Raw genomic sequence first — 72,089 nt, forward strand, 5'->3', positions numbered from 1 at the left:
GGGGTCCGTGTCCTATACAACCTGAGATGAGCTTTTCCAGTGCCTGCACGGACCTAAAGACGGACCCAGGCACGGGGTCCGTGCCCTATGTTATTGGCGAAGACAGTGCCTACACAGACCCGTACACAGAGGTGAGCACGGGGTCCGTGTCCCTTGTTCCCGACTGAAGATTATTTACAGTATGTACACGGACCCGTCTACGGATGTCTGCACGGGGTCCGTGTCCTATGTTTTCTGCGCGGATTTGTTTCCTTTTCTAGAGTTTTATTATTTTGGGAGACTAGATCTTGATATCTTTTCTTTATTATAATGTAATTGGACGAAAAATTACACACAATACACATATTATTTTGAGTTTATCAAATTTGTGAGAATTTTCTCTCAAACTTTTCAAAGCTTTAGCTTTGTTAATTCAAAATCAAACTTATCAAAGTTTTTAACTTTGTGGCGTTTGTCGATCGTTGCTTGCGCGGATTGTCGTAGGCAAAGTTCTTCGAAGGTTCATATAGTTTTCGATTTTTTATACTCGTGTTTATTTGTTGCTAAACTCTTGCTAGTTTAGAGGTGAATATCACACTATACTTGAATCAAAAGATCGGGAAAATACACGCGTCTTGTTATTGTAATTGAATAGAGGGTGCGATTCACTTTTAACCGTGTTTGCTATTTATTCGTATCAAGATTCGCATCATTTGGTATCAGAGCTTTAGGTTTATTGAATTCAAGTAAATTATCTTGTTCTTAAATTGCAGATCTGTATTATTTCTTCGTTTATTCTCAGATCTGTTTTGTTCTATCGTTCTTCGTAAATTTTTTTCCGTGAATCTGTGATTCTCGAAATTTGTTGGTGACCTTTTTTTTTGAGATTTTCGAGTAGTACTCAAGCCAAAAAAAAAAAAAAAAAAGAGTACAAACATTCCGAAAATTCACCATTAATTCTTTTTGATATCTTGTTCTATTTCCTTTAGAGAGTCATATTTAATTGTCTCTCACAGTGAAAAAATATATATATATATATATAAATATTATATTCGAATTTCGTGTTTACACGGTCCAAGTGAGTCGTTTGCAATTGTTCACAATTTGAAACTTGGTTGTTTGATTTACTCAAAACACAAAGCTTGAAGCTCTTGAGGGAACTCTCAAATTTGAGTGATATTACTTGAGTGTGAGTGTTATTTCTTTGGAGTGACTAGTGAGTATTTGTTGTGAGCAAAAAAAATAAGAGAGGAGAAACGAGTGAATTTCTTTGGAGTGACCGTGAGCATTTGGGTGAGGATTATTTTATTTCTACTAACCTTTTCTTGCAGGTACAAATTTGAAATTAAATGGAGAGGGAGGTAGGAGATAGTTCGAATTCGAGGGTGTCCAAGGCCCAACTAGATGCGTTGTTTGGGGATTTTAGTAGGGCGATGACGACCCAAATGTAGTCGTTGCATGAGAGGTTGGGTAAACTTGAGGTTAGTGTTAGTGGGGGTAAACCTAAGCCTAGGGATTTGGGTCGAGAGGATGAGGAGTATGATCTAGGAGGAGGCGATGAGAGTCAAAATGAGAATTGGGGTAGGAATGGAAGAGATAGAGGATTTGGGAGAGGAAGAAGAGAAGCTATGAGGGGTAGGTATGAGGAGACTAGGGAAGATGGTCACATGGGTAGCATTAAGATGAAAATCCCTTCATTCCATGGGAAATCTGACCCGGAGGCGTACCTAGAATGGGAAAAGAGGGTAGAGTTCGTATTTGAATGTCACCACTACTCCGAACAAAAGAAGGTGAGGTTGGCGGTGGTTGAATTCTTAGACTATGCTCTCATTTGGTGGGATCAATTAGTGACCACTAAAAGAAAGTATAATGAGAGACCCATTGAATCTTGGGATGAGATGAAGAGTGTAATGAGGAAGAGGTTTGTGCCTAACCACTATTATAGGGAGATGTTTAAGAGGTTACAAACTTTGAGGCAAGGGTTGAAGAGTGTTGAGGACTACTATAAGGAGATGGAAGTACTCATGATTAGGGCAAATACTGAGGAGGATAATGAAGCAACTATGGCTTGTTTTCTTTGTGGTTTGAACAGGGAGATTCAAGATCAAGTGGAGCTTCGGCACTACTTAGATCTAGACGAGATGGTGCAAATGGCCATTAAAGTGGAGCAACAACTCAAGAGGCGAGGAGTTGGCCGCACCAATCAAACCGGAGGTGCATCTTCTTCTTGGCGACCAAATGCGGCCAAGCGAGATGATAGCAAAGTGGTGACCAAGCCTAAGTTTGAACCAAAGCAAGAGGCACCTAGACATGGAGTACAAGGTAAATCTGAAATTCCTACTACTCGTTCTAAAGATACAAAATGTTTTAGATGTCAAGGGTTGGGCCATATTGCTAGTGAGTGTCCTAATAAGAGAGTCATGTTTTTGAATGATTATGGTGAATATGAGTCTCAAAGTGAGGGGGATGGCGAGGGTAGTGCTGATGATATGCCGGAGTTGGAGGATCCCGATGAGGGATATGGGGCGGTTGTAGGAGAAGCTCTAGTGACTAGGCGAATCATGAGTGCCCAAGTCAAAGATGAGGAGATTAACCAAAGGGAGAACTTGTTTCACACTAGATGTTTTGTGAGTGGTAAGGTGTGCAATGTAATCATAGATGGGGGAAGTTGCACCAATGTGGCTAGCATTGAGATGGTTCAGAAATTGGGATTGCCTAGAATAAAACATCCTCAACCATATAAGCTTCAATGGTTGAACGATTGTGCGGAGGTGAGAGTGAATAGGCAAGTTCTAGTGTCCTTTTCAATTGGGAAGTATGTGGATGAGGTTTTGTGTGACATGGTACCTATGCATGCTTGTCATATATTGTTGGGTAGGCCATGGCAATTTGATAGGCGAGTGACTTACGATGGGTTCAAAAATAATTACTCGTTTGTCTTGAAAAAAGAAACTGTTGTCTTACTTCCATTGTCCCCAAAGCAAGTATTGGAGGACCACTTGAAAAAAAAGAAGAGAGATGAGGCCGAAAAAAAGAGTGAATTAAAAGGTGAGATGGCCTCTGAAAATAAAATTGAAGTGGCTGAAAAAAAGAGAGTTGAAAAGAGTGAGATAGCCACACAAACAAAAAAAGAGAGGAAATTGAGGGGAAAGAAAAAGAGAGGAAAGAGGCCAAAAAGAATTCTTATATGGCCCAAAAAGGTGAGATAAAACACTTGTTGCACACACATGAACCATTTGTGTTAGTTCTTTATAAGGAGATCCTCCTTAACACAAGTGATAGAGCCGGATCCCTTCCGAGCATTGTTGTTTCACTATTGCAGGAATTTGACGATGTATTTTCGGAAGAGCTACCTCAAGGCTTACCACCATTGAGGGGAATTGAGCACCAAATTGATTTGGTGCCCGGGAGTGCCTTGCCGAACCGTCCAGCTTATAGGAGCAATCCGGAGGAGACTAAGGAGCTACAAAGGCAGGTAAGTGAGTTATTAGATAAATGTTATGTGCGTGAGTCCATGTCACCTTGTGCGGTGCCTGTTTTGCTAGTCCCTAAGAAAGATGGCTCATGGCGTATGTGTGTCGACTGTAGAGCAATCAATAACATAACCATTAAGTATAGGCATCCCATACCTAGACTAGATGATATGTTAGATGAATTGCATGGGTCTTGCATCTTTAGCAAAATTGACTTAAGAAGTGGCTACCATCAAATTAGAATGAGGGAAGGTGATGAGTTGAAAACTGCTTTTAAAACTAAGTATGGGTTGTATGAGTGGATGATTGTAACGACCCATTACAGGCCCAGTGGACCGCCCATACGGCCCACTGCCCCGATCGACCCAAGGCTATCCCGATCTTGGGCTCCCTCTATGAGGCCTTTTCCCTCACGGGCTTTCCATAGGCGTCCATAGTAGCTCAATTGGTACCAAGACTCTTGATATCTATGTACTTATCCTATAGGTCATGGGATCGAGTCTTGGGGAGGCGAAAGAAATCCTTTGGTAGGGAAGGAGAGATCCTATGAGTAACCCGTACGACGTCTATGGAAAGCCCGTGAGGGAAAACGCCCCATAGAGGGAGCCCAAGATCGGGATAGCCTTGGGTCGATCGGGGCAGTGGGCCGTATGGGCGGTCCACTGGGCCTGTAATGCGTCGTTACAATAAAAGGCGCCTTTTATTGTAACGACCCATTACACGCCCAGTGGACCGCCCATACGGCCCACTGCCTCGATCGACCCAAGGCTATCCCGATCTTGGGCTCCCTCTATGGGGCCTTTTCCCTCACGGGCTTTCCATAGGCGTCGTACGGGTTACTCATAGAACTCCTCCAGCCCATGAACTGGAGTCTGTGCCTTCCCAGGATCGAACCTAAGACCACATGGATATATAGGTACTTAGCACAATCCGGGTACCAATTGAGCTAGTTGTAATAGCCGATCGTTCATGTCTTTTATTATGAATTACGGTATTTTTATTGTGGTGGTTATGGATGTACATTATGATATGAATGGCAATGAATGTTATAGAATGGAATAGATAATGGATGGGTAGAATAGAAGGTTGAATTTGAGTTAAATAGGTAATGGAAGTGCTGAAACGGTATGAAACAGTGGCAGTAGTTGTGGTTTTTAGCATAATGTTTTGTATATTGATCCAATTGATGTGAGGCCACTTCCATTAGAAAGATAAGACATAAGGCTATAACTTTCATGTTTTGAGTTTTGTTCAAATCATTGTGGAAGATAGGCCAAAAGCGACCCGAAGTGAGTTGTGCGTATCGTCGCTCCTACAATGACATATGTTGGGAGAAATGGCATAACTTTTTAGTCAGACCTCCAAATGATCTGAAATTTGGATATGTTTAACGAAAGACATAGAGCTACAACTTTGTAGTTTACCACTTTTCCAAATTATGAACGGAAGAGTCGTTTCTGAGGCAATCTTTGCAGTGCATGTGCGCAGTGGGCTCGCCCTAGCGGGAAAAAGTGGCCGCCCTAGCGAGCCTTGTTCGGAAAAAATAGTTTTTTGGCCGAGAGTTCCTCGCCCTAGCGGGAAAAAGTGTCCGCCCCAGCGGCCACCATTTTTTTAAAAGCGTGTTTTTGGAGTTTTAAGTGCTTATATACAAGTGTTGCTCTATTTTCTCTCATTTCTTCCCTCATTCTCGATTCTTCTCTCAAGGGGTGAGCTAGGGTTCCTATTTCTCTCCTTTCTTTTCTTTAATTCAAGCTTGTGGTTGGTGATTTGTGTTGAGAGCAAGGTTATTGTTGGTTCAAGGAAGCTAAGGTAAGCTTTTGGTGTGGTTATTTCTTGGTTTTGGTGTTGGGAGAGATCATGGGTTTGTTGTTGGTGTTGGTTTTATGGATCAATTTATATGGGTTTATGATTATTGAGATGTTAATGTTTCAATATATGGTTATTGTTGTAGGAATTCCTCAAGGACTTGACAAGCATTTGTGTATTGGGTTGTAAGTAGAATTTTCCTTGAATGCATCTTATGAACTATGTATATGGTATGGTAAATGGTATTTTAAATGATGTTAGCTCCTTTAAAATCATTGATTATGTATATATGGTATGTATTGTTATGTTCAAAAGAAATGGAATTGGAGCCAAATGGCAAGGTAAAGGAGCTAAGGTTTTAGCACACACATCACGTGTTTGATTAAACGGTTCAATGAATGTTTTTATGGCTTGATGGTTATATGGTATTGTGGTGTTACCTATGGTAATTCTAAACCCACTTGACGGAAGTTGATCAACATAATGACATGTACGGTGACTGATTTTGACTGAGATGTACATGTATACCATCGACGGATGACCTATCAATGCCATACAAATGAAAGGAATGAATTGTTCTATAGATGCCATCTTATAATTGTTAATTATGAATTTCATTGATTGATGGCATTTCATGGCAAAGAAATGATATGAATTCTTTCATGACAATAAGATATATGTACTTGTTATTTAAAGGTCTACTTGCTGAGTTTTATAACTCATTTCAGTTATGTTCATGAGATGCAGATGCAGGTAAACGGGATTGATACGACGTGGTGTCAAGACAGAAGGAAGACATGTGCCAAGCTTGGAGGAAGAATGAAGATAGTGTTTTGTTTTGAAATGGTTTGGATTGTAAAAACTTTGGTATATTTTGGGAGTGTATCTTGACTCTATATTTTGGGTGACCAAAGGATTTACTTTTGACTATGTAAATGGTTATGTTTAGTTGTGGAATTTTTAAAAGTTCATATTTCCTCCAAGTCTTTATTTTAAGCTTCCGCATTATAGAGTCTATTTCTTTTAAAACGGGTCAAGGTGTCACATTTAGTGGTATCAGAGCCCTCGGACCAATGGATTGGCACATGACTTCTTCTGTTTGCGACACTTCGGTATGTATACTTCTGCATCTCATGGATGTAATGATATGATGATATGTATCTCTTGTGGTATATGTATATATGATTTCAAATGATTTTAAACTGAGATGCAATGTAGGAAATGCCACCTAAGAGGAAAGCTGTAGAGGAAGAAGATAGTTCTTCATCTCGAGTTGTTGGTGAGTTTAGTAAGTTGCTCAAGGAGCAGGCTAAAGTTCATGGAGAGCAGATCCAACAGTTATTGAGGTTGCAGAACCCAGGTCAAGGGGGAGGTAGAGGCCTTGCAAGGCAGGAGCCTAGTTCAGAGGGAGCCTATGACAGATTTAAAAGAATGAATCCACCTGAATTCGTGGGAGGTGTGGATCCTCTTGCAGCTATGGAATGGGTGAAAGCTATTGAAGCAATCTTTGACTATCTACACTTTGAAGATAATGATCGAGTTAGTTGTGCAGTGTTTCTTCTGACCAAGACTGCGCGCATTTGGTGGGAGGCCACGAAGGTAACTGTTAATGTTCAAACCCTTAAATGGAATGAGTTCAAGGAGCTATTTTATGACAAGTATTTCTCCACGGATGTCAAGACTCGGAAAGTGAAGGAGTTCTTGGAATTAATCCAGGACAACTTGAATGTGAATGAATATATTTTGAAGTTTGAAGAAGGTTGCTTGTTTGTTCCTTTCATTGCTTCGAATGACAAAGATCGAGGGGAACACTTTATGAGGGGCTTGAGAGCCGAGATTAGGAGGGATGTCAGAATGTCTAAGGCCGCAACGTACAAGGAGATCGTGGAGAAAGCTCTTTTAGCGGAGCAGGATGAGAAAGAGATTGAGAAGGAAAGACAATTGAGGAGGCAAAACTTCAATCAAAAGAATCAAGCTTCGCATCAAAGTTTCAAAAGGGGATACAAAGGCAAAGGGAAAGAAGAACATCGAGGTAAAACTCCTGCAGTTCAGTCTGAGTCGAATAGGCCTGTATGTCCCAAATGCAACAAGCCGCACAAGGGTGAATGTCTTGTAGGGAGCAACAAATGTTTCAGATGTGGAGGTGCAGGTCACATTGCCATCAATTGCACCCAATCTTCAGGCCGAGGACGAGTTCAAGGGCGCATTTTCTCTTTGACCAAGGAGGGTGTTAATCCTGATACGTCGGTTATATCAGGTACTATTCTGATTTCAGGCCATGTAGCTCTTACTTTAATTGATACTGGAGCTACGCATTCTTTTATGTCCGAAATTTTCATGAGATCGTTGGGTATTGCACCTGTATTTGAACCTCTCCAGTTTACTATTATGCTTCCGTCGGGAGATGTGATTTGCCCAACAAGTGTGATTAGAGCTTGTCCTATTCAAGTGAATGAGAGAATTTTGTTTGCTGATCTTATTGTGATTCCTATGATTGAGTTTGATGTGATTTTGGGTATGGATTGGCTATCATCGTATCGTGCAGTGATAGATTGTGTTGAAAAGACGGTGCGATTTCCGACAGAAGAAGGTGACAGCAATGTCTTCAAGGGCTCAGGTACTTCGCTTGGCACTTCTTTTATTTCTTGCTTGAAGGTGAATAAGATGTTGGTTAAGGGGTGTCAGGGATTTCTGGCGTCAGCGATGGATGTGAGTAAGGAATATAATGTGAATGTGAAGGATATTGAAGTTGTTCGAGAGTATGCGGATGTCTTTGCCGATGATGTGCCGGGGTTGCCACCCGATAGAGAAGTCGAGTTTGTCATTGATGTTGTACCTGGTACTGCTCCTATTTCTAAAGCCCCTTATCGAATGGCACCGACTGAAATGAAAGAATTAAAGGACCAATTGCAAGAACTGTTAGATAAGGGCTTTATTCGACCGAGTTCTTCACCTTGGGGAGCACCCGTATTGTTTGTGAAAAAGAAAGATGGGTCACTACGTTTGTGTATTGACTACCGAGAGATCAACAAAGTTACAATTAAGAACAAGTATCCTTTGCCCCGAATTGACGATCTTTTTGACCAATTGCAAGGTGCAACAGTATTTTCCAAGATTGATTTGCGGTCGGGTTATCACCAATTGAAAGTGAAGGAAGGCGACATACCTAAGACAGCTTTTCGAACGAGGTATGGTCATTATGAACTTTTGGTTATGTCTTTCGGGCTAACAAATGCGCCGTCAGTTTTTATGGATCTTATGAATCGAGTCTTCAAGCCTTACTTGGACAGTTTTGTCATTGTATTTATTGATGATATTTTGGTTTATTCAAAGACTCGAGAACTCCATCGAGAGCATTTGAGAATTGTGTTGCAGCAATTGAGAGAGAATCAGTTATATGCCAAGTTAAAGAAGTGTGAGTTTTGGTTGGACCAAGTGACTTTTCTAGGCCATATTGTTTCTAAAGATGGAATTACCGTGGATCCAACAAAGATAGAATCAGTAAGGAAGTGGCCTATTCCTACGACAGTGGCTGAGGTAAGAAGTTTTCTTGGTTTAGTAGGTTACTATTGTCGTTTCATCGCTGATTTCTCAAAGATAGCCCTGCCATTGACCACGTTGACAAGAAAGACAGTTAAGTTTGAATGGACTAATGAATGTCAGCAAGCATTTCAAATGTTGAAGGACAAATTGACATCAGCTCCAGTGTTGTCACTTCCTGAGGGAGTTGAGGGCTTTGTGGTATTCTCTGATGCTTCTAAGAAGGGACTTGGTGCTGTATTGATGCAGCGTGGTAAGGTAATTGCTTATGCTTCCCGTCAGCTGAAGGATTATGAAAAGAATTATCCGACTCATGATCTTGAGTTGGCAGCTGTGATATTCGCTTTGAAGATCTGGCGACATTATTTGTATGGAGTAAAGTGTGAGATTTTCTCAGATCACAAAAGCCTTAAATATCTGTTTACTCAGAAGGAATTGAACATGCGTCAGAGGAGATGGTTGGAACTTGTTAAGGATTATGATTGCACTATCAGTTACCACCCTGGGAAAGCGAATGTAGTTGCAGATGCACTGAGTCGGAAGTCAGGAGTTGTATTGAGTTCTATGATTCAAAAACCTTCGTTATTGGACTTGAAAAGGAATGAGATCGCCTTGGTCGAGAAAGGTACGATAGCTAGACTTTCAGCTTTGGTGATTCGCCCTACTTTGAATGACAGGATTAAAGTTGGACAACAGCATGATAAGCAACTGTTGGAAATGAGATCTAAGGCTGAGTTGAAAGGGAATTCTGAGTTTGGTTTTAACAGTGATGGGTTGATGACCTTCAGAGGTAGAATATGTATTCCTATCGGTGATGATATTCGACGAGATATTTTGATTGAGGCGCATACCGCACCATATTCGATTCATCCAGGTAATACCAAGATGTACCAAGATCTTCGTCGACTTTTCTGGTGGCCAGGTATGAAGAAGGATATTGCGTTGTATATTTCTGAATGCCTAACATGTCAGCAGGTTAAGATTGAGCACCAAAGACCTGCAGGATTGTTGCATTCATTGCCAATACCTCAGTGGAAATGGGAACATATCACAATGGACTTTGTTGTCGGACTTCCAAGGACGCAGAAAGGTTATAATTCGATTTGGGTCATTGTTGATCGTTTGACTAAGTCATCGCATTTCCTTCCTGTCAAGACTACTTATTCGATGAATCAGTATGCTGATGCTTATATTCAAGAGATTGTTAGACTTCATGGGATACCAGTGTCAATTGTTTCTGATCGTGATCCAAGGTTTACATCTGAGTTCTGGAAGAGTTTGCATAGAGCTTTGAGTACCAAGTTGGCCTTCAGCACAGCTTATCATCCTCAAAGTGACGGACAATCAGAACGAACCATTCAGACTCTTGAGGACATGTTAAGGTCTTGCATTATTGATTTTCCTGGAAGTTGGGACTTGAAGCTGCCTCTTGTGGAATTCACATATAATAACAGCTATCAATCTTCGATTGGCATGGCACCCTATGAAGCTTTGTATGGGAGAAAGTGTCGATCACCTTTGTTTTGGGATGAAGTAGGTGAAAGGAAGATGTTAGGACCAGAGTTGGTTCAACAAATGGTTGAGGTTGTTGCGTTGATTCGAGAGAGGATGAAAACTGCTCAGTCTCGACAGAAAAGTTATGCAGACGTTCGAAGAAGGCCTTTGGAATTCGACGTAGGTGATCACGTGTTTGTTAAGATAGCTCCTCTCAAGGGAGTTATGAGATTTGGAAGGAAAGGGAAGCTGAGTCCTCGTTTTATTGGACCTTTCGAGATTCTCGACAGAATTGGCGAGCGAGCTTATCGAGTGGCTTTGCCTCCGGATTTGGATAGAGTGCATAATGTATTTCATGTCTCAATGCTTCGTAAATATGTATCGAATCCAACTCATGTACTTCGTCATGAATCACTAGACTTAACGCCAAATTTGAGTTATCATGAAAGACCGGTGCAAATACTAGATCGAAAGGTTAAAGTGCTTAGAAATAAAGAAATTGGGATCGTGAAGGTGTTATGGAGTAATCATGTCATCGAAGAAGCAACATGGGAACCCGAGGAAGAGATGAAGCAACGTTATCCTGAATTATTTGCGTCTTGAGGTAAATTTCGGGGACGAAATTTTATAAGGGGAGGAGAATTGTAATAGCCGATCGTTCATGTCTTTTATTATGAATTACGGTATTTTTATTGTGGTGGTTATGGATGTACATTATGATATGAATGGTAATGAATGTTATAGAATGGAATAGATAATGGATGGGTAGAATAGAAGGTTGAATTTGAGTTAAATAGGTAATGGAAGTGCTGAAACGGTATGAAACGGTGGCAGTAGTTGTGGTTTTTAGCATAATGTTTTGTATATTGATCCAATTGATGTGAGGCCACTTCCATTAGAAAGATAAGACATAAGGCTATAACTTTCATGTTTTGAGTTTTGTTCAAATCATTGTGGAAGCTAGGCCAAAAGCGACCCGAAGTGAGTTGTGCGTATCGTCGCTCCTACAATGACACATGTTGGGAGAAATGGTATAACTTTTTAGTCAGACCTCCAAATGATCTGAAATTTGGATATGTTAAACGAAAGACATAGAGCTACAACTTTGTAGTTTACCACTTTTCCAAATTATGAACGGAAGAGTCGTTTCTGAGGCAATCTTTGCAGTGCATGTGCGCAGTGTGCTCGCCCTAGCGGGCAAAAGTGGCCGCCCTAGCGAGCCTTGTTCGGAAAAAATAGTTTTTTGGCCGAGAGTTCCTCGCCCTAGCGGGAAAAAGTGTCCGCCCCAGCGGCCAGCATTTTTTTAAAAGCGTGTTTTTGGAGTTTTAAGTGCTTATATACAAGTGTTGCTCTATTTTCTCTCATTTCTTCCCTCATTCTCGATTCTTCTCTCAAGGGGTGAGCTAGGGTTCCTATTTCTCTCATTTCTTTTCTTTGATTCAAGCTTATGGTTGGTGATTTGTGTTGAGAGCAAGGTTATTGTTGGTTCAAGGAAGCTAAGGTAAGGTTTTGGTGTGATTATTTCTTGGTTTTGGTGTTGGGAGAGATCATGGGTTTGTTGTTGGTGTTGGTTTTATGGATCAATTGATATGGGTTTATGATTATTGAGATGTTAATGGTTCAATATATGGTTATTGTTGTAGGAATTCCTCAAGGACTTGACAAGCATTTGTGTATTGGGTTGTAAGTAGACTTTTCCTTGAATGCATCTTATGAACTATGTATATGGTATGGTAAATGGTATTTTAAATGATGTTAGCTCCTTTAAAATCATTGATTATGTATATATGGTATGTATTGTTATGTTCAAAAGAATGGAATTGGAGCCAAATGGCAAGGTAAAGGAGCTAAGGTTTTAGCACGCACATCACGTGTTTGATTAAACGGTTCAATGAATGTTTTTATGGCTTGATGGTTATATGGTATTGTGGTGTTACCTATGGTAATTCTAAACCCACTTGACGGAATTTGATCAACATAATGACATGTACGGTGACTGATTTTGACTGAGATGTACATGTATACCATCGACGGATGACCTATCAATGCCATACAAATGAAAGGAATGAATTGTTCTATAGATGCCATCTTATAATTGTTAATTATGAATTTCATTGATTGATGGCATTTCATGGCAAAGAAATGATATGAATTCTTTCATGACACTAAGATATATGTACTTGTTATTTAAAGGTCTACTTGCTGAGTTTTATAACTCATTTCAGTTATGTTCATGAGATGCAGATGCAGGTAAACGGGATTGATACGACGTGGTGTCAAGACAGAAGGAAGACATGTGCCAAGCTTGGAGGAAGAATGAAGATAGTGTTTTGTTTTGAAATGGTTTGGATTGTAAAAACTTTGGTATATTTTGGGAGTGTATCTTGACTCTATATTTTGGGTGACCAAAGGATTTACTTTTGACTATGTAAATGGTTATGTTTAGTTGTGGAATTTTTAAAAGTTCATATTTCCTCCAAGTCTTTATTTTAAGCTTCCGCATTATAGAGTCTATTTCTTTTAAAACGGGTCAAGGTGTCACAATGGTTATGCCTTTTGGTTTAACTAATGCACCTAGCACCTTTATGAGGTTAATGAATCATGTCTTTCGTGCACATATAGGTAAATTTGTTGTGGTTTACTTTGATGATATCCTAGTGTATAGCAAGAATCTTGAAGAGCATGTTAAACACTTGAAACTTGTGCTAATCACATTAAGGGCTGAAAATTTGTATGCTAACTTAAAGAAGTGTGATTTTTGTACAAACAAACTTGTGTTTCTTGGTTTCGTTGTGAGTTCACAAGGGATACAAGTGGATGAAGACAAGGTAAGTGCTATTCGAGATTGGCCATCGCCTACTACTGTTGGTCAAGTCCGAAGCTTTCATGGTCTTGCAAGCTTCTATAGGAGGTTTGTAAGGGATTTTAGCACATTGGCGGCACCGATGACGGCGGTCATCAAGAAGAACGTTCCATTCTGTTGGGGCGAGGAGCAAGAGAAGTCCTTTAATATTATCAAGCAAAAATTAATTAATGCTCCTTTACTTGTATTACCTGATTTTTCTAATACGTTTGAAATTGAATGTGATGCATCAGGTGTAGGTATTGGAGGAGTGTTAATGCAAGGAGGACGGCCGGTGGCGTACTTTAGTGAGAAGCTCAATGGAGCAGCGCTGAACTATCCCACGTATGACAAGGAGATCTACGCACTTGTGAGGACCCTCGAGACGTGGCAGCACTACTTGAGGCCTAAGGAGTTTGTGATTCATACGGATCATGAGTCTCTAAAGCACCTTAAGGGTCAACAAAAGTTGAATAAGCGGCATGCCAAGTGGGTGGCATTCATAGAGACATTTCCCTACATGATCAAATACAAGAAAGGTAAGGAAAACGTAGTGGCCGACGCACTATCACGAAGGTACACACTTTTCTCCACTTTAGATTCTAAGATTTTAGGGTTTGAACTTGTGAAGGAATTGTATGTGCTAGATGATGACTTTAAGGTTGTGTTTGAAACTTGTATGCATGGTCCACATGATAAATTCTACTTGCATAAAGGTTTCTTGTTTAGAGAGGATAGATTGTGCATTCCCAAGTCATCAATTCGTGAATTACTTGTTAGGGAAGCACATGGGGGTGGACTAATGGGACACTTTGGAGTGGCTAAGACTTTAAGTGCATTGCATGAACATTTTTATTGGCCACACATGAAGCGTGATGTTGAGCGTATTTGTGAGAAGTGCATAACTTGTAGACAAGCTAAGTCTAGGACACTACCACATGGATTATATACACCACTTCCCGTCCCTAGTGAACCTTGGGTTGATATCTCTATGGACTTTGTTTTGGGGTTACCTAGGACAAAGAAGGGGAGGGACTCTATATTTGTTGTTGTGGATAGGTTTTCTAAAATGGCACACTTTATTGCTTGTCACAAGACTGATGATGCATCTAACATTGCGGACTTGTTCTTTAGAGAAGTCGTTAGGCTGCATGGCATGTGATACGAATCCAAGTACGATGAGAAGCAAACACGATTATCGAAATCGCACCCTCAACTCAATAACAAACAAGGATCGATTGTGTTGTCCCGATCTTTTGAAACAAGTAACGATGTGTGATATTCACCTCTAAGAAATTAATTCTTAGCAACAAACATCAACGAGGATAACAATTGAATCAAGAACGAACCTTCAAAGAACGATGCGTATGGCAATCCGTGCGAGAAACAATCGACAAACGCCACAAAGATAAAATCTTTGATAAGTTTGATTTATGTTGTGAAGAACAAATCCATGCCTTCAAAGTTGAGATAAAACTCAATAATTATCATTCATCTGAATTGTGTCTCGTTCTTGGTCATTACAAGGTATAAATAATTGATACAACCCATAAAAAGTAGTGTAAAAGCATTAAAATAAAGTAACTAGCAAATTTGACACGGAAGCGCGCGCGGTGGCGCGAGATTACGCGCGGGGGCGCGCGAGATTCTGCCTTGTTTCTTCAATGGGCGCGCGGTAGCGCCGGATCACGCGCGGGGGCGCGCGCTATACTGCATTTCTGCAGCACCCGGCGCGCGGTGGCACCACATCTGGCGCGGGCGCGCCACTTCTGGCGCTGGTGCGCGCGCGGTTCTGCCTGGTGCGCGCGGGCGCGCCGCTTCTGGCGCTGGTGCACGGGCTGTTCTGCTCTGCGCTAGCGCACGCTGCTGCACTGCTTCTGTCGTGCGCACAGTTTTGCACATCTGCGCTAGCGCATGCTGCTGCTTCTGCACATCTGCGCTAGCGCGTGCTGTTGCACTGCTTCTCTCGGGCCATTTTGCACTCATATGCTTAGTTGTTCGAGATTCCTTCATTATATTAATTGTTGATCTCCACCACTTACGCGCTAAGGTGCAAACTTCCAATTCAACCTCAACTTGATGGTGATGCAACCCGAACCCCTCGAGCCTGATTTCCAAGCCTTCATTGTTTGAATGAAAGGTGAAATTCAACATCTTCAATCGCCCTCTCGGGTATGGTTCTTGGAACGCATAGTGGCTGAATAGATTCGTATCATACTCCCCTTCTTCAAAATGATTTGTCCTCAAATCTTCGCTACCTACACAAAAACGAAGCAAGTTGTAATAACAAAATTTATATGACCAACATGCTTACCTTCAGGCTCAAGTTTGTAGGTGCTATAGCCCACGTGCTCCTTCAATGTTTTGAGTCCTGACTTCATGGTTGTCTTCACTGTCAATGTAACAACCTCAACATACACCCAATGACGAGTGACACCAAATGATAAGTTATCATTAACTATCACAAAAATCAGATTTCTCCCCTTCTTAGACCTAGTTAACACACAAGTGAAATCCATATACGTGTACGACCATAGTCCACTAGGAATAAGATATAATTGATGCAACACATGATAATCAAACTTAAATGCCCTTTCTCCATATCCAATGCACCCTTGACTACACCACTTAAGATACTTCTTCATATGCAACCATAGTAAAAATTCATGCATCATATCTATGGCTCTAGTTACTTCATGGCTACCAATCAAATAAATGTCATGTGCCTTAATATTAAGAAACAACTCATGCAATGGATGTAGGATGAAAAATTTATTTTCTTTAAATAAGTATTCATCAAAGAAATAATCATGTTCATCCTTGCACATCTCAAAACCATCAAACAAACATAAATCATGCTCACTAAATATATTATCCATGTAATCTTGACAACCATCACCAATCAAATATAAATCATGGAAATATAACATATCCAATGTACCATTCATGCAATCCTTTAACACAACACATGGATTTAAGTCTAATGCATACAAACCATTGTAGTAAACAAACCCCATCAACTTTGTAAATCGTGAGATATCAAAATTCAAAGTAGGTACATGCAATTCATCCATGGTTTCAAATTCATAACAATCAAGGAATAAGCATAAATTTACATCCGACCCCTTAACCACCAACTTTGCAACTCGCTCTACACATTCTTGAAAACAAAACGACACAAAAGTAAGGTAAGCAAACAAATCATACCTTCCAGTTGTTTCAGTGGTAACTACCCTTACCTCACGGTGATTTTTCTTGACATCATATGGGTCGTCCCAATGCATTCTCACATCATCAGCCTTTGCTCGCCTCCTCATCATCATACTACCAGAATCCTGGAAAGAAGAATTAACAATGCTCGGGATTGAACCGGCTATATCATCACAATGATAATAAACCTCTTTGTACAACGGTACTTTAAGGGGTTTATTCAAAAATACATAAGTTTCAACCTCACTCTTTTTACTCTTTTGGGCCTTCAAATTATATTTCTTTTCGTTTTCTTTTTCTTTGGCCTCTTGTTCTTTTTCTTTTCTCTCTTGTTTCTTTTCTATGGCCATCTCACTCTTTTGTTCACTCATTCTTTCGACCATATTAATTTCTTTTTCACTCATTTCGAGAATAAATTTCAATTGATCCTCAAGAACAATTGGATTCAATTGAACCAATGAAACATTTTGTTCCTCAACAAATTTATGCAAAACAATTTCTCCTTGCATACTCTCCTCCTCCATAGTAGACAAAATAGGCATTTCTTCACCAACTAATAATTCACTTTCCACATTGTCTTGTTCAACAATACTTGTATCATCAAATAGTGGAATACTATCATTATCCACCCTAGCTTCAACTTCAGATTCAAGTTCAACTATGGCCTCAACTTGAGATTCAGATTTCACTAGATACTGTTCAACAACATCCAACTCACTAGCTAGTGGAATAACATCATCTTCAACTCTATTAATCACCAACTCAAATTCATGTTTCAATACAACCTCAACTTCATGTTCAAGTTTAGAAATCAATGGACTACCAACCTCTTCAATTATCTCAACCTCCACTTTAGGTTCAATATCAATGCTCACTTCAACTCCACATTCGACTGCATCCTTAGATTCACATTCAACTCTAGAATCCAGTACATTCATCTCCTCATTTGGACATTGGCTAATATAATGTCCAAACTCTAGACACCAAACACATTGAATATCATAAGTACTAACATTTGAAATTTTAGATGTACCTTGATACCCACGTTTAAAAACCAACTTCTCTTCACTCGACCTTCGTGCGATTGTCAATAACTCCTTCCACGAGTCACTTCCCTGCCAACCACTCGATTTGCACCTTCTATCATCACCCGTTACCAGGTGTGATGCTCCACTCTCCTTGACTCTCCTAGCCCAATCAACTTCACGTTTCGACTCCTTTATTGGCCTAGCAATCATTTTCTCTTTCAATCTCGTCCGCCAATTGGGTGTCAAAATCTCCCTATGCACATCACGTTCACCTCTTCGTCCTACTCCTCTATTCTCCTCACATCGCCTATCATCATAATGACTCACGTGCAAAGCTCTATCCCCACAAAATCTGTGGGGCCCTTAGCGCCTAATCGTTATTACAACACAATCTGATTAGGGTTAATTAATCACAGCGGAAAACGAGTTTAAAATTTATTTACAATGAGCCCAAAATATCTCTTCTGATATTTAAATACTAAAAATAGTATCAAAATTCAAATCATAAATACGCCCACACGTAATCAATCACATACAAACATCTCATATCCTCGGGACATGCCCCGGTATATAGATACATATACATATATACTGGGAATTAGACATAAACATAAAACCTCAGCCCAAGTTGTGGCTCCCACCAGAAGTACCCTCTCCGGTCTCCTGATATCCTGGAGTACCTGCCATTGTCCACACACAAAGACAACAACAGCCCCCCTTGGGGGTGAGCAAAGCTCCGTATGGAACAACCAATCATATATACCACAAGTATCTAAACAATGATATATGGTATGCAATGCATGTATGTCGTGGAGGTATCAGGTCAAATGCCCATCCACTGAGCACATGTCAGAATCAATCGAATCGCTATCAAATCAAATCAATGCTCGAGCTGGCACACCGGCCGATATGGGAATACACATATGATAGCGTCGACGAAGCGCCATCAATCCCACATCTCATATCCAATCATATGGGGCCACAATTGTCTATGCTTTACGGGTCATATAATACCGGCATAGCGATTGTGTTCACAAACCCCGGAATCCAATCCAATCATATCAGGGTATCCAAGGATCATAGCTCAACGTGCATGTCATGTATCGATGTATGCATAAAATGACGTGTGTTAACAAAACATTTATTTTATACATCGATACTCCAATCTCCATGTCATGTATGCCACATCAAATCATCAAACAGGCACATAGACACGTATTCAATCCAATCAATCCAAACAAACCGACATATATCATATAATACAGATACCTGTCGTATGTTACCCGGTCGCAACATACCTCAATTTTTCGTTCCAATTGATGTAGTTTGAAGATATCAGTATAATACTTTATCTACATCAATAACATACTCATTCCAATCAATAACATACTCCAAAATCATTAATATGATTTTCAAATATCATTTGAAACTTCAAAAATTCATATCAAATCATAATCATATCATAATTCAATTTCGACTTCGAATACGAGTTTATTGTCGGTTATTCTACCGCATATATAACCGACACATAATTCTTCAATCTCAATCCAATTATTAAAATTCTCTAATTATAATAAATTAGGAATAATTCAAAATAACATCACTATAATAATCTCTTATTCGTTAAAATCATACACTATTCAACAATCTTCAACTCCAGTATGATTTAACAATTTATCGGATTTATTCCAAAAATCGACGAATTTCAAACATCACCAAAACTATGAAATTTATACCTCGTGTCAACGATCCCAGATCTGAAGTCGGTTCGTCGATTGGATAAACCGATAAGTCTCACGATCGAAAAGAAAATTCGAAAACCCTCTTCTCCTATTTCTCTCGCCTCTCTCGTTCCTGTATGTTGAAATTGAAAGAATGAATATTCTTTCAACGTAAGTGTAAAGTTTATCTCTTTTTTTAATTTTTTTTTATTTTTTAATATTATATTATATTATATCAATAAAATAATATAATAAAATATATACTATTTAAAATTTTATCGCCGGTATACGTCTTTGGACCAGTCAAACGATCCAATTTTCCAAAACTCAAAACATGAAACTTCCATATCTTTGAGTTTTCTAGGTCATATCCAAATCTCAAATCATTTGGGCTTCATATGAAAAAGATATGTCACTATTTACCATTTTGCCCTTAAAATTAATTCATTATTTTTCAACTTATCTACGAAAATGCCATCAAAATAAATTGAATATTTTTCAACTTATTTACCAAAATGCCATCAAAGCTATTTTAGTCTCGGGGTCTCACATTTCTCCCCCTCTTAAAAGATTTCGTCCACGAAATCTCAAACATCTCTATATACATAACATTGGCAAACATATATATGTCACCAGTTATAGTACATATCAAAACTAAAATCAGTAAAAGGATCAGAATACATCGAATACAATGGAACAGATGGATGAGTATCAAATAAATGCGGATATGATTCTCGCATCTTGCTTTCCAACTCCCACGTTGATTCTTCAACACCATGTCTTGTCCATTGCACTCGAACTAGAGGAATCGATTTGTTTCTCAATATCTTTTCCTTTCGATCCATAATACGAACAGGTTGTTCAACATAGGAAAGAGAAGGATCATGTTCAACCTCATCCGGTGCAAGTATATGTGATGGATCCGGTTCATATTTCCTCAACATGGAAACATGAAACACATCGTGAATGGCAGATAAAGCTAGTGGCAATGCCAATCGATACGCAAGATCACCAACTCGATCCAGAATCTCGTATGGACCAACATAACGAGGAGATAACTTCCCTCGCATGCCAAATCGAACAGTGCCTCTAAAGGGAGATATCTTCAAAAACACTCTGTCACCTTTCTGGAATTCCAAGGGTCGTCTTTGTTTATTCGCATAACTCGTTTGACGATCCTGAGCAGCTTTCATCCGCTGCCGAATCAGCTGAACCTTATCGTTCATTTCCTGTATCATTTCAGGTCCAGTCAATTGTTTCTCACCAATTTCATCCCAGAATAACGGTGATCTACATCGTCTCCCATATAGAGCTTCAAACGGTGCCATACCGATACTCGTCTGAAAGCTATTATTATAAGAAAATTCAACCAATGGTAAGGCATCTTGCCATCCCATTCTAAAATCCATCACAATCGCACGTAACATATCCTCTAGAGTTTGAATCGTACGCTCAGTCTGGCCATCAGTTTGAGGGTGATAAGCAGTACTCATAGCCAAACGCGTACCCATCGCTTCTTGAAAACTACCCCAGAATTTAGAAGCAAATCTGGGATCACGATCAGATACAATGGAGACTGGCACACCGTGCAGTCTCACAACATTCTCGATGTATAAACGGGCCATTCTCTTATAAGGATAAGCCCGCTCATACGGAATGAAATGCGCAGATTTCGAAAGCCGATCAATAATCACCCAAATAGCATCACAGCCCTTGGGCGAACGAGGTAAATGAGTCACAAAATCCATAGCAATATGTTCCCAATTCCATTTCGGGATTTCAAGACTATGGAGCAATCCACCCGGTTTCATTCTCTCGGCTTTCACTTGCTGGCAGACAAGACATTTAGAAATAAATTCAGCAATGTCCTTCTTCATACGTTTCCACCAGAATTGAGGTCTCAGTGTCAAATACATCTTTCGGCCTCCAGGGTGAATACTGTATTTGCTACAATGTGCTTCTCGCAGAAGGGTAGATTTCAAATCAGAATCATCAGGAACTACCAGCCGACCATTAAGTCGTAAAGAACCATCAGATGAAATCTGGAATCCAGACTGATGTCCTGCACATACAAGTTCTTTCGACTTTTGGATATGAGCATCGCTTCGTTGGGCCTTTCGTATCTTCGATATCAGATTCGGCTCAATTTGCAATGCTGAGACAGTGACAGAATTCCAATTCAAGTGAAAAGTCCAGCCAGAAGTACATATGTCCTCATGTACCTTGGCGACACTGACAGAAGCTAAAACAGAATCATAAACTTTCCGGCTCAAGGCATCCGCAGTAACATTCACCGATCCCGGGTGATATTGAATCTCACAATCAAAATCCTTCAGGAGATCCATCCACCTGCGTTGCCTCATATTCAAATCAGATTGAGAAAAGAGATACTTCAGACTTTTATGGTCCGAATAGATAACAAACTTTTCTCCGTACAAATAATGGCGCCAAATCTTCAAAGCGAACACAATGGCGACCAATTCAAGATCATGAACAGGATAACGAGTTTCATGAGATTTCAATTGACGAGACGCATAAGCAACCACCTTGCCATGTTGCATCAGAACACAACCCAAACCTTTACCAGACGCATCTGTACACACCACAAATCCTCCGGTACCTGAGGGAATAGTAAGCACAGGTGCTGTGGTTAATCTCGTCTTCAATTCAAGAAAACTAGCTTCACATTCATCTGACCAAATGAATCTCTGATTCTTCTGTGTCAGTTGAGTAATAGGTTTAGCTATCTTCGAAAATCCTTCAATAAAACGACGATAATATCCAGCTAAACCCATGAAGCTATGGATCTCAGGAACATTCGTAGGTCTTGGCCAATTCAATACAGCTTCGACCTTCGAATGATCAACAGATATGCCATGTCTCGAAATGACGTGGCCCAAAAATACCACTTTGTCCATCCAGAATTCGCATTTGGACAATTTAGCATATAAATGACTAGTACGAAGAGTTTGAAGTACCAGTCTCAGATGTTCAGCATGCTCCTTTTTCGATTTCGAATATACAAGAATATCATCAATAAAAACAATAACGAATCGGTCCAGATAATCATGGAAGACACGATTCATTAAATCCATAAAGATAGCAGTAGCATTCGTAAGACCAAAAGGCATAACCAGGAATTCATAATGGCCATACCTCGTACGGAAAGCAGTTTTAGGTACATCTTCGTCTCGAACTCGTACTTGATGATACCCAGAACGAAGATCAATCTTCGAGTATACAGAAGTACCCTGAAGCTGATCAAATAAATCATCAATACGCGGAATTGGGTACTTGTTTTTCACAGTAGCCCGATTCAATTGCCTATAGTCGATACACATTCGCATCGTACCATCTTTCTTTCGAACAAATAAAACTGGAGCTCCCCAAGGTGATACACTCGGTCGAATATATCCCTTATCGAGAAGATCCTGTAATTGTTCTTTCAATTCTTTCAATTCCAGGGGTGCCATGCGATAAGGAGCTTTAGAAATAGGCGCAGTCCCCGGCACAAGATCAATACTAAACTCAACTTCTCGATGAGGAGGAAAATCAGGAATCTCATCTGGAAATACATCCGGAAACTCTTTCGCAACAGGAATCTCAGATAAAGAAGACTCCTTCTTCGAAATATCAATAGCGTAGATAAGATAACCCTCATCTCCGCTAGTCAACAATCGAGACATTTTCAAGGAAGATACCAATGGAATTTTGGCTTGGGAACCCTTGCCATAAAAATTCCACTTGGGTCCATCAATAGGTCGAAATGGAACTACTCCATGACAACAATCAACAGTAGCTCGATTCGTCATCAATATATCCATGCCAACAATACAATCAAAGTCGTGCATAGGGAGGACAATCAGATTCAGAAATACCACATTATCCTCATATATCAATACACAATTATGCACAACTTTCTCAGACAAAATAATCTTCCCTGCTGGCGTGGCTATCGACAAAGTATCATACAACGGGGTACACTCAATATCGTGAGATGCAACAAATGCATGAGATATGAATGAATGAGATGCTCATGTATCAAATAAAACACGTGCAGGATAATCGCAAAGCGTGCAAATACCTGCAATCACACCTCCAGGAGCTTCTCTCGCCTGATCCTCAGTCATGGCATACACTCTCACTTGAGGAGGAACTTGGGCACTCTGACCACCCGGTCCTCGATATCGTGGGACACTAGACTGCTGAAAAGATGGAACAGGAACAACAGGTCTCGTCATACTAGGGCCACCTCTAAATCCTGGCTGGGGTTGAGCAGAAGTCGTACCCCTGTTCGGACATACTCGAGAGAAATGGCCTTCCTGCCCACATTGATAACAAGTACCAGACATACCTCGACACTGCTCGATAGTATGTTTGCCTCCACAATGACTACAGTAGGGAGCAATCACAGGACTCCCTCGCTGTGATCCACTCGAACTCGAAGAAGACGAAGAAGCAGAGCCAGTCTTCTTGAACTTCTTACCCCTCGGTCGCAAAGTAGGCTGCTGAGCTGACACCGGTGGTGGAGGAGTATACTGTGGACCTCCTCGCCTGAGTCCAGCCTCGGCTGCCTTGGCTCGTTCAACTGCCTCTGCGTAGCTGGTAGGCAATCCAGAAACAACATATGTATATAAAACAGGATGTAAACCATTTACAAACCTGTTATATTTTGCCCTCGCATTTCCAGCCACGTGAGGTGCGTACTTCAATAACGTAGAAAATTTCGAAGCATACTCTGCAACAATCATCGTTCCCTGCTGCAGATTATTGAATTCATTCTCCTGAGCAGTATAATAAGAAGGAGGGGAATACTGCTCCAAGAACTGGGCCTTGAACACATCCCATGTGACTTCAGTCCCAGCCTCTTTCAATCCAATCTCAGCGGCTTCCCACCAAGATTTAGCTCGGTCTTTCAGCTGATACAAAGCAAGTTTCAGTCTCCGAGCCTTGGAATACTCAACAATATTAAACAAGTGCTCGATGTCCTTCAACCAGGCCTCAGCTCTTTCAGCACTCTCAGTACCAAAGAACTTCGGTGGTTTCAAATCCTGAAATCGAGCCATCACAACATCCATGGACAATCCTTCAAATTGCCCAACAATCCTCTCAGTACTGCTACTCGCAGTTTCATTTGTGTGATCCATCTACAAATCAAAAGATGAATATCACAATTTCATATCAATTTCATAATCTCATCGTCTCATATCATTATCTCATATCATCAATCTCATCAGATACTTACTCAAATCAAATCACATAAGAGCAAGTAATACAAATAAGTCAAACACATACGCACAATTCATTTGTGCCTATTCCAGTGTACACAAGACTCAATAGAGCATTCCCAGCTATGCTCTGATACCATCTAGTGTGGGGCCCTTAGCGCCTAATCGTTATTACAACACAATCTGATTAGGGTTAATTAATCACAGCGGAAAACGAGTTTCAAATTTCTTTACAATGAGCCCAAAATATCTCTTCTGATATTTAAATACTAAAAAACGTATCTAAATTCAAATCATAAATACGCCCACACGTAATCAATCACATACAAACATCTCATATCCTCGGGACATGCCCTGGTATATAGATACTGTAACGAACCGTACTTTTCATACTTAAAATTTGCGGAAAAATTAAAAAATTTCTTAAATAAAAACATCCACACGGTCGTCACTCATCATTCATAAAATATCTTTGAAATCAACCATCACAATGAAAATTTGCTAAAAGAGAAGCTGTCTCAAAAAGTCTCCCAACCCGATCATAAAATCAGAGTATAAATGTATTTTCTTAAAATCTTAAAATAGCGTATGCGGTCCTCGAGTCTAGCCTCCCGCTCAGTCCAAGCCTGCCCCTTGGTCGCCACCTCCCGTCTCCTCATCAACATACTCACCTGCATCGATCAAGTCTAGTGAGTCTAAAGATTCAACACGTATAAACTGGGATAACGAGTACTACATAATAAAATCGCATGCATCTTAAAAATAGAACGTACATAACTTGAAACTTTAGCTTGCATAATAAACTTGAACTTGCATACATAAATAGACGTGCCATAGCGTGAAACTTTCATAATCATAACTGCATACTTGAGCATACTAAAACATACATGACTTCATCATTTTTCGTAGAGGATGTTTCAAAGCAAGTGACCAATACATAATAAACGCCTGATCAGACAAACCACAGTACTGGGCTGACAGGGACGTACCCACTGTCACATACATGAGATCCCTGTTCATAATTTAACAGGCCAGTTGATCCACGTTCATAATTTAACGCTTCACAACCACGATCTAACCCGTTCATAATTTAACGGGCGGATTGATCCCCGTTCATAATTTAACGCTTTCCAATCCTAACTTCAAACCCGTTCATAATTTAACGGGGCGGAGAGGTCCTCGGCCACGTTCACCGACTTCCAAACCCATTCACTTTTGGTCACAAGACATTTAGCATACCTCAAAAACTTCAAATATTTTCTTTGCACGTCATACATACTTACTTGGTGTTGAGGGATTCGTTGGATGTCAATCGGGTCGTTGCTGCAACATACTAATATGAATACATAAATTAACTTGTACAACTTAAACGTAAATGTCATGCTTAATCCCAAGCTAAATAAATTCTTAGAACATTCTATAATTTCCCATGACATAACCTTGTAAAACATCATATTAAACCATAGCATAAAACCTCAAATCAAACCTTAAATAATAAAAGAATATACCTAAAATCTGAAGGTACACGGACCCCGTCCCTAGGTCCGTATCATGGTCCGTGTCTGTGCGATTAAAAATTGTTGTGATGAAATAAGAAGGCACGGACCCCGTGCCTGCCTCCGTGTCTGGGTCCGTGTCCGCTCTGTTCGACGAATTATTTTATGAAAATTTTTCGACATATCTATTCTCCCAATTAACACATAATGCATCAAGATTCATCATTATGAGACCATTCTAGGACACCATAACAATGAACTAAACTTTTATAATCACCCTACAATTCATACGACCCAAAATACTGTCATTTATATTAAAGTTTATTTCTTACGACTTCTTAATAATTCAAGCTCTTAACGACATGAATCAAAACCTCAAAAATACTCTAAACATCATTACTAACTTTCTTATATGCAGCAACGATCACCCGTCGATCTCCAACAAAGCCTGCAACATAAAAACTTCAAGAACATATTAAAATTCATAACTTTCTTGAAACACGATTTGAGCAGTCATACTAAAAACTCCATAACTCACTCGTTTTTAATCCAAATAACTCGAATTTTATATCAAATCGAACGTATCAAAAAGATCTACGTTTTTGTAGTTAAAAGTTTTCTCAAAATCTTTACTGAAAAATCGCAGTATTTTTCAGAACAGCAAAAACGTTTCAAAAAAAATGCAGTTTGAGCAGTCCTACAAAAAACGCCATAACTCACTCAATTTTCATCCAAATATTTCGAATTTTATATCAAATCGAAGGTATCGAAAAGTTCTACAATTTTCTAGTTGAAAGTTTTCTCAAAATCCCGACAGAAAAATCGAAGTTTTCATCAGAACAGTAAGTTACGAGATTTCAGATCTAAAACGTATTTCAAACGCATTCAAACCATTTTCCGCTCAAACGACGAACGACACACATGGATTTTCACGCATAAAATAACACGACGCATACTATGACAAGATCGATGCAGAAAGAACAGATTATACGTGCCTTTTGATATCAAACGTTACCGAAACGGCGTCACCGAAGCGGAGATGATACGAGGATTGATCCGGGACGATCTTCGAACGATTTCCTTTGAAGAAAACTCAACAAATCTTGCTGGAATTTTAGAGGGGAGGGGGCGGCTGGCAGGGACGGATCCAGGAATAAGAGTTGGGGTGGGCTTGAACTCAATATGATAAATTATATATTATTAAAAAAAAGTACATTATATCGTTCAACGAAGTTGTGCCTTACGAGATTTTAAAACATAAAATTCATCAATAATAGAATTTACATCAATATGTTTAGCTAAATCTCGTTCAATATAGAGTGTCAAACAATCGGCAAGAAAGTCATCCTCCATTTTATTGCGAAGTGCCGTCTTCACATGCTTCATTGCTGAAAAAGCCCGTTCAATAGTGGCAGTAGACACAGATAATGTCAAAACAAGATGAATCAATCTAGTCAACATAACATAAACACTTGACCGTCCACTCTCGGTCAATTGCTAACACAACTCAACAAGTGTAGAAACCTTTAAATTCTGCATCACATCGAGTTTATAAATGTATCAATGCATACTTCAAAACAACAATTTCTTGATCTGTGAAATCTCCAGGATAAAACTTCTTCGCAAGCTTGCAAATATCATCACTGTTAAATGAGTCAAATGAATTTTTAGGATCTAAAGCTATACTAAGAGAAAGAAGTTTCACCGATGACTCATTGAACCGAGTATTTAACTCCATCAAAATGAAATCTATTGCTGCATTAAAAACATCAAAGTGGTAATGATGTTCTATTGAATAAACCGTCGCTAATTAAAACCACCGATTCACCTTTTATTTATTTTTTAATAATTTAGCGACGGTTTTAGCAATAACCGTCGCTAATATTTGCGACGGCTTTTGATAAAACTGTCGCCGATCCAATCGGCGACGGTTTACTAACACCGTCGCAACAGTAGCGACGGTTATCAAAAAACCGTCACTAAAACCGTCGCTAAATAAAAAAAATTAGGCTGGGCTACAGCCCAGTATAGCCCTAGCGTAGATCCGTCTCTGGCGGCTGCTATAGGGAGAAGGACCCTAATATTTCTTTTAAAATGGTGATAAGAAGTGATAGGAAATTGTGTGGTGTGTGTTGTGTTAAGGCGTGAGTGTGTGTGTGTGTTGACTTAGGTGTGTGTGCGTGAGTTATGTGATAAAATGGGTGTGTGCGTGTGTTAGGAAATAGATTAGGGAATGATTTTTGCTTGATTACCCATTAACAATACTAATTAAAATGAAAGGCTAATTAGGTGGTTACTTAAAATACTAACTAAATTATTAAATTAATTAAACATATCAATCCCTATAAATCTTGAATAAAATTCCTTAGTTTAAAAAAAATGAAGTACACAAGTGATATATTTTTAAAAGTTTAAAATCATAAAATCACCTAATAATTAAATTAGGCTTTAAAATTGCTAGAAACTAAATAAATCATTTAAAATGACACTTTGACTTAAAATAAAATACCCCATCATAAAATCTCCTAAATCGTCGCCGGTCTCATTTCCTCGATCCCGCCTCGAATAATCGCCTGAAACCAAAACTCAAGGAAAACATTTTAACGTGGATTAACTAAACATATTATAATTTAAAATAATGCAAATTCATAAATCATGATTTAAAACCCAAATTAATGAAATAACCATGCATTAAAACAATTTAATACAATACATAAGGAATTTAATAACTTGCATGCACGTGGTTCATGTGGACTTCAAATTTTCGGGACGTCACAATCTATCCCCCTTAATTTGAATTTCGTCCCCGAAATTCGATTATCCTTGATAACCCAAAAATTTAAGATTCTTAATTCTAGTATCCCAACGATCCACGCTACCGCTGCGCTACTCTGATATAAACTTAAGTCATAGGATGTCCCTACGTCTCTTCAATCCCCATTAAATCACCTATCAAAACCTCGTTTGCGAGTCACAACCTAAAGAGCGACTTATGGCGTCTTAGTTTTACTTTACTATGAACTCGAATTCCGACTTTTCTCACAATTACCAATATTAGAAATAGAGGTTCAAACTTATCGTATCTTACTTTCTCATACCATACCCCTAATGCTCATCGAACTATTACATACGCATTTATGGAGTCCAACCTAAGAGGTCTTAGCACCAACGGTTACTGATCAACTTCCATCAGCAATACACTTAAAAGTTAAATCTTATCTTAATCCTCATAATAATATTGGCCTACAATCCTTGAATCGAATATTTACCTTACGACACAAACTTACATAACTTAGTTATTTACGAGTACGTCCCAAATATAAAATTGTTGCCAACCTTTAATTTCGAGTAACATAAATCCGTAAAACCCCAAATATATAATATCGATCCTCTCCTTAAATAGGAAAAACTTTCTAGCATCAATCACAAGCTTAAACTATTTTCTTCACGGTTACAATATAATTAAAGCCTAAGACACTTGAACCTTCCTCATTGGAACGAATGTTCTACTTAGACGTGTCCTCAATGCTCAATTAATTCTAGTGTATAAAACTTAATAAGTTTCCTTCGTTAATGATGGGCTACCTCTAATATATCAACTCCACTTATAACCCATAGAATTCTAAAATCCCCATAACAAGCTTTTAGATTTCTTACTCAATAAAATCTTAATATTCCTTCATTGATAACTCATGTTGAACACCACTAATTCTCTTTTGTTTTTATTTCACCCAAAAATTCCGTATGAACAAATGTCCCCATAAATTTGAAATTCACCCTTACTCAACCCAAATAGTTTTGGATAACATGATTCCAACACACATATTCAATTACTCTCAAGTTTCTTAATAACTTACAAAAATTTCCCAAGACAAGGTGTCTACCTCAATTCTTACGTGCGCCTATCGAGTAGCCTAACCATCAATCATACCCAACTTTCTAGAAGAACCATATTCCAACAAAAATATAGTCCTAACTGTTAAGATCATGACTAAAACTTATGACACGTCAAACTTAATTTCTCAAAAAAAAAAAATTTCGCTAACTCAATGTCTACTCTTATAACTTAGCTAAACGATCAACTTTACCTCAAATCGTTATCACCCGGAATTTTAAATTTGCCGCAACATTAATTTCGCTAGCGCTTAACTTTTCGAGCCCAATGTCGATTCATCTTACAATCCCCTTGATTACCATTTCTTATAATATTATAACCCAGATACTTCAAGGTTCTAATAATTCCTTTGAGCTTAAATCCTCGAGAATTCCTATAATTTAAACCATTCAGTTATCACTTACCGCTAAACTAGTTCTCTCAATTTCTTAAAATTGTAGCATAAATTCTTAATTTCCTCGAAAATTTAATCCAATTGTCTAAAGTACAAAAATTTTACAATTACCCATAAGTTGTTGGCGTTCCTAATTCCATCTTATAGATTTCTCGTAACACAAAGTTCAATAATTTTAAGCTTATTAAACCCAAAATCAATTCCATAACCTCGAAAAGCTACTGATCTTACTCAAGTGTTCCTTAAAAGTTCGAACTAAATCCTCAAAAATTTCGAAATTTGCAATTTGGTCCTTAAAGTTCCCACAATTTATATTTTTGGCCCTACAACTCTTTGAAATTTGCATCTTCGTACCCATAAATTTTTTCGACTTAACCTCATTAACCTTAAAATTCTTTGCACTCAAAATTAAATCCCCAAAATTTGGTAAATTTGAAAATAATCCCTTAGAATATTGCTTTACACTTAGGTCCTTAAAATTCTCAATTCATGTAATTCAATCCTTAAATATATCTAGATAGAACATACACTTTAAATAAATTCTTCGTCTTATACTTCCAAAGATCGTCGTAGTCTTCGAATCATTAATCCTTACATGAAATCTTCAAAAATTAATTAAGCTAGCAACCACGAACCATTTGTAATTTCTTAGAAAATCTACAAGTCCCAAAAGCATTCGTAATTGTCAAATTTAACTTATGACTCACTAGTCTAACATCAGTACTACTATCAAAAAATTAATATAGAAAAATCATTTACAACTTTTTCTAACGCCCAAAAGCAAAATTCTTACTCATGTCCAATTCCACCACACCAGCGTGCAAGAAAATTAAATAGTTTTTCATTTCATGTCGTAACATGCATAAAAATTTTAAAGACCCATTCTCAACTCATAACGACATGCAAACCCGTACTCCAAAACGTATGTCATATAAACATACATGTGATAGAATTAAAACATGCACATGCCGAAATCATGACTTCATGCTTACTACTTAAAAGACTTTAAAACTTACAGACTTGAGGTGTGACTTCGAGAGCTTCTTGCGACTGGCAGTAGGCATAACCCTTTACAAGAACACCGCTCTGATACCAACTGTAACGAACCGTACTTTTCATACTTAAAATTTGCGGAAAAATTAAAAAATTTCTTAAATAAAAACATCCACACGGTCGTCACTCATCATTCATAAAATATCTTTGAAATCAACCATCACAATGAAAATTTGCTAAAAGAGAAGCTGACTCAAAAAGTCTCCCAACCCGATCATAAAATCAGAGTATAAATGTATTTTCTTAAAATCTTAAAATAGCGTATGCGGTCCTCGAGTCTAGCCTCCCGCTCAGTCCAAGCCTGCCCCTTGGTCGCCACCTCCCGTCTCCTCATCAACATACTCACCTGCATCGATCAAGTCTAGTGAGTCTAAAGATTCAACACGTATAAACTGGGATAACGAGTACTACATAATAAAATCGCATGCATCTTAAAAATAGAACGTACATAACTTGAAACTTTAGCTTGCATAATAAACTTGAACTTGCATACATAAATAGACGTGCCATAGCGTGAAACTTTCATAATCATAACTGCATACTTGAGCATACTAAAACATACATGACTTCATCATTTTTCGTAGAGGATGTTTCAAAGCAAGTGACCAATACATAATAAACGCCTGATCAGACAAACCACAGTACTGGGCTGACAGGGACGTATCCACTGTCACATACATGAGATCCCTGTTCATAATTTAACAGGCCAGTTGATCCACGTTCATAATTTAACGCTTCACAACCACGATCTAACACGTTCATAATTTAACGGGCGGATTGATCTCCGTTCATAATTTAACGCTTTCCAATCCTAACTTCAAACCCGTTCATAATTTAACGGGGCGGAGAGGTCCTCGGCCACGTTCACCGACTTCCAAACCCATTCACTTTTGGTCACAAGACATTTAGCATACCTCAAAAACTTCAAATATTTTCTTTGCACGTCATACATACTTACTTGGTGTTGAGGGATTCGTTGGATGTCAATCGGGTCGTTGCTGCAACATACTAATATGAATACATAAACTTAACTTGTACAACTTAAACGTAAATGTCATGCTTAATCCCAAGCTAAATAAATTCTTAGAACATTCTATAATTTCCCATGACATAACCTTGTAAAACATCATATTAAACCATAGCATAAAACCTCAAATCAAACCTTAAATAATAAAAGAATATACCTAAAATCTGAAGGTACACGGACCCCGTCCCTAGGTCCGTATCATGGTCCGTGTCTGTGCGCTTAAAAATTGTTGTGATGAAATAAGAAGGCACGGACCCCGTGCCTGCCTCCGTGTCTGGGTCCGTGTCCGCTCTGTTCGACGAATTATTTTATGAAAATTTTTCGACATATCTATTCTCCCAATTAACACATAATGCATCAAGATTCATCATTATGAGACCATTCTAGGACACCATAACAATGAACTAAACTTTTATAATCACCCTACAATTCATACGACCCAAAATACTGTCATTTATATTAAAGTTTATTTCTTACGACTTCTTAATAATTCAAGCTCTTAACGACATGAATCAAAACCTCAAAAATACTCTAAACATCATTACTAACTTTCTTATATGCAGCAACGATCACCCGTCGATCTCCAACAAAGCCTGCAACATAAAAACTTCAAGAACATATTAAAATTCATAACTTTCTTGAAACACGATTTGAGCAGTCATACTAAAAACTCCATAACTCACTCGTTTTTAATCCAAATAACTCGAATTTTATATCAAATCGAACGTATCAAAAAGATCTACGTTTTTGTAGTTAAAAGTTTTCTCAAAATCTTTACTGAAAAATCGCAGTATTTTTCAGAACAGCAAAAACGTTTCTAAAAAAATGCAGTTTGAGCAGTCCTACAAAGACGCCATAACTCACTCAATTTTCATCCAAATATTTCGAATTCTATATCAAATCGAAGGTATCGAAAAGTTCTACAATTTTCTAGTTGAAAGTTTTCTCAAAATCCGGATAGAAAAATCGAAGTTTTCATCAGAACAGTAAGTTACGAGATTTCAGATCTAAAACGTATTTCAAACGCATTCAAACCATTTTCCGCTCAAACGACGAACGTCAGACATGGATTTTCACGCATAAAATAACACGACGCATACTATGACAAGATCGATGCAGAAAGAACAGATTATATGTGCCTTTTGATATCAAACGTTACCGAAACGGCGTCACCGAAGCGGAGATGATACGAGGATTGATCCGGGACGATCTTCGAACGATTTCCTTTGAAGAAAACTCAACAAATCTTGCTGGAATTTTAGAGGGGAGGGGGCGGCTGCTATAGGGAGAAGGACCCTAATATTTCTTTTAAAATGGTGATAAGAAGTGATAGGAAATTGTGTGGTGTGTGTTGTGTTAAGGCGTGAGTGTGTGTGTGTGTTGACTTAGGTGTGTGTGCGTGAGTTATGTGATAAAATGGGTGTGTGCGTGTGTTAGGAAATAGATTAGGGAATGATTTTTGCTTGATTACCCATTAACAATACTAATTAAAATGAAAGGCTAATTAGGTGGTTACTTAAAATACTAACTAAATTATTAAATTAATTAAACATATCAATCCCTATAAATCTTGAATAAAATTCCTTAGTTTAAAAAAAATGAAGTACACAAGTGATATATTTTTAAAAGTTTAAAATCATAAAATCACCTAATAATTAAATTAGGCTTTAAAATTGCTAGAAACTAAATAAATCATTTAAAATGACACTTTGACTTAAAATAAAATACCCCATCATAAAATCTCCTAAATCGTCGCCGGTCTCATTTCCTCGATCCCGCCTCGAATAATCGCCTGAAACCAAAACTCAAGGAAAACATTTTAACGTGGATTAACTAAACATATTATAATTTAAAATAATGCAAATTCATAAATCATGATTTAAAACCCAAATTAATGAAATAACCATGCATTAAAACAATTTAATACAATACATAAGGAATTTAATAACTTGCATGCACGTGGTTCATGTGGACTTCAAATTTTCGGGACGTCACAGATACATATACATATATACTGGGAATCAGACATAAACATAAAACCTCAGCCCAAGCTTTGGCTCCCACCAGAAGTACCCTCTCCGGTCTCCTGATATCCTGGAGTACCTGCCATTGTCCACACACAAAGACAACAACAGCCCCCCTTGGGGGTGAGCAAAGCTCCGTATTGAACAACCAATCATATATACCACAAGTATCTAAACAATGATTTATGGTATGCAATGCATGTATGTCGTGGAGGTATCAGGTCAAATGCCCATCCACTGAGCACATGTCAGAATCAATCGAATCGCTATCAAATCAAATCAATGCTCGAGCTGGCACACCGGCCGATATGGGAATACACATATGATAACGTCGACGAAGCGCCATCAATCTCACATCTCATATCCAATCATATGGGGCCACAATTGTCTATGCTTTACGGGTCATATAATACCGGCATAGCGATTGTGTTCACAAACCCCGGAATCCAATCCAATCATATCAGGGTATCCAAGGATCATAGCTCAACGTGCATGTCATGTATCGATGTATGCATAAAATGACGTGTGTTAACAAAACATTTATTTTATACATCGATACTCCAATCTCCATGTCATGTATGCCACATCAAATCATCAAATAGGCACATAGACACGTATTCAATCCAATCAATCCAATCAAACCGACATATATCATATAATACAGATACCTGTCGTATGTTACCCGGTCGCAACATACCTCAATTCTTCGTTCCAGTTGATGTAGTTTGAAGATATCATTATAATACTTTATCTACATCAATAACATACTCATTCCAATCAATAACATACTCCAAAATCATTAATATGATTTTCAAATATCATTTGAAACTTCAAAAATTCATATCAAATCATAATCATATCATAATTCAATTTCGACTTCGAATACGAGTTTATTGTCGGTTATTCTACCGCATATATAACCGACACATAATTCTTCAATCTCAATCCAATTATTAAAATTCTCTAATTATAATAAATTAGGAATAATTCAAAATAACATCACTATAATAATCTCTTATTCGTTAAAATCATACACTATTCAACAATCTTCAACTCCAGTATGATTTAACAATTTATCGGATTTATTCCAAAAATCGACGAATTTCAAACATCACCAAAACTATGAAATTTATACCTCAAATCGAAGACCTCGTGTCAACGATCCCAGATCTGAAGTCGGTTCGTCGATTGGATAAACCGATAAGTCGCACGATCGAAAAGAAAATTCGAAAACCCTCTTCTCCTATTTCTCTCGCCTCTCTCGTTCCTGTATGTTGAAATTGAAAGAATGAATATTCTTTCAACGTAAGTGTAAAGTTTATCTCTTTTTTTAATTTTTTTTTTAATTTTTTTAATATTATATTATATTATATTAATAAAATAATATAATATAATATATACTATTTAAAATTTTATCGCCGGTATACGTCTTTGGACCAGTCAAACGATCCAATTTTCCAAAACTCAAAACATGAAACTTCCATATCTTTGAGTTTTCTAGGTCATATCCAAATCTCAAATCATTTTGGCTTCATATGAAAAAGATATGTCACTATTTACCTATTTTACCCTTAAAATTAGTTCATTATTTTTCAACTTATCTACGAAAATGCCATCAAAATAAATTGAATATTTTTCAACTTATTTACCAAAATGCCATCAAAGCTATTTTAGTCTCGAGGTCTCACAAAATCTACTAACTCGTCTATTCCCATCATCTTGCCTATTATACTTCTCCTCTCCTTCACACCTCTTATACCTGTCACGTAGAGGCTTTAACTCTTTCTCCCATTTCCTATCCAACCTTCTCAAATCATAATCATTTTCTTCCTTTTCAACTCTACCCAAACCTTTAGGCTTAGATTTATTTTCACTAGTGCTAACCTCAAGCCTATCAAACCTCTCACGTAAATGCTCCATTTCGGTCCTCATTATCCTACTAAAATCCCAAACAACGTCTCTATTTGGACCTTAGACATCCCCGAATTTGAAATATCTCCTAATTCCATCTCCATTTTAATTTCAGATTTTTGTACCTGCAATAAAATGTTAGTAGAAATAAAAGATATTCCTCACCCAAATTCTCACGATCACTCCAAAGAAATAACACTCGCACTCAAATGTTTTTTTCACTCGAATTTGATAGTTCTTTCAAAGGTGTGCTCAATCTTTATATTTTCTTTTTTTATCAAACTTACAAGATTCAACTTGTAAACACTTGCAACTATCTAACTTGGATTGCACATAAACAAGAACGATAGAATAACGCAGATCTTAACTCAGAAACAAAATGATACCACAGATCTGAAAAAAAAAACAAAGGATAACACAAAACTGACAACAAACTGAATTTTTGTTTTGTTTTTGATAGATATAACAATAGAATCGAAAGGATACAACAGATCTGATAACAGAATGAATTTTTGTTTTTGTTTTCTAACAGAAACGAAAGGATAACGCAGATCTGACACTGAACGAAGAAATAACACAGATCTGGAATTTAATAACAAGATAACTTACTTGAATCAATGAGCCAAAGCTCTGATACCAAATGATAAGAATCCAAGTACGATGAGAAGCAAACACGATTATCGAAATCGCACCCTCAACTCAATAACAAACAAGATCGATTGTGTTGTCCCGATCTTTTGAAACAAGTAACGATGTGTGATATTCACCTCTAAGAAATTATTTCTTAGCAACAAACATCAACGAGGATAACAATTGAATCAAGAACGAACCTTCAAAGAACGATGCCTATGACAATCCGTGCGAGAAACAATCGACAAACGCCACAAAGATAAAATCTTTGATAAGTTTGATTTATGTTGTGAAGAACAAATCCATGCCTTCAAAGTTGAGATAAAACTCAATAATTATCATTCATCTGAATTGTGTCTCGTTCTTGGTCATTACAAGGTTTAAATAATTGATACAACCCATAAAAAGTAGTGTAAAAGCATTAAAATAAAGTAACTAGCAAATTTGACACGGAAGCGCGCGCGGTGGCGCGAGATTACGCGCGGGGGCACGCGAGATTCTGCCTTGTTTCTTCAATGGGCGCACGGTAGCGCCGGATCACGCGTGGGGGCGCGCGCTATACTGCATTTCTGCAGCACCCGGCGCGCGGACTGGCGCGCACGGTTCTGCCTGGTGCGCGCGGGCGCGCCGCTTCTGGCGCTGGTGCACGGGCTGTTCTGCTCTGCGCTAGCGCACGCTGCTGCACTGCTTCTGTCGTGCGCACAGTTTTGCACATCTGTGCTAGCGCATGCTGCTGCTTCTGCACATCTGCGCTAGCGCGTGCTGTTGCACTGCTTCTCTCCGGCCATTTTGCACTCATATGCTTAGTTGTTCGAGATTCCTTCATTATATTAATTGTTGATCTCCACCACTTACGCGCTAAGGTGCAAACTTCCAATTCAACCTCAACTTGATGGTGATGCAACCCGAACCCCTCGAGCCTGATTTCCAAGCCTTCATTGTTTGAATGAAAGGTGAAATTCAACATCTTCAATCGCCCTCTCGGGTATGGTTCTTGGAACGCATAGTGGCTGAATAGATTCGTATCAGCATGCCTAGGACCATTGTGTCGGACCGTGATGTTAAATTCTTAAGTTATTTTTGGAAGACACTATGGGCTAAACTTGGTACTAAATTACTGTTTTCTACGACCTGTCACCCTCAAACTGATGGTCAAACTGAGGTAGTTAATAGGACGTTAGGAACTTTATTACGTGCCATTCTCAAGAAGAACTTAAAAGAATTGGGAGAATTGCTTTCCATTTGTTGAATTTGCTTATAATCGTTGTGTGCATTCTACTACTTGCTATTCACCATTTGAGATTGTATATGGTTTTAATCCTTTAACTCCGTTGGATTTGATGTCTCTACCTGTGAGTGAAAGGTTAAGCATGGACGGCAAAAAGAAGGCCGAATTTGTTAGGGGATTGCATGAGAGGGTGAAGGCCAATATTGAGAAAAGAAATGCCCAATATGCTAAGCAAGCTAACAAGGGGAAGAAGAAGGTGGTCTTTGAGAAAGGGATTGGGTATGGTTACACTTGAGGAAGGAGAGGTTTCCGGAGAAGCGTCGCTCAAAGCTATTACCTAGGGGCGATGGACCATTCCAAGTCCTTGAGAGGATCAATGACAATGCCTACAAACTCGACTTGCCAGGTGAGTATAATGTTAGCTCTACTTTTAATGTTGGTGACTTGTCGTTGTTTGATGTAGGTGATGAGCAAGATTTGAGGACAAATCCTTTTCAAGAAGGGGAGGATGATGCGAACATGGACGTCCCAAGGAAAGCATGGGATCCTTTGCAGTTGCCGGAGGGACCAATTACGAGGGGTCGACTAAAGAGATTCAAGGAGGCACTATTAGGAGTCATGAGCAAGCCTGAAGGGGTCGTGATGCATGGGAGTACGCTTGGAGGCCAACGGAATGTCATTCAAGCATTGGGGGAGCTGACCGAGTCTGGACGGACCTGCACACGGACCTACACACGGGGTCCGTGTCCTTTACAACCTGAGATGAGCTTTTCCAGTGCCTGCACAGGACCTGAAGACGGACCCAGGCACGGGGTCCGTGCCCTATGTTATTGGCGAAGACAGTGCCTACACGGACCCGTACACGGAGGTGAGCACGGGGTCCGTGTCCCTTGTTCCCGACTGAAGATTATTTACAGTATGTACACGGACCCGTCTACGGATGTCTGCACGGGGTCCGTGTCCTATGTTTTCTGCGCGGATTTGTTTCCTTTTCTAGAGTTTTATTATTTTGGGAGACTAGATCTTGATATCTTTTCTTTATTATAATGTATTTGGACGAAAAATTACACACAATACACATATTATTTTGAGTTTATCAAATTTGTGAGAATTTTCTCCCAAACTTTTCAAAGCTTTAGCTTTGTTAATTCAAAATCAAACTTATCAAAGTTTTTAACTTTGTGGCGTTTGTCGATCGTTGCTTGTGCGGATTGTCGTAGGCAAAGTTCTTCGAAGGTTCGTATAGTTTTCGATTGTTTATACTCGTGTTTATTTGTTGCTAAACTCTTGCTAGTTTAGAGGTGAATATCACACAATACTTGAATCAAAAGATCGGGAAAACACACGCGTCTTGTTATTGTAATTGAATAGAGGGTGCGATTCACTTTTAATCGTGTTTGCTATTTATTCGTATCAAGATTCGCATCATAGTGAACCTTGGGTTGATAAATCTATGGACTTTGTTTTGGGGTTGCCTAGGACAAAGAAGGGGAGAGATTCAATATTTGTTGTTGTTGACAGATTCTCTAAGATGGCACATTTTATTGCTTGTCACAAAACTGATGATGCATCCAACATTGCAGATTTGTTCTTTAAAGAAGTCGTTAGGTTGCATGGTATGCCTAGGACTATTGTGTCTGATCGTGATGTTAAATTCTTGAGTTACTTTTGAAAAACCTTGTGGGCTAAACTTGGCACGAAACTGATGTTTTTTACTACATGTCATCCTCAAACGGATGGACAAACTGAAGTTTTTAACCGAACTTTAGGAACACTTTTGTGAGCTATCATTAAGAAGAACTTAAAGAATTGGGAAGATTGTTTACCATTTGTTGAGTTTGCTTATAATCGTTGCGTGCATTCTACTACAAATTATTCACCATTTGAAATTGTATATGGTTTTAATCCTTTGACTCCGTTGGATTTGATGTCTTTACCTGTGAGTGACAGGTTGAACATGGATGGCCAGAAGAAAGCTGAATTCGTTAGAAGTTTGCATGAGAAGGTCAAGGATAACATCGAGAAGAAGAATTTACAATACACGAAGCAAGCCAACAAGGGAAGGAAAAAGATGGTTTTTGAAAAGGGAGATTGGGTGTGGTTGCACTTAAGGAAGGAAAGATTTCCAGAGAAGCGACGTTCAAAGCTTTTACCTAGGGGTGATGGACCATTTCAAGTAATTGAAAGGATCAACGACAATGCATATAAACTTGATCTGCCAGGTGAGTACAATGTCAGTTCTACTTTTAATGTTAGTGATCTTTCGTTGTTTGATGTAGGAGATGATCAAGATTTGAGGACAAATCCTTTTCAAGAAGGGGAGAATGATGCAAACGTGGTTGATCAAGCACCAAAGAAAGCATGGGAGTCGTTGGAGTTGCCCGAAGGACCTATAACGAGGGGACGAAGCAAGAAGTTTAAAGATGCACTTCAAGGACTCATGATGAGCTATCAAGAAAGTCCTACAAGTTGGATGTCTAAATTAGAGGAGGTTGGGAATCATGGGAATGATATTGGAGGTCTTTGGAATGTTATTCAAGTGCAATTGCCGAAGGTCCAGCGCACCCGCGCTAAAACAGGGACCGCACCCGCAGTCAAATTGCCGAAGCTGTAGCGCACCCGCGCTAAAAACAGGGCCGCACCCGCGGTCTTGCTAAAAAAAAATTTTTTTTTTCCCGAGACTGTACCGCACCCGCGGTCCAATCTGCAGCGCACCCGCGGTCTGCACTTCCGTGTCAAAATTGCTAGTTACTTTTGTTTAGCCTTTTCACACTACTTTCTTGTTATTGTATTATTATATAATGATTGTATTATTGATGAACGAATTATTGAAGTTGGAATATACAAACACTTGAGATTTCTCTCAATTTGCAAGGCTTGTGCTTTGTGTTTAAAAATCAAACTTATCAAAGATTGCATCTTTGTGGCGTTTGTCGATTGTTCTTCGCACGGATTGTCAAAACAAGTTTTTTGAAGGTTCGTTTGAAATTCAATTGTTTATTCGTTGATATTTGTTGCTAAGTTATAATCGCTTAGAGGTGAATATCACAAAATCGTTACTTGTTTCAAAAGATCGGGACACAATAATCGTTACTTGTTTGTTATTGAATTGAGGGTGCGATTTCTATATTCGTGCTTGCCTTTCATTCGTACGAGGATTCGTATCAATAGAATTGCTACCGGATTGATTTTCAGACACCGTATGATGCTTTTTCGATTTTCCAACATATTTATTGAGTTGAGATGGGATAATTTCAGTATGATACTGTGTTTTGATGAGATTATGAATTGTTGATATTGAGCTTAGTGTTGTTGAGTTATCGGTATTGAAGAAGTACGTCATTATGCCATCGGTTTATACCGAGACTGATTTTTGAATTGTACAGGATCTGTTTGAGTTGTGTTTTGATATAGCACATTTATACATTGTCATTTCAGATTTGTATTGGCCATTTGAGATCGAGAGTTCGACTACGTTACCGACTATTCGACAAGAAAGGTATAATTCATGTGGTCACGGGATTGCACAACTCGATTAAGATTTGATACGAGTTTCCCTAAATCACATACTAGATTGTTATTACATTTGATTATGTAATGTCTTGTTTATTGATTTATATTCAAGTCCTGAGATAAGAGATATTGGCAGATCGGCCAAAACTAGACGTTTCGGTGTATCGACGCATAGTAGTAGATTTTCTCTATGTGTAGACCCTCGATACAGAGTTGACCGAAGTCTAGGAATAAGACGTACCGTCACCCCGAGTGGTTGGGTACGTGATAGACCGTCTTATTCACACCGGGATCCCTAGATTAGAAATGAATCGAGTCAAGAACTAAATGTTGAATACAGATTTGTATTCCTTTACATGTTTAGATTTTAATTCATGATAATTGATATATGCAATGCTTTCATACTTGATTTAGTTACATTGCATGCATCCATGTTTTATACTGGGATTTGTTCTCACCGGAGTTATCCGGCTGTTGTCGTGTCTGTATGTGTTCATGGCAACAGGTGGGACAGGATCTGGGTCTCGAGCTAGATGAGAGATTGATGATAGAGTGGAGATCTCGGGCGTGGAAGATTTCTAATGTTTTCCTACTAGACTTGTATTACTTATGTTGTAGTTGGTATTTGAATATTAGTGTATGTTGGTATTAAACAGATTTGTATGTACACTATGTTGTTAATTATTATAGAGACAGATTATGTTATAATTATACATTTGAATTAATGTTAAAAGCAAAATTTTGACCCACATTTTCGAGCAAAGATCCAATAAATCCCAAAATAATTGAGTTAGAGCCCGGGTCCCCACAGAATCTATCCACAACAACAAAAATAGAATCCCGCCCCTTATTAATCCTAGGCAACCCCAAAATAAAGTCCATAGAAATGTCAATCCAAGTTCTTTTTAAGAATAGCACGCAAAAGTGTTCCCAAAGTTTTATTGACAACTTCGGTTTGTGCATCCGTTTGAGGATGACAAGTAGTAGAAAACAACAATTTTGTGCCAAGTTTAGCCCATAAAGTATTCCAAAAGTAACTCAAGAATTTAACATCGCGATAAGAAGCAATAGTCTTAGTCATGCCATGCAACCTAACGACTTCTCTGAAGAAAAAATCCGCAATGTTTGAAGCATCATCGGTTTTATGACAAGCTATAAAATGTGCCATCTAAGAGAATCTATCCACAACAACGAAAATAGGATCTCTCTCCTTCTTAGTCCTAAGCGACCCCAAAATAAAGTTCATAGAAATGTCAATCCAAGTTCTTTTTAAGAATAGCACGCAAATGAGTTCCCAAAGTTCTATTGACAACTTCAGTTTGTCCATCCGTTTGAGGATGAAAAGTAGTAGAAAACAACAATTTTGTGCCAAGTTTAGCCCATAAAGTCTTCCAAAAGTAACTCAAGAATATAACATCGCGACCAGAAACAATAGTCCTAGGCATGCCATGCAACCTAACGACTTCTCTAAAGAACAAATCCGCAATGTTTGAAGCATCATCGGTTTTATGACAGGCTATAAAATGTGCCATCTTAGAGAATCTATCCACAACAACAAAAATAGAATCCCTCCCCTTCTTAGTCCTAGGCAACCCCAAAATAAAGTCCATAGAAATGTCAATCCAAGTTCTTTATAAGAATAGCACGCAAAAGTGTTCCCAAAGTTCTATTGACAACTTCAGTTTGTCCATCCGTTTGAGGATGACAAGTAGTAGAAAACAACAATTTTGTGCCAAGTTTAGCCCATAAAGTCTTCCAAAAGTAACTCAAGAATATAACATCGCGACCAGAAACAATAGTCCTAGGCATGCCGTGCAACCTAACGACTTCTCTAAAGAACAAATCCGCAATGTTTGAAGCATCATCGGTTTTATGACAAGCTATAAAATGTGTCATCTTAGATAATCTATCCACAACAACGAAAATAGAATCCCTCCCCTTCTTAGTCCTAGGCAACCCCAAAATAAAGTCTATAGAAATGTCAATCCAAGTTCTTTTTAAGAATAGCACGCAAAAGTGTTCCCAAAGTTCAATTGACAACTTCAGTTTGTCCATCCGTTTGAGGATGACAAGTAGTAGAATACAACAATTTTGTGCCAAGTTTAGCCCAGAAAGTCTTCCAAAAGTAACTCAAGAATTTAACATCGCGACCAGAAACAATAGTCCTAGGCATGCCATGCAACCTAACGACTTCTCTAAAGAACAAATCCGCAATGTTTGAAGCATCATCGGTTTTATGACAAGCTATAATGATAGGATCGGTTATCACACTAAGAGTGTTTAGAAGGGGGGGAGGGGTTGAATAAACACTCACACTTAAAATTGTTCTTTAAGAATATTTGAGTTCAGTTTAGTGTCAAACTGAAACTCGGAATCTTGTTGGTCAACAAGCAATCAGTTAAACTGGAGTAGTTGCGGAAAGTAACTGACTTAAAGATAGAATACAAAACTGAGATAAATATGCAAGAGTTGTTTCTGGATGTTCGGAGAATTTAATTACTCCTACGTCACCCCTTCTATCACAAGGATAGGATATTCACTAAAAGACTTTGATCAAATACAATACTTGTACAGACCCACTTCAGTTTGGACTTACAACTGCCAAAACTGAAACTCTTAGTTATACACAATGTTTTCAGTACGTAACTGATATTTGCACAATTGAGTCTAACAACTTTTTAGAGAGTGCTAATAAGCTCAGATTGTAGCCTTGATTGCTACGAGTAATTCAAATGAGAGTGATCTGAGATTTTGACAGAGTAACAGCAAGCTTAAGATTTGAATAATTGTCACCACTTCATCTGCTGTTCTTCAGTTATATTTATACTTCTTTTTCAACGGTAACTTTGATATGCATTTGAATTCTAGTATCCGTTGATTGCTTCTTCATCATTCCTTGGGCAATGTTCTCTTCATTGATTGTGATACGGCGTCTTAAATGCAATAGCCGAAACACATTGTTCTATGCTATAGTGATCGAGGTGCGACACTCTTGTAATTCTTTTGTCTCCTTTGGTCTTTCTCGAGATGTCTTCAGTTGAGAAGCTTTTAAGACATTCTGTTTTTAACTGATCACTTTCAACTGATCATTTTACTTCGTATCATTGTGTCAAATGTCTTCAGTTGCCGAATATTCTTGTGCACATCAGTTGATTCATATTTTGTTAATTGATTGATTTACGTTTTGTCAAACTCCAGAATCTTGTTTCCAACAATTTCCCCCTTTATGATGTTTGACAAAACCAAGTGATTTAAGATCGGATAGCTGAGCTCTTTGTAGACTATGCAGCTGAATTATAAAATAACTGGGTTTCTTGCAGATAACATAAAAACTGAAAATATAATATCTGGATTCCTTGTAGATAACATAGAAACTGAAAATATAATGTTTGGATTCCTTATAGATAACATAAACTGAGAGTAATTCGATTAGATCTTCTTCAGCTGCTTTGTCCTTCCCCCTTTTTGTCAAACATTTCCATTTGGTCTGATAACTTTCGAACGTCAATGGATAATAGTTTTACATCTGCTGAGATGTAATGCCCGAAATTTAATTACGGTAATCAGATGTTGATTAATTGAAATAATTGAGGTTATAGGAACTCAAATGACGAAGCCGGCGTGGTGTATTTTACACCAAGATGTTCGACCGAACATCTCGCGCCCGAGCGGTAAATTATATCCGCCCGAGCGCGCTTGAATAATTTGTGAGGGCCGAGAGTTCTCCGCCCGAGCGGAAACTTTTGACCGCCCGAGCGTCAGGAGATGTTCAGCCGAGGATCTCGACCGAAACTGACTCGCCCTAGCGGTAGGTTTTGACCGCCCTAGCGAGTAACGTGTAGCTTGAAAGGCGAGCCACTTGGCCTATTGCATGTTCGTGTGTGTATATATATATATATATACATGCAAGATTTCTTGGGGGAATTCAGAGGGAAACCGAGGGAAGCTCTTGAGTTTGATTGAAGATTTTGACAATCTGTCCGTCTGTTTTTGAATCCGATTACGGTATTGAGTTCCCAGCAACGCAGGCTTCATTTGGACGTAAGTTTTATTACGTTTTGAGATGTTTTGAAAATATGATGTTGCTGGAATTGAATATGATTCAGATATGGTGTTTCTGCTACCGTAGACATTATAGAATTGAAGTCAGATTAAAGAACAGATTGCTTCTGTAATTGTATGATTTTTGAAAGATATTGACTGAGATTCTATATCAGAATTGTGTTAGTATTCAGAGTATGAATTGTATTGACACAGATTATGAGTTCCAGTATTTTAATTGTGATGTTCAGAATTGACGGGGTTATTCAGACTGTATTGTTATGTCCGTCGAAACATCAGTTGATTTAGATTGATCAGATTCAGATATGATTTGATTAGATTGTGATATTATTGATATGACTCAGATTGTATTGTGTTCAGATATTAATCAGATTTTGTACTTAGTTGAGTATTGATCAGAACGGATTGTGAATTGAGTTATTCATTGATACTATGTATTCGATTTTGTCTTTTCAGATTTGATATGGACAGAGTTGAATACAGATCATCGTCTTCGTCAGACCGGGACGACAAAGGTATAATTCATGTGATATTCGGGAAGCCCCAACTCAAATGAGATATCATTTTGAGTTGCCCAATACAATCACTTACTAGACTGTTAATTATGCCTTGTTATATTTATGCTTTGATTATAGAATTGTATTCAAGTGTATGAGACTATTGTCATATTCAGATATGAATATGATTATGCTATGTTTACAGCTTGATATTCATTGCATTTAAGATAGGAAAGCCTTGACAGCCATTGTCAGACTTCTAGACGTTCGTTGTATCTCAACTTAGGAGTAGTCATTACTCCTATTGCCAGCCGTCGATACAGCTCGGACCGAAGTCTAGGAATAAGACGTACAGTCGCCCCGAGCGGTTGGATAGGTGACAGGCAGTGACGTCTCATTCACCCCGGGATCCCTAGAGTTATAGTTGAGTCGAGTCTAGACATGATTTGACTAGAACTGCATGTGTTTATAGATGTGGTTTCATAGACTATGAAACCCATTATTATTGCTTTCAGTCATGATAGCATGTGTTTATGAGTTAGATTGTATATGCATGCTTATCTGATTCGAGTTGCATGTTCAGTTAGATTAGATTTCATAGATGATTAACTCTATTACTATTGTTATTGCTTTTATGCATGACAGCATGTTTCATGAATTATTATGTGTATATGCATGTTTACCATGTTTTATACTGGGATTTATTCTCACCGGAGTTATCCGGCTGTTGTCTTGTTTTGTATGTGTGCATGACAACAGGTGGGGCTGGATCAGGGTCGAGATGACGATGAGAGAAGACGAGTTAGCGTGGTGATTCCGGACTTGTAGCAGACTTGGTTTATTACTTGAATTTAGTAATTGAACCTTAGACTTAGGTTGTACAGTATTGTACTTTTCTACTGAATTGTAGTCTTATACAGATATGTATATTAATTAGATGCCATTACCTTCCGCATTTATATTTTAAAAAGAAAAACTTTTAGACCCTGTTTATCAGAACTGATAATTAAATCCCAACGATGATTAAGAAGATGATTAGCGTCCGGGTCCCCACAATAGGTGGTATCAGAGCTGATAGTTCCTTTAGACTTAGATTATCAGAGCGATAGATCCTTTAGATTGAGATAATCAGAGTTGATAGATTCTTCAGACTAAGATAGCAGAGAATGAGCGGGGTAGATTGAATTTTTTGTCCTTGCATGTGATTGCTAGCATGAGATTTATTTCAATGTTGACTACATTGTGTATGCTAGCATGAATTATTGCTTTCCCTATTACATGTTGTTGTTATCTGAATTGATTACAGCATGTAATTATTAAGCCTGAATCAGAACTGAGTCTCGATCAGAGGTATATGATCAGAGGAGGGCTGAGACAGATTGTATAGACTATGTACTAACCGGTTTGATATTCAGATATATCGCCTCGAAGAATTTCAGAAAAGGGCAGTACTTCGTCTGAACAGAGAGATGTATCAGAAACTCAGTTAGAAGAAAAGATGAAAGAATTTGAGTTATTACAGCCGCCGGTTCTGAATGGTACCGAGACATCTGAAGATTGTCAGAACTGGTTTGATGATATAGAAATCTTGTTCGATTTACTTGACTGTACAGATGAACAGAGGGTTAAAATGGTGCCTTACCAGTTACGAGAAGCCGCCAGGAGTTGGTGGATTACTAGTAGAAGAATGTGGGCACAGAGAGGTACAGTGATTTCAGTGGGAAATATTCAGAACTGAATTTTATCGAAGATTTTTCCCAGTCTCGTACCGAGAGGACAAGAAATTAGAGTTTGAGAATTTGAGCCAAGGGCAGCTGAATATTGACCAATATGCTGCTAAATTCTCGACTCTACTGCGTTTTGCTCCTCAGATAGCTGGAAATGATGAAGCTGTAGTGAATCAGTTCATCAGAGGGCTGAATTCAGAGGTAGTTGCATTTATGAAATTGCAACGACCTTATCATTTTGCTGACATCCTGAGTAGAGCGAAGAGAGCGGAGGTAAGTCTGATTAGACAATTGACAAGGTTGTGTGTGAAGCCACCTCAGACACAACAATCCCCTCTTCAAATTGAGCGTGGCAGCACGAGTGGAAAGCAAGATTTGCTGAAAGCTCAAAAGAAGCCATTCAAGAAGTTGGGAAGTGGTTCCTCTAGCTCAAGTGGTTCCAGTCCAAGCCATACCGATGTCTATTGTAGGACTTGCGGAGGGAGACATTCCTCAGAGCAATGCAAAGGAGTGCTTGGTAGATGCAATATCTGTAAACAGCTGGGGCATTTTGCTAAAGTTTGTCCCCAGAGACGGTCCCGAAGATCTTAGGGAACAGTGTTAAGTGAGAAACAGATCCAGAATTCACAACAGGTACTATTCTTTACGATTCTATTGCATATGTATTGATATATACTAATGTATTTGTTAAGAATATCTTTGACTGAGTTGCATGGAGATATGCTGTATCTGTTGGGTCTGTATGTACTGTGGTATTGATGTCCTTGCTTGTTGAGGAAATGTTAATATCAGAGATTTCAGTATAGATTGTATACTACAGTAAGATGAGAATGAAATAGAGATAGATTATGATGTACTTGTGTTTTCTGATTTGAACGCATTATTGATATGTATATGCTGAACAAGTACGGACATACTGTAGAAATTTTCCAGAAATGGTAAGAGTTAGATCAGAGATGACTGATCAGGGGAGATACCACGACAAGGATTCTAGATTTAGAATTCCTTTGATATCTGTATTGTCTATGACTCGATTATTACAGAAAGGAACAGATAGTATCCTTATGTATTCAGTAGATTTACTGAAATCGAGCCTAACATTGGCAGATTTGCCAGTGATATACGAGTTGGCAGATGTTTGTATAGATAAGATTTTAGATATGCTTTACATTAGAAAGATAGATTTCAGAATTGAATGTAGATCAGATATTGATTGTTGTTTTAGAATCAGTACAGAATAATATTAAATGTACAGAATGGTACAGAATGAATTGAAAGATCAGTAGAAGAGTATTGACCAGGAGTACATCTGATTTAGTGTTTCTCTTTGACATATGTCGGTATATTCAGAGATGTTCTGATGATTGTATGCTTATTATATATATCTATGAGATTTCGATATATTTGCAGCATCTGATTGATTGAATAGAATATCTGAAGATTGTATTGAATATTCTGAGAACTGTGATGATTGTATACAGAAATTATTCAGATAAGAATCCCGCTTGAAACAGATTGTATTCAGAGTATGCGATATCTGAAGTTAGTATACAGATTGATTTCGTTACAGTTGAGATTGCAATCAGTGACAGATAAGATACCGATATCAGAAAGATCAGAAAGTTCAGAAATGTCAGAAATATATTTTGTCTGATTTGACAGATTATTTTATTCGATTGTTGCTTCATATCTGCTGAATATTATTATTGTTCTAAATCCGTATTTGAGACATCTTATATTGTTTGAGGAGCATATTTTATTGGCAGATGAGATATAACAGTTGATCAGAATGACATGAAGAAGTTTATCAGAAATCCTTGTTTTATGAGTTCACTGAACTCACTAGATCTGTATAGGATATTGATATTTCATTTCTGATTTGAGATTACTGTTGTTTTGAATTCGTATATGATACAGATGGTAGTGAACCGTTGAGAATATATACAGTTCAATTGTATCAGAGTTGTTTCCGATAGGTACAGCAAAGCGTGATATCGATAGTCAGAGCCGAATACCAGGTAGGTATTTTTATCTTTACTTTATGTTATTAACTGATTTGTGTATATCAAATAGTTCGAATCTGAAAGAACAGATATTGTCAGAAACTTACAGTCATGGATTCAGTGTTCAGTCTGATGATTGAGAATGTATTGTATTCGAACAGATAGTTGTGATATAGACTAGATAAGGTCAGTTATAACAGAATTGTGTTGAAATATTGGCAGAAATTGTACTGAGGTGTCTGAATTGCTAACAGAAAAGACAGAAAGATAGAAATTAGAAGATGTATTACAGACATAGTATATTTCTGATTCGTCATGGGGAGTATATTTCGATGAATTTCTTAATAAGATTTTCCCAATATTTTCCAGATTGTGATATAATATGATTATGATTGACAGATTACTCAATCTATTCTATCAGTTTGTACCAGATTACGTACAAACAGAACTAGATGACATAGATCGATGTCAAAGAAAGGTTCAGATGGAACAGAAAATTTAAGTAGATTATTACAGATTGTGATTTTACTTGAAATTGTATTCGTGATAGAGTATATCATGAACTCTCTCTGAGATTGTTTTACAGATTGACAGACAGTCAGAATGTAATATCCCAGATATTGGAAGACTTTGGTAGAGTTATAGAGTGCTAGATGTTAGCACTAATTGATATAAGTCAGTATTACTGTGTGACAATAGCTATCAGCTTATCAGAAGGATAATGAGATAGTATAGACAAGACAGTATACGAAGAGTACTACAGATTTCTTTTGAAGATAATTCGAAGAAAGATGCAGATAGTTCAGAATGGACAGATTTAAGAAACCAACGTCGGATGATGACGATTGGTAGTTGAAGCTAAAGATTGTTTATGTCTTTGTTTGAGGTAAACAAATTTGTTAACAGCTGATGATACTGATATGTGATGAGCTGTAGATTGGTTTAGACGGATGTTGTATAACAAGACTTGCGAGATTGATTCTGTCAGAAGAACTGGAGAAGAAGTATTATGACATTATACTTCGTGAATTCTTATTCCAGACTGGAATCAGATATTTGAGTTTTGGTTTAAACTCTGTACACATTTCTTCTGATATATCTGAATTGATTGTTGTGAGTTCGAGGACGAACTCAGATCTAAGAGGGGGAGAAATGTAATGCCCGAAATTTAATTACGGTAATCAGAAGTTGATTAATTGAAATAATTGAGGTTATAGGAACTTAAATGACGAAGCCGGGCGTGGTGTATTTTACACCAAGATGTTCGACCGAACATCTCGCACCCGAGCGGTAAATTATATCCGCCCGAGCGCGCTTGAATAATTTGTGAGGGCCGAGAGTTCTCCGCCCGAGCGGAAACTTTTGACCGCCCGAGCGTCAGGAGATGTTCAGCCGAGGATCTCGACCAAAACTGACTCGCCCTAGCGGTAGGTTTTGACCGCCCTAGCGAGTAACGTGTAGCTTGAAAGGCGAGCCACTTGGCCTATTGCATGTTCGTGTGTATATATATATATATATATATACATGCAAGATTTCTTGGGGGAATTCAGAGGGAAACCGAGGGAAGCTCTTGAGTTTGATTGAAGATTTTGACAATCTGTCCGTCTGTTTTTGAATCCGATTACGGTATTGAGTTCCCAGCAACGCAGGCTTCATTTGGACGTAAGTTTTATTACGTTTTGAGATGTTTTGAAAATATGATGTTGTTGGAATTGAATATGATTCAGATATGGTGTTTCTGCTACCGTAGACATTATAGAATTGAAGTCAGATTAAAGAACAAATTGCTTCTGTAATTGTTATGATTTTTAAAGATATTGACTGAGATTCTATATCAGAATTGTGTTAGTATTCAGAGTATGAATTGTATTGACACAGATTATGAGTTCCAGTATTTTAATTGTGATGTTCAGAATTAACGGGGTTATTCAGACTGTATTGTTATGCCGTCGAAACATCAGTTGATTTAGATTGATCAGATTCAGATATGATTCAATTAGATTGTGATATTATTGATATGACTGAGATTGTATTGTGTTCAGATATTAATCAGATTTTGTACTGAGTTGAGTATTGATCAGAACGGATTGTGAATTGAGTTATTCATTGATACTATGTATTCGATTTTGTCTTTTCAGATTTGATATGGACAGAGTTGAATACAGATCATCGTCTTCGTCAGACCGGGACGACAAAGGTATAATTCATGTGATATTCGGGAAGCCCCAACTCAAATGAGATATCATTTTGAGTTGCCCAATACAATCACATACTAGACTATTAATTATGCCTTGTTATATTTATGCTTTGATTATAGAATTGTATTCAAGTGTATGAGACTATTGTCATATTCAGATATGAATATGATTATGCTATGTTTACAGCTTGATATTCATTGCATTTAAGATAGGAAAGTCTTGACAGCCATTGTCAGACTTCTAGACGTTCGTTGTATCTCAACTTAGGAGTAGTCATTACTCCTATTGCCAGCCGTCGATACAGCTCGGACCGAAGTCTAGGAATAAGACGTACAGTCGCCCCGAGTGGTTGGGTAGGTGACAGGCAGTGACGTCTTATTCACCCCGGGATCCCTAGAGTTATAGTTGAGTCGAGTCTAGACATGATTTGACTAGAACTGCATGTGTTTATAGATGTGGTTTCATAGACTATGAAACCCATTATTATTGCTTTCAGTCATGATAGCATGTGTTTATGAGTTAGATTGTAAATGCATGCTTATCTGATTCGAGTTGCATGTTCAGTTAGATTAGATTTCATAGAGGATTAACTCTATTACTATTGTTATTGCTTTTATGCATGACAGCATGTTTCATGAATTATTATGTGTATATGCATGTTTACCATGTTTTATACTGGGATTTATTCTCACCGGAGTTATCCGGCTGTTGTCTTGTTTTGTATGTGTGCATGACAACAGGTGGGGCTGGATCAGGGTCGAGATGACGATGAGAGAAGACGAGTTAGCGTGGTGATTCCGGACTTGTAGCAGACTTGGTTTATTACTTGAATTTAGTAATTGAACCTTAGACTTAGGTTGTACAGTATTGTACTTTTCTACTAAATTGTAGTCTTATACAGATATGTATATTAATTAGATGCCATTACCTTCCGCATTTATATTTTAAAAAGAAAAACTTTTAGACCCTGTTTATCAGAACTGATAATTAAATCCCAACGATGATTAAGAAGATGATTAGCGTCCGGGTCCCCACATGAGATGCTTGAGGCGACAGTTGTGAAGGAGGTTTGTATCGATGTGATTTGATTAGAAACAGAGGTTTTTAGTCGCTCAACTCTCTGACTGATTATATTCTGAGTTGTAAAGAATGATCCAATTAGCCCTTGCTTCATTTCTTGAACAGTCTTGCTAAGAGAGTCCATGTTGGCTTGAAGAATTTTTAATTTTACAGAGTCAAATTCAATCGAAGAATCTAATTTGACAGTATGTGTCAGCTGTTCGTGTTGAATTTTCTTGATGTCAGTTATCATCTGCTGCATGCTGTACTGTATATTCTGAATTTATTCAAGAACAGTATCCATTTCTGTAGATTGAATTGATGGTAGCTGGTTGGGTGTATCTGAATGCTTTGATGGTTGACCAAAAAGAACTAATGCTTGATTAGTTTCCATTGTTCCAATCGTAGATTGAGTTGGAATTTTTTCTTGAATTTGATCAAAGAATGGTCTGTTTGCCTGAATGATGGACATGGATGGTTCATGCATAGAGGCTTCCTGTGGAGGATTAACTGGACTTTGTTCTTTCTCTTTTGATTGAGTGAGCAACTGACTTTCTTTATATTCAGCAGTGTCTGGGTCTGATGGTTTTGCTTGTTCGTCAGTTTGAGTAACTTGTTCAGCAGAAATTTCTGACTGAACAGGTACTTCAGTTTGAGCTTTTTCTGATGCAGTTATCTCTTTTTCTGAATTTTGGATTGGTTCTTCAGTTGGGTCTTTAGTTTGAGCAGATATAACTTTTTCATCAATGAGTGACTCAGTTGGAGCTTCAGATGATATTTTAATATCTTGCTCTGGTTGTTCAGCTGACAGAGCAACTGGGTCATACTGAGCTTCTAATGCAACGACTTTAATGATTTCATCGATGTTTGCCAAAGATAGTTCTTCTTCAGAGTATAACTGTTATTCTTGCTGAGAAGATTGAGGCATTTCCTGAACTGGGTTTTCAGTTGACTGTGGTGGAAATAGTTCTTTCTGTGTAGAGAAGGATGAATCTTTTCCAGGATTTGAGTTGAAAAGTTTTTCATGAATAACCAGTTCCTGATCTTCTTCCCAAAATCTTATTTCCCTTTGGAGGCTACTAAGATCTGCGTCCAGTTGGGTGAACACAGCTCTATCATTGTATGCGGTTGGACTTGTTGGATGGTAGTTGGACTTCAGCTGTGCTACCATTTTTGCTAACTTTTTGGCGCGAATTTGATCAAAGAAGTATTTCTGCCTTTCTAATGCTTGTGAAATGGTAGCAGCTTTGACTACTTTCATCACAATTGCTTCTAATTTGATGAACTTTTTCAATTGAGATCTATGCTTTAATTCTTTAGCAAAGATTTCTGTTCTGAAACTTTTCCAACGGTCAAAAGATTTTAATTGTGATGTGGCAAAGCCATTGACTTGTTCCCAAACAAGATCAATGTGTGTTTGAATCACATTGGATGGCCGGGATTCTTCAACTAGCTGTCCTTTTCCTTTATCAGTTGAAAGGATGTGAGGAAGATCCATCCCTGAGTGTGTTGATTGCACTGGTTCTCTTAATATTATGCCTTTAGATCTGGCCCTTGGCAAGATGGTAGGGTGATTCACAAGGGTTAATGGGGCTTTAACTTTAGCTGTTGTTGTGGCTTTGATAACTGGTTCATCAGGTGAGAGTACCTGCAAGGTTATAGCTTGAATGGGTTGTTAATCAGCTGATTGAAAAACTTCCATTCTGGTTGTTGTTTTGGTTCTTTTAGTCCTTGGTCTTTTGGCAAGCTTCGGTGAAGGAGTTTTCTCTGTGTCTGATTCACTGAGAATCAGTTTTCTTTTTGTCGTTTTGACCTTGTTAACTGGTGATGATTCAACTTCCAGTTTGTTCCTTGATACCAAGACGTTTTTGGCAGTAAAAACTTTGAATTTTGATGATACTTCAGCATTTTCAGTTACTAAACCTTTCAGTTTTAATAGATAACTGATCTGGATAGCAAAGCCACATGATTGTTTGGATGACTTGAGCATATTCTTCAAGATGTTAAACAGAATACATCTCCAATTTACTTTCTTTTCACTCATGATTAAGGTCATTACCTGGAATTTTTCGAGTGTAAGAGCAGCGTAAGAACCGGATTTTGCTAATATTTCCTTTGCTAAGATATCAGCTAGCAACTGAATTTCTGGTTTCAGTTCCTTCTTTGGATTGTTTTTCTGGTATTGCTTCTAAAAGTTTCCTTGGTTCTTTCTCATGAACCTCCCGAACTTTTTGATGAATAATGACATTGCATCACTGCTTAATTGATCAGCAGATTTCTCAGTTGAACTGTTTGATTCAGTTCTGACAGCTGCTAAGGCAGTTGTAGTTGTGGGAGTAGATGATTCTCCTTCCCTGTTCTGCAATTCAAATTCATAAGCTTTTAAGTCAGCGAACAGTTCATGAATTTCGATCTGATTCAGGTCTTTTGATTCTCTCATAGCCATTGTTTTGACGTCCCATTCCTTTGGAAGACCTCTCATTATTTTCAATGCAACTTCTTTGTTAGTATGCACTTTTCCGAGTGCATTTAATTCATTTACAATACTGCTCACTCTTTCATCATACTCATTCATTGTCTCTCCAACCTTCATTTTGATATTGTCGAATTTTTGGACAGCAACAGATAGTTTGTTTTCTTTTGTTTGGTCGTTTCCATCATACAACTGAATCAACTTCTCCCATATTTCTTTTGTTGTTTTGCACATCTTTATTTTGTTGAAGGTTGCTTTATCCATTGTTTTGTATAGAGTATCTTTGGCCACGTTGTCAAGGTTGGCTTCTCTCTTGTCCTCAGTCGTCCACTTTTCTCTGGGCTTCTGAATTCTCTGTGGTGCCCCTTCAGTTATAGCTATTGCATGTGTTTGCTTTCAAAATCTTCATGGATCCGTCTGTTATGACAAACCACATATCATCATCTTGTGCAGCTAAGTGAGCCTGCATTCTTATTTTCCAATAATCAAAATCTTCTCTTGAGAACATAGGAATTTTATTGAAAGAAGTCATTCTAACAGATTTATAGATCAGAAGTATTCAAAAAACAAGATTCAACTGCTCTGATACCACTTGATAGGATCGGTTATCACACTAAGAGTGTTTAGAAGGGGGGTTGAATAAACACTCACACTTAAAATTGTTCTTTAAGAATATTTGAGTTCAGTTTAGTGTCAAACTGAAACTCGGAATCTTGTTGGTCAACAGCAATCAGTTAAACTGGAGTAGTTGCGGAAAGTAACTGACTTAAAGATAGAATACAAAACTGAGATAAATATGCAAGAGTTGTTTCTGGATGTTCGGAGAATTTAATTACTCCTACGTCACCCCTTCTATCACAAGGATAGGATATTCACTAAAAGACTTTGATCAAATACAATACTTGTACAGACCCACTTCAGTTTGGACTTACAACTGCCAAAACTGAAACTCTTAGTTATACACAATGTTTTCAGTACGTAACTGATATTTGCACAATTGAGTCTAACAACCTTGTAGAGAGTGCTAATAAGCTCAGATTGTAGCCTTGATTGCTACGAGTAATTCAAATGAGAGTGAGCTGAGATTTTGACAGAGTAACAGTAAGCTTAAGATTTGAATAATTGTCACCACTTCATCTCCTGTTCTTCAGTTATATTTATACTTCTTTTTCAACGGTAACTTTGATATGCATTTGAATTCTAGTATCCGTTAATTGCTTCTTCATCATTCCTTGGGCAATGTTCTCTTCATTGATTGTGATACGGCGTCTTAAATGCAATAGCCGAAACACATTGTTCTATGCTGTAGTGATCGAGGTGCGACACTCTTGTAATTCGTTTGTCTCCTTTGGTCTTTCCCGAGATGTCTTCAGTTGAGAAGCTTTTAAGACATTCTGTTTTTAACTGATCACTTTGAACTGATCATTTTACTTCGTATCATTGTGTCAAATGTCTTCAGTTGTCGAATATTCTTGTGCACATTAGTTGATTCATATTTTGTTAATTGATTGATTTACGTTTTGTCAAACTCCAGAATCTTGTTTCCAACATATAAAATGTGCCATATAAGAGAATCTATCCACAACAACGAAAATAGAATCCCTCTTCTTTTTAGACCTAGGAAACCCCAAAATAAAGTCCATAGAAATGTTAATCCAAGTTCTTTTTAAGAATAGCACGCAAATGTGTTCCCAAAGTTCTATTGACAACTTCAGTTTGTCCATCCGTTTGAGGATGACAAGTAGTAGAATACAACAATTTTGTGCCAAGTTTAGCCCATAAAGTGTTCCAAAAGTAACTCAAGAATTTAACATCGCGACCAGAATCAATAGTCATAAGCATGCCATGCAACCTAACGACTTCTCTAAAGAACATATCCGCAATGTTTGAAGCATCATCGGTTTTCTGACAAGCTATAAAATGAGCCATCTTAGAGAATCTATCCACAACAACAAAAATAGAATCCCTCCCCTTCTTAGTCCTAGGCAACCCCAAAATAAAGTCCATAGAAATGTCAATCCAAGTTCTTTTTAAGAATATCACGCAAAAGTGTTCCCAAAATTCTATTGACAACTTCATTTTGTCCATCCGTTTGAGGATGACAAGTAGTAGAAAACAACAATTTTGTGCCAAGTTTAGCCCATAAAGTATTCCAAAAGTAACTCAAGAATTTAACATCGCGATAAGAAGCAATAGTCTTAGTCATGCCATGCAACCTAACGACTTATCTGAAGAACAAATCCGCAATGTTTGAAGCATCATCGGTTTTATGACAAGCTATAAAATGTGTCATCTTAGAGAATCTATCCACAACAACGAAAATAGAATCCCTCTCCTTCTTAGTCCTAGCCAACCCCAAAATAAAGTCCATAGAAATGTCAATCCAAGTTCTTTTTAAGAATAGCACGCAAATGTGTTTCCAAAGTTCTATTGACAACTTCAGTTTCTCCATCCGTTTGAGGATGACAAGTAGTAGATAACAACAATTTTGTGCCAAGTTTAGCCCATAAAGTCTTCCAAAAGTAACTCAAGAATATAACATCGCGACCAGAAACAATAGTCCTAGGTATGCCATGCAACCTAACGACTTCTCTAAAGAACAAATCCGCAATGTTTGAAGCATCATCGGTTTTATGACAAGCTATAAAATGTGCCATCTTAGAGAATCTATCCACAACTACAAAAATAGAATCCCTCCCCTTCTTAGTCCTAGGCAACCACAAAATAAAGTCCATAGAAATGTCAATCCAAGTTCTTTTTAAGAATAGCACGCAAAAGTGTTCCCAAAGTTCTATTGACAACTTCAGTTTGTCCATCCGTTTGAGGACGACAAGTAGTAGAAAACAACAATTTTGTACCAATTTTAGCCCATAAAGTTTTCCAAAAGTAATTCAAGAATTTAACATCGCGATCAGAAGCAATAGTCCTAGGCATGCCATGCAACCTAACGACTTCCCTAAAGAACAAATCCGCAATGTTTGAAGCATCATCGTTTTCTAACAAGCTATAAAATGTGCCATCTTAGAGAATCTATCCACAACAACAAAAATAGAATCCCTCCTTTCTTAATCCTTGGCAACCCCAAAATAAAGTCCATAGAAATGTCAATCCAAGTTCTTTTTAAGAATAGCACGCAAAAGTTTTCCAAAGTTCTATAGACAACTTCAGTTTGTCCATCCGTTTGAGGATGACAAGTAGTAGAAAACAACAATTTTGTGCCAAGTTTAGCCCATAAAGTCTTCCAAAAGTAACTCAAAAATATAACATCGCGACCAAAAACAGTAGTCATATGCATGCCATGCAACCTAACGACTTCTCTAAAGAACAAATCCGCAATGTTTGAAGCATCATCGGTTTTATGACAAGCTATAAAATGTGCCATCTTAGAGAATCTATCAACAACAACCAAAATAGAATCCCTCCCCTTCTTAGTCCTAGGCAACCCCAAAATAAAGTCCATAGAAATGTCAATCCAAGTTCTTTTTAAGAATAGCACGCAAAAGTTTTCCCAAAGTTCTATTTACAACTTCAGAAGTTTGTCCATCCGTTAGAGGATGACAAGTAGTAGAAAACAACAATTTTGTACCAATTTTAGCCCATAAAGTTTTCCAAAAGCAACTCAAGAATTTAACATCGCGATCAGAAGCAATAGTCCTAGGCATGCCATGCAACCTAACGACTTCTCTAAAGAACAAATCCGCCATGTTTGAAGCATCTTCGGTTTTATGACAAGCTATAAAATGTGTCATCTTAGAGAATCTATCCACAACAACAAAAATAGAATCCCTCCCCTTCTTAATCCTAGGCAACCCCAAAATAAAATCCATAGAAATGTCAATCCAAGTTCTTTTTAAGAATAACACGCAAAAGTGTTCCAAAAGTTCTATTGACAACTTCAATTTGTCCATCCGTTTGAGGATGACAAGTATTAGAAAACAACAATTTTGTGCCAAGTTTAGCCCATAAAGTATTCCAAAAGTAACTCAAGTATTTAACATCGCGATAAGAAGCAATAGTCTTAGTCATGCCATGCAACCTAACGGCTTCTCGAAAGAACAAATCCGCAATGTTTGAAGCATCATCGATTTTATGACAAGCTATAAAATGTGCCATCTTAGAGAATCTATCCACAACAACGAAAATAGAATCCCTCCCCTTCTTAATCCTAGGCAACCCCAAAATAAAATCCATAGAAATGTCAATCCAAGTTCTTTTTAAGAATAACACGCAAAAGTGTTCCAAAAGTTCTATTGACAACTTCAATTTGTCCATCCGTTTGAGGATGACAAGTATTAGAAAACAACAATTTTGTGCCAAGTTTAGACCATAAAGTATTCCAAAAGTAACTCAAGTATTTAACATCACGATAAGAAGCAATAGTCTTAGTCATGCCATGCAACCTAACGACTTCTCTAAAGAACAAATCCGCAATGTTTGAAGCATCATCGGTTTTATGACAAGATATAAAATGTGCCATCTTAGAAAATCTATCACAACAACGAAAATAGAATCCCTCCCAATCTTAGTCCTAGGCAACCCCAAAATAAAGTCCATAGAAATGTCAATCCAAGTTCTTTTTAAGAATAGCACGCAAATGTGTTCCCAAAGTTCTATTGACAACTTCAGTTTGTCCATCCGTTTGAGGATGACAAGTATTAGAAAACAACAATTTTGTGCCAAGTTTAGCCCATAAAGTATTCCAAAAGTAACTCAAGAATTTAACATCGCGTTAAGAAGCAATAGTCTTAGTCATGCCAGGCAACCTAACGACTTCTCTGAAGAACAAATCCGCAATGTTTGAAGCATCATCGGTTTTATGACAAACTATAAAATGTGCCATCTTAGAGAATCTATCCACAACAACGAAAATAGAATCCCTCTCTTTCTTAGTCCTAGGCCACCGCAAAATAATGTCAATAGAAATGTCAATCCAAGTTCTTTTTAAGAATAGCACGCAAATGTGTTTCCAAAGTTCTATTGACAACTTCAGTTTGTCCATCCGTTTGAGGATGACAAGTAGTAGAAAACAACAATTATGTGCCAAGTTTAGCCCATAAAGTCTTCCAAAAGTAACTCAAGAATATAACATCGCGACCAGAAACAATAGTCCTAGGCATGCCATGCAACCTAACGACTTCTCTAAAGAACAAATCCGCAATGTTTGAAGCATCATCGGTTTTATGACAAGCTATAAAATGTGCCATCTTAGAGAATCTATCCACAACGGCAAAAATAGAATCCCTCCCCTTCTTAGTCCTAGGCAACCACAAAATAAAGTCCATAGAAATGTCAATCCAAGTTCTTTTTAAGAATAGCAGGCAAAAGTGTTCCCAAAGTTCTATTGACAACTTCAGTTTGTCTATCCGTTTGAGGATGACAACTAGTAGAAAACAACAATTTTGTACCCATTTTAGCCCATAAAGTTTTCTAAAAGTAATTCAAGAATTTAACATCGCGATCAGAAGCAATAGTCCTAGGCATGCCATGCAACCTAACGACTTCTCTAAAGAACAAATCCGCAATGTTTGAAGCATCATCGGTTTTATGACAAACTATAAAATGTGCCATCTTAGAGAATCTATCCACAACAACAAAAATAGAATCCCTCCCCTTCTTAATCCTTGGAAACCCCAAAATAAAGTCCATAGAAATGTCAATCCAAGTTCTTTTTAAGAATAGCACGCAAAAGTTTTGTGACACCTCTGACCTCTTTAAATAAAATACACAGAGGAAATTAAAATTTTCTTTAAAATATAGAAGGAGTTTCAAAATACATTTCTTTAAACATCTATACAAAATAACAATACATGATCATTCGAATGACATAACAAAATACAAAGCATCATTCCTATGATCATGCCAAAATCTTCCTTCCAACGGTGTATGCATATGACCCCTATTCACAGTCAACGTTTCGGGCCGCCACTCTGATCTGCATCACATGAAATAACTGAAATGAGAATAAATCTCAGCAAGTGGAACTCTTACATAGCAATGAACAATAAACTCTGTAAAACATAGCTTTGAAATCATAAATACCATCAACTCTGAATCATAAACTCTGAACATGAATATCATAGCAATAGTATATAAATGAGATGGTATTTCTCTTTACTCTGGGGATTGATATCAATAGTATCTCTGCTCTGTGGTGCTCGTATCCCTATCGATATAAACCAATAACTCTGAGGGATATAAGCCTGTGGTCGTTGATCAACTAATTGCATGCAATCTCTGACTATGTATTTATCAATCCAGAAAACATTTAAACTCTCTCTTGGCATTAAAAACACTTTGAAACTCTATCTTTTCTCTTGTATTCCCTTTGAACAATAGTTGGGACATCAATTGTCTCCAATAAACATAGCAATGAATCTATACATAACAACGAATCAATTGAAGGGAATATCATATAAAAACCTTTAAAACACAATACATATAACATCATGTGAGCAAAAGGGATGAATTTCCACTTACAAACCAATAGAACACCTCAATCAAAGCTCTTGAACACCACCTACAACCATAATCCATAAATAACACCAACATCAACTCTATATCCAAGAATCCAAGCTAAATAATCCATAAATCCACAAGAACAACAAACCCAAGTCAACTCTTAACTCAAAACCTTAAAAGAATCGCACCAAAAGCTTACCTTAGCTTCCTAGCACCAAGGAGAACCACGATCTCAAGTCGAAAATCGAACTAGACGCTTGAATCGAAGATAGGAAGAAAAAGAAATGGAAGAAAACCCTTGCTAGAAGAGAGAAAATGGGAAATGAGAAGAAAGGAAAAGGGAAAGTATGGCCAACCACTCCCAAAAAGTAACTTAAAATCTCGCCCATACCTAGACCGCGGGTGCGCTGCCACAAGCACCGCGGGTGCGCCTAGCTCACGGCACAACACAAAATTCTGGAACACTGGGACCGCGGGTGCGGCGCTGCAAACACCGCGGGTGCGATGCTCACCGCGGGTGCGGTGCTAACTCTACCGCGGGTGCGGTCCTGCTATGGCTTACCAACACAAAAATCATGAACAGTCGACCGCGGGTGCACTCCTTGCACTACCGCGGGTGCACTATGGTCACGGCAATGATCAAAACTCAACCAACCAAAATCGATCCGAAACTCTGAAACGAACAACCAACAACAATTAACACCTCAAGAACATAATAACCAATAATACTATGGCCCAAAACACAACTCTAAACATCCAATCACATAACCCAAATAACATGAAAAGCTTAAACCGTACCGTACACCGGGCTCGGCTATTGCAAGTTTTCCCTAAGTTCTATTGAAAAATTCTGTTTGTCCATCTGTTTGAGGATGACAAATAGTAGAAAACAACAATTTTGTGCCAAGTTTAGCCCATAAAGTCTTCCAAAAGTAACTCAAGAATTTAACATCGCGACCAGAAACAATAGCCCTTGGCATGCCATGCAACCTAACGACTTCTCTAAAGAACAAATCCGCAATGTTTGAAGCATCATCGGTTTTATGACAAGCTATAAAATGTGACATCTTAGAGAATCTATCAACAACAACAAAAATAGAATCCCTCCCCTTCTTAGTCCTAGGCAACCCCAAAATAAAGTCCATAGAAATGTATCCAAGTTCTTTTTAAGAATAGAACGCAAAAGTTTTCCCAAAGTTCTATTGACAACTTCAGTTTGTCCATCCGTTTGAGGATGACAAGTAGTAGAAAACAACAATTTTGTGCCAAGTTTAGCACATAAAGTCTTCCAAAAGTAACTCCATAATATAACATCGCGACCAGAAACAACTAGTCCTAGGCATGCCATGCAACCTAACGACTTCTCTAAAGAACAAATCCGCAATGTTTGAAGCATCATCGGTTTTATGACAAGCTATAAAATGTGCCATCTTAGAGAATCTATCAACAACAACAAAAATAGAATCCCTCCCCTTCTTAGTCCTAGGCAAGCCCAAAATAAAGTCCATAGAAATGTCAATCCAAGTTCTTTTTAAGAATAGCACGCAAAGTGTTCCCAAAGTTCTATTGACAACTTCAGCAGTTTGTCCATCCGTTTGAGGATGACAAGTAGTAGAAAACAACAATTTTGTACCAATTTTAGCCCATAAAGTTTTCCAAAAGTAAACTCAAGAATTTAACATCGCGAGCAAAAGCAATAGTCCTAGGCATTCCATGCAACCTAACGACTTCTCTAAAGAACAAATCCGCAATGTTTGAAGCATCATCGGTTTTATGACAAGCTATAAAATGTGCCATCTTAGAGAATCTATCCACAACAACAAAAATAGAATCCCTCCCCTTCTTAATCCTAGGCAACCCCAAAATAAAATCCATAGAAATGTCAATCCAAGTTCTTTTTAAGAATAACACGCAAAAGTGTTCCAAAAGTTCTATTGACAACTTCAATTTGTTCATCCGTTTGAGGATGACAAGTATTAGAAAACAACAATTTTGTGCCAAGTTTAGCCCATAAAGTCTTCCAAAAGTAACTCAAGAATATAACATCGCGACCAAAAACAGTAGTCATATGCATGCCATGCAACCTAACGACTTCTCTAAAGAACAAATCCGCAATGTTTGAAGCATCATCGGTTTTATGACAAGCTATAAAATGTGCCATCTTAGAGAATCTATCAACAACAACAAAAATAGAATCCCTCCCCTTCTTAGTCCTAGGCAACCCCAAAATAAAGTCCATAGAAATGTCAATCCAAGTTCTTTTTAAGAATAGCACGCAAAAGTTTTGTGACACCTCTGACCTCTTTAAATAAAATACACAGCGGAAATTAAAATTTTCTTTAAAATATAGAAGGAGTTTCAAAATACATTTCTTTAAACATCTATACAAAATAACAATACATGATCATTCGAATGACATAACAAAATACAAAGCATCATTCCTATGATCATGCCAAAATCTTCCTTCCAACGGTGTATGCATATGACCCCTATCCACAGTCAACGTTTCGGGCCGCCACTCTGATCTGCATCACATGAAATAACTGAAATGAGAATAAATCTCAGCAAGTGGAACTCTTACATAGCAATGAACAATAAACTCTGTAAAACATAGCTTTGAAATCATAAATACCATCAACTCTGAATCATAAACTCTGAACATGAATATCATAGCAATAGTATATAAATGAGATGGTATTTCTCTTTACTCTGGGGATTGATATCAATAGTATCTCTGCTCTGGGGTGCTCGTATCCCTATCGATATAAACCAATAACTCTGAGGGATATAAGCCTGTGATCGTTGATCAACTAATTGCATGCAATCTCTGACTATGTATTTATCAATCCAGAAAACATTTAAACTCTCTCTTGGCATTAAAAACACTTTGAAACTCTATCTTTTCTCTTGTATTCCCTTTGAACAATAGTTGGGACATCAATTGTCTCCAATAAACATAGCAATGGAATCTATACATAACAACGAATCAATTGAAGGGAATATCATATAAAAACCTTTAAAACACAATACATATAACATCATGTGAGCAAAAGGGATGAATTTCCACTTACAAACCAATAGAACACCTCAATCAAAGCTCTTGAACACCACCTACAACCATAATCCATAAATAACACCAACATCAACTCTATATCCAAGAATCCAAGCTAAATAATCCATAAATCCACAAGAACAACAAACCCAAGTCAACTCTTAACTCAAAACCTTAAAAGAATCGCACCAAAAGCTTACCTTAGCTTCCTAGCACCAAGGAGAACCACGATCTCAAGTCGAAAATCGAACTAGACGCTTGAATCGAAGATAGGAAGCAAAAGAAATGGAAGAAAACCCTTGCTAGAAGAGAGAAAATGGGAAATGAGAAGAAAGGAAAAGGGAAAGTATGGCCAACCACTCCCAAAAAGTAACTTAAAATCTCGCCCATACCTAGACCGCGGGTGCGCTGCCACAAGCACCGCGGGTGCGCCTAGCTCACGGCACAACACAAAATTCTGGAACACTGGGACCGCGGGTGCGGCGCTGCAAACACCGCGGGTGCGATGCTCACCGCGGGTGCGGTGCTAACTCTACCGCGGGTGCGGTCCTGCTATGGCTTACCAACACAAAAATCATGAACAGTCGACCGCGGGTGCACTCCTTGCACTACCGCGGGTGCACTATGGTCACGGCAATGATCAAAACTCAACCAACCAAAATCGATCCGAAACTCTGAAACGAACAACCAACAACAATTAACACCTCAAGAACATAATAACCAATAATACTATGGCCCAAAACACAACTCTAAACATCCAATCACATAACCCAAATAACATGAAAAGCTTAAACCGTACCGTACACCGGGCTCGGCTATTACAAGTTTTCCCAAAGTTCTATTGACAAATTCAGTTTGTCCATCCGTTTGAGGATGACAAGTAGTAGAAAACAACAATTTTGTGCCAAGTTTAGCCCATAAAGTCTTCCAAAAGTAACTCAAGAATTTAACATCGCGACCAGAAACAATAGCCCTTGGCATGCCATGCAACCTAACGACTTCTCTAAAGAACAAATCCGCAATGTTTGAAGCATCATCGGTTTTATGACAAGCTATAAAATGTGACATCTTAGAGAATCTATCAACAACAACAAAAATAGAATCCCTCCCCTTCTTAGTCCTAGGCAACCCCAAAATAAAGTCCATAGAAATGTCAATCCAAGTTCTTTTTAAGAATAGAACGCAAAAGTTTTCCCAAAGTTCTATTGACAACTTCAGTTTGTCCATCCGTTTGAGGATGACAAGTAGTAGAAAACAACAATTTTGTGCCAAGTTTAGCACATAAAGTCTTCCAAAAGTAACTCCATAATATAACATCGCGACCAGAAACAACAGTCCTAGGCATGCCATGCAACCTAACGACTTCTCTAAAGAACAAATCCGCAATGTTTGAAGCATCATCGGTTTTATGACAAGCTATAAAATGTGCCATCTTAGAGAATCTATCAACAACAACAAAAATAGAATCCCTCCCCTTCTTAGTCCTAGGCAAGCCCAAAATAAAGTCCATAGAAATGTCAATCCAAGTTCTTTTTAAGAATAGCACGCAAAAGTGTTCCCAAAGTTCTATTGACAACTTCAGCAGTTTGTCCATCCGTTTGAGGATGACAAGTAGTAGAAAACAACAATTTTGTACCAATTTTAGCCCATAAAGTTTTCCAAAAGTAACTCAAGAATTTAACATCGCGAGCAAAAGCAATAGTCCTAGGCATTCCATGCAACCTAACGACTTCTCTAAAGAACAAATCCGCAATGTTTGAAGCATCATCGGTTTTATGACAAGCTATAAAATGTGCCATCTTAGAGAATCTATCCACAACAACAAAAATAGAATCCCTCCCCTTCTTAATCCTAGGCAACCCCAAAATAAAATCCATAGAAATGTCAATCCAAGTTCTTTATAAAAATAACACGCAAAAGTGTTCCAAAAGTTCTATTGACAACTTCAATTTGTCCATCCGTTTGAGGATGACAAGTAGTAGAAAACAACAATTTTGTGCCATGTTTAGCCCATAAAGTATTCTAAAAGTAACTCAAGAATTTAACATCGCGATAAGAAGCAATAGTCTTAGTCATGCCATGCAACCTAACGGCTTCTCTAAAGAACAAATCCGCAATGTTTGAAGCATCATCGGTTTTATGACAAGCTATAAAATGTGCCATCTTAGAGAATCTATCTGACGCGACCCCGGCCACGAGATCTCTGATTTTTCCCGATCTTTGAGACAAGTAATTGATATAGGTGTGATAATCGCCTCTACATCACGCGGTCTAGCAACAATTAATCAACGAAAGAAAAATCTCATTCAAGAGAACCTCCAAAGAACCCGTCCTTGGCAACCCTCGTGATATTCGATTGACAAACGCCACAAAAGATAAATCTTTTGATAAGTTTGATTTGATACAACGCAAAAGTTATAACGAAACTTAAGCTTGTGTTGAGAGAATTCTCAATGATAAAATATCATAAAAGATGAATAATAATCAAGTGTTGTTTACAATGATGAAATTTTCGAGTATATATTGTCTCAAAATCAAAAGATATCAAATCTACTTGCCAAAATAAATAAAACTCTAAAATAGGAAAAATCTTCTCTCCAATTCGTAAAGGACACGGACCCCGTGTAGAGGTCCGGAAGGGGGTCCGTGTAGGCACTGTAATTTTCATGTCTCGAAAGTAGTGGACACGGACCCCGTGTACAGGTCCGTGCTCGGGTCCGTGTAGGCTCGGGATTTCTCTTCCTCAAGTGTAATGGACACGGACCCCGTGTACTGGTCCGTGCTCGGGTCCGTGCAGCCTCGGTTCTTCAAAATAATGCTTGAATAATGTTCCTTCGGCTTTCCAACGTGCTCCCATGCATCACGAGCCCTTCTCCCTTGCTTATCAATAATTTGAACACCATGCCCGGCCAGATTCACATCATACTCCCCTTCTTCAAAAAGATTTGTCCTCAAATCTTGCCCCCCTGCACAAAAACGAAGCAAGTTAGTAATAACAAGGACGATATTATCAACATACTTACCTCTAAGCTCAAGTTTGTAGACGCTATCGTTTGCCCGCTCCCTTAGCACTGGAATTCCCAACATCACCATTGTCTTTCCTACAAACTCATCAACTTTACCAAACATCAAATAACAAATGGCACCAAATGATAAAATACCATTAAGCATCACGAAAATTAAATTTCTCCCCTTCTTAGACCTAGTTAACACAAAAATGAAATCCATACACGTGTACGACCATAGCTCACTAGGAATAAGACATAGTTCATGCATGATATAAGAATTTAACTCAGGTGCCCTCTCCCTATATGCAATGCACCTTTCACTACACCACTTATCATACCTCTTCATATGTAACCAACACATATAATGATGCATTTTATCAAAGATTAAAACTCCACTATATGCATTACTAGTACGTAACTCATGCAATGAATATAGAATGAAGAATTTATTCTCCTTAAAATTGTACTCATTATGCACATAAAAATTCTGATATTCATTCATGCTCCTTTCAACGCCATCATCGAACAAGTATAAACCATGCAAATAGAACACACTAGATGTACTACCCATGTAAACATTTAACTCATCACAAAGATTTGAGCATAATGCATATAATTCATTGTCATAACAAAAACTCATCAATTTGACAACTCTTGAAAATTCACGATCACTAACATTTAGATTTGATCTATTAAATATGTCATCATTCTCCAATCTATGACTCCTAGGGACAAAGGTTAATTCACCATTAGACCATTTAGACATCCCACTCTCAACTCTCTCACCAAACTCTTGAATACAACATACCAATGAAATAAGATAAGAACAAAAGTCGTACCTCATGGTTGTTGCGTTGGCAATTATTCTTACCTCACGGTGATTGCCCTCAACACCAAATGGATCATCCCATTGCATTTTTACACCTTCCACATTTTCTTGTCTCCTCATCACAACTTCATCATAACCCTGTGTAGCGCCCTTACCCGAGCCACTACTAAACAGACTAATAAACATGCAACATTAAACTTAATACCAACAATTAAACAGCGGAAACCAAATACTTAATCATCTTACAACCCAAATGAAAACAAAGCAATAACGACAGTCTTAAACATTAATACAACCATAACAAATACAAAACATAACCCTGAACGAGAAAACGATTAAACCACAGAAAACCTCCACTGGATCACCACCGAAAACCCAACTGCTCTAGCCACTGCCCTGGTCGTCCGAACCGTCCAACCTAAGACCTGCCCCGTGGAATAGGGTGCCCAAGATGAAAACAAGGACGTGAGCGACAATCGCCCAATACGAGAATGTACGAGTATACAAACTAATATGATGCATGCGAAATGCAATATGCTCGGATATCAGGGATCAAGTCAAGAATCTCATGCTCAGTCTAGAGGCGCCTGAGTGTGTAGTCTCTGATCTGCCCTAGGCATGTTTTGGCTCCCACACTCATCATCAAGACGTGGACCTGCAATGTCCAGGTCATCAGAGCCCGCGGGTCCCGTCGGACACTGTAGCTCTCGATGCCCCATCGTCCACAATACAGAATAGGGCTGAGCGGCCCCAACAAACGAGGTATATCTCAAAAGATATCAGGCTCAACATGATATGTCATGCATAATATGCCAAAGCAGTAAAACATGTATCATGCAACAGATAAATATGCAGCATATAAGTGTGTATACTACGCTTGGATATCTCAGTCAGTACATCACGTACCTCACTAAAACAATCTGACAGAAAGCTCTTAACCTAGACAATACCAACATAATGAAATCACTAACAAACCAGATCAAACATGCTACAAAGATCTCCCTATGATCCTTAAATCACTATCTAAGGATTTAGGATTATACCTGCGTCCGTCGTCAGCCCGCTGATGATGTCTCGATCTCAGTTCACCGACCCTCCTCGAGTCGACACTAGCTCCGAAACTTCCCGACACCAAAGTGCCCTAGAAACTGACTAGAAACTATGGTAAAACTAGCACTTTCTCTGAAGAATGCGGTGAAGGAAACAAAAGAATCGGCTTCCATTTATAGGCTGCATCCGGACTATTTCAAAAAATCCGAACCAATCTTATCTGCCATGTGTCGGAATCTCATTGGTCTAGTTGGATTTCTCGAGATAATGTAATCCGAAGTAGGTCGGGTTATCCATTTAAAATTCGGTGGATACCAACAACTTGATCCCGAATTATTAATCCTTAATAATACTTAAATTAACAACTCATTAATTATCTCTTAATTAATATTTCATTCAAAATAAGAATTCGGGTCATTACACCCTGCAAATGAGAAATAACAATGCTCGGGATTGAACCGGCTATATCATCACAAGAATAATAAACCACTTTGTACAAAGGTACTTTAAGGGGTTTATACAAAAGTAAACAACTCTCATCCTCACTCTTTTCACTCTTTTGGGCCTTAAAATTATTTTTCTTTTCTTTTTCTTTTTCTTTTTCTTTGGCCTCTTTTTCTTTTTCTTTTCTTTCATTTTTCTTTTCTATGGCCATCTCATTCTTTTGTTCTCTCTTTCTTTCGCCCATCTTAATTTCTTTTTCGCTCAATTCATGAATTGTTAATTGAACCTCAAGGACTCCTTTAGGATTCAATTGAACAAGAGAAACACAAGATTCTTCCAAACATGTATGCAACATAACTTTCTCTTGCCTACTCTCTTCCTCCATAGTAGACAAATTAGGCATTTCTTCCCCACTAAATGAGTCAACCACTACAACCTCATTTCCAAGTTCAAACTCAACAACCGCCTCATCCTCCAATTGAGGTTCAAGCTCACCCACAAATCAACCTCCAATTGAGAATTAAGCTCAACTGGCGATTTTACTATGGCCACCTTCTCACGTGGACATTGGCTAATATCATGCACAATTTCAAAACACCAACAACATATAATATCGCAAGTACTAGAATTTGAGTTTTTAGATGTACCTTGATATTCATATTTGCTAGCTTCACGTCTCGACTCCTTCTTTGGCGTATCACTGATTTTCTCTCCCAAGCTCCTCCGCCAAGGGGATGTCAAGGGCTCCCTATGCACATCTCTCCTACCACCTCTCATATTAATGTGTTTTGGAGCAAATTGCTTCCTCATCACCCTTTTCATCTCATCCCACGTAACTATAGGGTCATCCCCACATCGTCTCCTACGCAATACTAACTTATCCCACCAAGTCGTAGCATAGTCGGTAAACTCACTGCAAGCTCGTCTTACCTTCATTGCTTCAGTATAATCATCCCGGCTCTCCAATACACACTCCATTCTCTCTTCCCACTCAAGGTACGCCTTCGGATCGGCCTCCCCACTGAAAGATGGAATGGTCATCTTTGTGCCACTCAGTCTATACCCTTCTCGGCTTCTATACCCCTTATCCTCATCAAATCTCCTATCATCATAACGATCCAAATGCAATACTCTATCCCCACCAAATCTACTACCTCGTCTCTTCTCATTAGCACTACACTCAAGCCTACCCAACCTTTCATGTAAAGGCTTAAACTCCTTCTCCCACATTTCACCCAACCCCCTTAACAAGCTTTGAAATTGATGATCGTCAACCATTATACCTGCAAGAAAAGGTTAGTATAAAACAATAAAAAAAATAAAATTTCCTCACCACAAATCCTCACTAGTCACTCCAATGAAAATTCACTCGCACTCGTCTTTTTCCCTCACCACAAAACCTCACAAATCACTCCACTCAAATATTTTCACTCAAGTGAGAATTCTCAAGGGGCGCTTAAGTATGGTGGCTTCCACGTATCAAACTTATGATATCAATCCTGAGACGCTTGAAATTCGACTCACTTAGACCACACAAGAATAAACAACTTTGGAAATTGACTAGAATGCGACTAAATGACAAGGACAAACTTAACGCTGAAATAAAAGCGCTAAAATTCCAACAAACACCCAATATTTTATTATTTTTTTCGGTGAACAGTACCGTGAACAGTACTCTCGACGTGAACAGTAATTTCGGAAGAACAGTACTCGCGATGAACAGTATTCCGGCGTGA

The 72,089-nt window shown here is 38.1% G+C and overlaps 2 long non-coding RNA genes and 1 pseudogene across 2 annotated transcripts; 2 read left to right on the forward strand and 1 right to left on the reverse strand.

The window, feature by feature from the left end:
• Positions 1 to 1,448: 1,448 nt before the first annotated feature.
• Positions 1,449 to 40,834, forward strand: LOC140831526 (uncharacterized; annotated as a pseudogene).
• Positions 11,741 to 12,753, forward strand: LOC140833172 (uncharacterized). Its single transcript, XR_012118306.1, has 3 exons — positions 11,741 to 11,793; positions 11,936 to 11,975; positions 12,537 to 12,753. It is a non-coding gene; the product is annotated as an uncharacterized lncRNA (long non-coding RNA).
• A 28,170-nt stretch (positions 40,835 to 69,004) lies between the features above and the next one.
• LOC140831830 (uncharacterized) lies at positions 69,005 to 70,012 on the reverse strand. Its single transcript, XR_012117965.1, has 3 exons — positions 69,903 to 70,012; positions 69,766 to 69,798; positions 69,005 to 69,284 (listed from the first exon to the last, which is right to left on the reverse strand). It is a non-coding gene; the product is annotated as an uncharacterized lncRNA (long non-coding RNA).
• Positions 70,013 to 72,089: the final 2,077 nt, after the last annotated feature.

The sequence above is a fragment of the Primulina eburnea genome, chromosome 5 (assembly GCF_022965805.1).
Source record: "Primulina eburnea isolate SZY01 chromosome 5, ASM2296580v1, whole genome shotgun sequence".
In the NCBI taxonomy this organism is placed as follows: domain Eukaryota; kingdom Viridiplantae; phylum Streptophyta; class Magnoliopsida; order Lamiales; family Gesneriaceae; genus Primulina; species Primulina eburnea.